The sequence below is a fragment of the Acipenser ruthenus genome, chromosome 1, assembly GCF_902713425.1.
Source record: "Acipenser ruthenus chromosome 1, fAciRut3.2 maternal haplotype, whole genome shotgun sequence".
Lineage (NCBI taxonomy): Eukaryota > Metazoa > Chordata > Actinopteri > Acipenseriformes > Acipenseridae > Acipenser > Acipenser ruthenus.
Window position 1 is genome coordinate 31007469 of NC_081189.1, and position 72089 is coordinate 31079557.

The window sequence follows — 72089 nt, forward strand, 5'->3', positions numbered from 1 at the left end:
GGAATTTCTTTTGTTCGTGGCATGATGTGCCTCTAGAACTTGTGTGCTGACAACTTCACTCTGATGGGAAGGGCCAAAGTTAGTCAGATTTATATTGGGCAGGGCTGGCCCAAATCAGGCCTAGTTGTTAACCAAAGTACTCAAACAGCTGACCCTAATTATCCCTTTAATTCGGTTAAGTAAACCAGGGGGGGCAATAACTTTTTCACACCTGAAGATTGCATGTTTGATTACCTTGCACACCAAACAAATGAAAGAAGCACCAAACTTTGGTGTCATTTTTTCTCTCAGACTCCCTCTATATACTACTACAACCCACAAAAAAATCTGACCAAATACAATATGAAAAATGTGCAAAAATGCAGAAAATCAGACAGGGGGCAAATACTTTTTCACAGCACTGTATATATATATATAATCATGTGATATAATCCAGGGCTGGCAATGGAACGTGAAACAAACAATGTGATTGGTAGAGCAAGTCACTTAACCTCCTTGTGCTCCATCCCGCAGATGAGATGTTAAATCAATGTCCTATTGTAAGTGACTCTGCATATAATGCACAGTTCACTGCCTACCTCTGTAAAGTACTTTGTGATGGTGGTCCACTGTGAAAGGTGCTATATAAAAATAATATTATTATTTAAATAAAATACTTATATAAACATGATTTATGCTTTTTTCCCTTCAAATCCACTGTTTAACCTGGATTATAAATGCAATAAGGCCGATGTATATGGACAGCCTGTCAGGCCTTATTGCGTATATACAGTATATATATGTCCAGACATATTTTCTTATTTGTTTGTTTGTTTTTTAATCATAGGGTTAATATTCTGTATATTTCTCCTTTTTTGTTATTTAATGAACTAAGGGGTTGATTTGATCAACCAATACCCCATATGGGTCCACACCAGGATAAACCATGGTTGTACCAAAATAGTTGCACACAACTCCTCACAGATTAGCCGCTGAAGTGGAACAACGAGGATGGAGAGTCCGGGTTTACCCAGTGGAGGTGGGTTGTTGAGGATTTGTGGCACACTCTACAACCCGGTTTCTCAGAGACGTTGGATTCAGTGGCCAAGAGTTGCATCGCACAATGAAGAACTTATCTGAAGCAGCAGAGAGGAGCAGCAACTGGCTGTGGTTGAGATGAAAAGATTCTGCTTGGGGATCTCAAGCACAATAGAAAGAAAGACACGCTGATGTACGGGTAAGTAAGCTGGGACGCCAGAATCACCGTCGAGCCCTCTTGAGGTGTTATGGACTAGACGACAAAACACAGAGGACGGAAGGTGCCCACTTGAAGACCCCAGAGATGTACCCTACTTAGCTCAGTCCAGACGGTTGTCATGCTGATGCACTGGGGAGACCGCACTGTGGTTGATCCCCAGAGCCAGCATTGCAGCCCCTGTGTAAGCTGATCCCTGGAGCCAGCAGTACACTTCAGCCATCAACACCAGGCAGAAGGATATCTATATCATCATATGGAAGGAAACGCAAATGGATGGAGACACAGATGGATCAAATTAGTTTACTGTAAAGCTATGTCTTAGTTGGTGCTTCTATTGGCGAGAGCCAAGTTCAAATCAGCATGAAGTTTTAACATCTACTCTCATTTAATGGAAATCAATTAGGCCTAGTGGACCTTATTAATTTGCATACCTTGATTTTCAAATTTGATTCCCATTGTCCATATTTTTGTCTTGTCAGTGTATTGAACAAAAATTATTGTATTTCTTGCTCTTATTGTATTACTTGTATTGTAACACTTTAATGTATTTGTATTTGCTTGCGATTGTAAGTCGCCCTGGATAAGGGCGTCTGCTAAGAAATAAATAATAATAAAATAATAATAATTGAAAGTGTTAAAGTTTGGAAATCCTTCTTTATGCAATTCGTTTTTCCTGGAGGCCTTTTTTAATCCCAGAATTTTGATCTTTAATTATTTAATTGGATATTTAATTGGCAAGGATTGGCATGATGACATTTTGAAATGTATTTTTGTTTACGACTGTAAGTCGCCCTGGACGAGGGCGTCTGCTAAGAAATAAATAATAATAATAATTTCCAAATTCAATAGCATTTGAGCATTTGTCTTGTGGGATGGGGGACAAAAACCCAACACATAACTGATGTTTTTGAAAAAATAGATTTGGAATAAGAGCAGATTTTCTGAACCTTACATTCTGTTCAGTTGGATCAAATGTATTTTATTATTCAATGTTGTGTATAAAGTAATTATATGTTTCACAAATACAAACAGAAAGACGGTTACAACAGTTGCCCATAAAGTCACATGTTCACATTCTGACATGCGCAAGCTTGAATAAGAATGCTGCAAACTAGCACTTACTCAATTGGTTTATGAAGTAAGTTAATATAACACAAAAGGGGTAAAACCCAAATCCCAGGATTCTGTCATAGCTGATCCATACTGTAAGAAGCACAAGTGATTGTTTATACAGAAGGCTGAGATTATGACATACAGGACTAGGAATGTTGTCTTAATCACAACATGTATCTAATGATTTGCACTGTATAGATTTTGGTTCATAAGAACTTCTTTACTATACAAATTTAAGATGCACATTTAAAAAACGTAAGACTACATTTTCACTGTAGGAAATAATGTGATTAACCTAAAGAAAAATAATAGAATACATTGAGCTAGTTTCACAATCCCGATTCTATACAAAAATATTCTTCAATATTTTCTACAGTTCCTTATTGACTTCTTCATAAGACAGAGCTTGTTTCAAGCTTACTTCTCCAAAGGTAGTTTAGCTGCTTGGACACAAACTTCTTTGTCCCTTGAAGCTTGCATGTCATTTCGTAGCATCCCATGAGTCCTGTTGCCCCATTCCCCTAAGGACTGGAGGACTACAGTTCTGAAGAAGTCTCCTTCCGTGCCTCATGGATGCAGATCTCATAGATGCGGAAAGCGGCAAAAGCAGCCGCCATGATGCAAGAGGCTCCCAGAATATACCACCAATTGAACAGTCCAAACGAAACTCCTTTGACGATGGAGTACAGTCCGAAGATTACCAAGACGATCAGAGAGAAGATCTGAACGCACACTGGGGGCCCAGTAGCTTTCTCAGTCATGATGAAAAGCACAAAGAGATCTCATTCGCTGCTGGAAAACAAAATCATGTACTATGAACTAAAGACAACTCGTAGTCCAGGTAAAACGTCCTTATGTATTTGCACAATAATAAAGCATAATATTGTGGAGCAGAAAGGAATAAGCTGCCTTGGAGCAGCACTTGGAGTTTCAATAGGAGCGTTATATATACTGCTGTCTGACTGTGCAGAAAATCCACTGAGATAGGATAAGACTTCACTTTACTCAAATTCATTAGCCCTCATGAGGATTGTGTGAGCCTAAACCCTGTATCTTTAATCTGTTCCAAAATACGATAGAATCCTCTCAGCTGGCTTGGCATTTCATTGCTGTCATACTGTCACATGTCTCTATAAATACTGTATGTACACTGTGTGTAAAGATGTACTTATTAGCACAGCGGCTGCAGACACAGAACTGAGTGGCCATTTAAGGAATGACCTTGTGTAAGATTTAAGAACATAAGAAAGTTTACAAACAAGAGGAGGCCATTCAGCCCATCTTGCTCATTTGGTTGTCAGTAGCTTATTGATCTCAGAATCTCATCAAGCAGCTTCTTGAAGGATCCCAGGGTGTTAGCTTCAACAATATTACTGGGGAGTTGACAACATTTTTTACGTTACATTTGAACTAACATAACTGTCTTGTATTTTTGATTGGCATGTGTGTATCCATGGGAAAGGTGTATGATTAGATATAGTAGAATGCAGGGCTATCAATTGAATAACAGGTTGATTAGAGAAAGTACTGAGTTTTAGGGAGTCCATGTAAATAATTATTGTACCTGTAAGGTCACAATGTCTAATTCTGGTGTGAACCAGAAATTTTTGCTAGCTTAAGCGATAAAGATTCAAAGCAAACAGAATGTTGATGTAACAGGGGAGACGTGTGTGTGTGTGTTTGCTGCTTGATTGACAGATCGAGACTGAGGTTGGTGTTGACACGCCCCAGATGCACGCAGGTTTTATTTATGAACAGATAGCTTACGTGACGTTACCAACAATGGTAGCGCACAGAGGACCTACAACAAAGTGTACCAAAGGCAAATATAAAACACTGTACCAAAAACTACAAATAAAAGTTGCCGTGAACACAGCTAGCACTACTCTGCTAATAAATGGAGGTCCCGCTTATACACCTCACTATACTTTAGTGGAATCTAAAACCCCTGAGCTAAACAAACCCCAACCCTGGTTACACAAGCAGTGGTTGTGGTTTCGTTTCCTTCTTTAACAATTAAATCTCAATCCTGGTTACGCACACTGTCATCGTCGGTTTCAGCTTTTTGATTTCTCGGTCCGGGTAGCGTGGACGGTCTTCACCCTGCTGCTTGTTGTGCCCTTGCAGCAGCCCTGAGTTGTATAACTGGGACCTTTTTACACCCCACTGGAACACACCTACCTGCTGATTAGGATACCACAGCCAACAATCACACACAGCAGGTAGGATCTCACAAGAGAGTGAGGTTAGTCATTAACATAGGGCAGCAGTGTGGAGTAGTGGTTTGGACTCTTGACTGGAGGGTCGAGGGTTCAATCCCAGGTGGAGGACATTGCTGCTGTACCCTTGAGCAAGGTACTTTACCTAGATTGCTCCAGTAAAAACCCAATTGTATAAATGGGTAATTGTAGGTAAAAAATAATGTAATTGTATATAATAATGTGATATCTTGTAACAATTGTAAGTCGCCCTGGATAAGGACGTCTGTTGAGAAATAAATAATAATAAATAATGACTATTTACAAACATTTACAATATATATATACTCACACTTTTCATGCACAGGGCTTGTGCCCTGCCACAGTTGAAGATAAGCAGATGTCAAGACCAAGGAAGTGTTATGAAACTTAATGAGTTGTGCAGAAAAATGTGGACTATTGCGTGAAACAAATAAGCGAGTAAGAAAGATGTAAACATCAAGTGCAGTATAAAACAGAATGAAATAAAGACTGCTTCCCTGTCTATCCAGAATAGGTAAATATGGTCATGTTCTGTATAAATTGTTGTGAGTGGATTTATTGGGTTCAATCCACAAAATATCAGGCATGGTTAACAACTGTATAAGTCTCTTTGTTCTTATCAACAACAATCAAAATTAAATAAAATAAAGTGCCAAGACAAAGATCATTTTTTTCAGAAAGGTATTAAATTACTTTAATGGTATAAAAGTAGCAAGACACTAATCATAAACATATCTGAAATGCACAAGTTGTTTCTTGCTAGCATTATACAATTGTTTTATTCCTCTGAAAAAAATTGCATTTGTGTCAGAACCATTTTACAATATGAATTCTTATTTATCAGTGTTGAATTGCTATAAATTACTAGTTAGAAATTCAAATGTGTTACAAAGGCAAAGCCATTTTCAACAGTATTCAGGTTGGTGCTAATCTACGGTTTGAGATTACACTTGGTAAATTAGTTGATTAGCTAAAACACTGAATCACAATGTTGCTTTTATCTAAAGGGGATTTATGCCCCTAATACTACTGCATTGATCCAGATGAGTCCTAAATGTGAGTGCAGTATCTGATGTACTTATTAGCACAGCACATCAGTAACTGATGATTTAGATAGAGGATAATTCATATATATTAATTCACAGAGCTCTTCATGTGTATGAATATGAGATTCATTATTTTAATTTTCTTTACCATTATAGTGTTAGTATCTTACACAAATACAATATTCTCTGCATTCCTGCTGTTTTGGTCTCACAGATGCAATACAGGGATTAAAACTCAAACTCAAGACAAGACCAAAATAAAACAAATTATTTTAAATAAAGCAAGTTGACTTTTATTGTTTAATTGTGTCTTTTCTACAATTAATTCTGATTGTATTACTTTTTTTTTGTCTGAAAGAAAACATTTTGAACCAAAATATTCATATCCATTAATCTTAAGAACACTTTAGTCTATATTTGCTGTAGATCAGTTAAAAAGTCATGAGAGTTTAGTTGATTATATTCAAAAAGCATGTAATTATCTGAAGTGTTCTCTGAAGTAGTTTCATGATGTACTAACGACTGCTAAAACACAAACTGCGGGATTGTATCTGCAGCTCTGAATGGGGCTGAATATCAAAAAATCAAATACAGAATTTTAATCAAGTAAAAGCGACATTAAACAACAAAATACTAACGAGATTATCCTATAAAAGCAGTAGACATTTAAAAAAACCATCAGTTTCAAAACACTACAAAAGTTCAGTTGCATATGGTAAAACCCAGCTATTGATAAACACAATCCAAAATCTGTTAACTCTCTAAGTAATAAAGGCAAGTTTGTACAATGGCTTACTGTAAATCTTACATCTCTGAAATCTATACCCATTAATCTTTGAAATGAATTTCCATTCATTGTTCACATTCTTGTTGCATATTGTAACAGCTGACAGCAAAGTACAGTCAGTTTATTGTTAGATGTCTCCTGAGGAGATGTATCTCAACAATATGACGGAATTGTGAGTAAATCTTAGTACAGCCAGCTTAGCTGTACAGGTAAATTGTGTTAGATGTTTAGTCAACGGTTCAATACCTTGTCATGAGAATTGTATTCAAGACTAATTAATTCACTTTGAAGATACAAAATGCTGACCATCAGTTACATTAGTGTACATTCATAATATATTTCAAAATAGCATTCACCTTTTATTGTTAAACTGCTGAGGGCACATTGTAAGAATATACTGCTCTGGGAGACTGTGACTGTGGATATTTCATTAAGAACTTCTCTTTCCAAGAGGCAACAGTACAATGGCAGCTGCAATGGTATACGGTAAGCCATTGGAGGAATAGTTCTACCAGTGGTAAGTTTTATATTTTGACATACCAAATGGTATCACAATTTAATGAACCATTGCAAACTGGTAATACATTCTAGTCCCATGGTACAGCAATACAAACATGCTTCAAAATCAGGATCACTGTGTACTATTTGTTCAAAAATCACTGTTGGTATGGTAACGCTGTGGTCTCCTAATAGTTCAACTAGGATTTCAGGGAAATAAACAGGATAGAGGGAAAATCAATGCCCATATGTATACAAAAGTCAACTTCTGTCAAAATCTCAAACATTCCAACTATTAAGTCTTGAATTATCTAAATAAAGGTGGGGAGACAGAGTTTTCAAATGGGCCCTAAAAATGTGGTTCATGTGGCTTATTGCAGCAGTGTATAGGCTGAGTAACATTTCCTTCTTTCCTCCACCCCTCTATTAACTTCAGTAGGCCTCAGATGATGTTCATACTTAATAAACATATAGAAGATGCACTGAAATATTGAAGAACAAGTTGTTAAATATGCCACAAATATTCTGATTATGACCAGAATGTAGAAAGGCTTTCTAAATATGAATTTTGTGAGTGAGACATTTATTGAAAGAAAAACAGTGTGGGTGGCACTAAACTTAGTTTACAATAAAATAGATACTGTGTGAAAATGTAAAAGGAAAAATATATTTTTCTGTTGTTGCATCTGGGTGACCTGCATTTCATCAAAACTTTATATTTTTTTAGTTAATTTTGTGACTTTTCTTTTTGTTTTGTTTTGTTTTAATACATTTTGAAATAACCAAGGTACAATAACTATTTCCTATAGCTTCCCACGGTCTTAATCTGAAGGTCAATATTCGGTTACCCCATTTTCATCAATAATTTACATTTAAGAATATATAGAACCTATGTTAATACAGATAAAGTATCTAGGTAAAAGATATATCTAGTGCTATCGGTTAGTTACTAGCCTTAGATGCAAGTCTCTTCTTGGGACACATTGAATATTATACTTATACAGCATAAAGCTTGATGTTTAAACATTTGTGTCTTATTACTGAGTTTTAAAGCTAATTGATATTTAATATCTGGTTGACACCTGTTGTGTATATAAACTCAAGTAACACTTCTATTACAGTTCATATTTATTCTAAGAGAAAAAATATACTTAATGAATTTCTCCCAGTAGGTGGTGCTACTTTAAAGGAAATGTACTGTATGTATTTGCGTCCTAACTCAAAGCAAAATGCAGTATTCCAGAGCCATTGTTCCTTAACGCTAGAACAACCGAGGGGTCATTCTGACACATTTTAAAACCTTTTTGATCATGAAATCCACAAACCCGGATATTAAATCCTCCTACTCTGTTACATTTATCTTTAGCTTATAGTCTTACATGAGGTTACACTCAAAGCACTTTATTTGTTTTGGGAAGAAACACACACACCTACCTGGAAGGACCAAGGGGTAATTTTGACCCCTCATAGCATTCTTGCCTTTGAATGAGTTTTGTTTGTAGTGTTTTGTTTTGTTCATTATAAAAGTGTGCAAAAAGCACTTGAACTGCAGTGTCCGTGTCTTGGTCTACTAATCCTAGGGTGCAGACCAGCCCTGACCAGGACACTACACAATAATCTACATGTTTTGTTTTAAATATACTGTATATATATATATATATATATATATATATATATATATATATATATATATATATTCTTATTTTTCTACAGTCTGTTTTGCACTAAAATAAGAGGCAGTAGTAGAAAACTATATTATCAACAATGGTACTGGTGTTTTAACTATAACATAGAAAACACAGTAAGGGTCAAAATTACCCCTAGGTCCTTCTAGGAAGGTACATTTTCATTCCTAGGTAACATACTGTATTTCATAATATCTTACATGTAACCAGATGAATGCAGTGGGCCCCTTCAGTATTACACCTTCAAATATGAATGGGAGAAAAACAGTATCTCTGCTAAACCTGCTGTTCCTGCTATTTGCAAGGCACATGTGTCCCAAAGTCGACAAGGCATTGATTGGATTAGAGGTAAGAGACTATGAAATATGTCTGATATACAGTTAAGACACAGACTTGGTCTCTTTGTGGTACCTGCATAGCTCATGCTCTACTAAATAAAACAGAACAGAAACCATTTCTCTATTTCTGAGGTGTAGCCATAATGCACTGTGAATAAATTCTGCTGCTGTTTTTAAATGCTTCCGCTGGTGTTGTCGTAGATGGAAAGTTAGATTGAACAGTGTAGTGGGATATCTCTCTCTCTCTCTGGTTCACCTCTGTAGAAAGGTGGAATGTTTCAAATTCATTGTCTTTTATTCACAAGCTGGTCTTCAGTGACACATCTGCAATGTCATCTCTTTCTGTGAAACAGAAAAAAAGAATTTAAATTATTAAATGACTTTCCTTATGTACACAGAGTATTCAGTAGCTATTAGGACAATGTATTTTCAAATGTGCCCCAAATGTGCCAAGAGTGCAAAGTCTGTTCTATAGATACTCCTAAAAACATTTATTTACAAATTGTTGCAGTTTAACCTTTTTATTAGCAGTATTTTTTTTATAAGGGACAGTTTAAAAAGTGTTCATTATTGACAAATAGTCTTTAACACAGTTTTGACTGGTATTTAGACCCATGATATTTCACATAGTGGTTCCTAATGTTTTTAGCTTCATATATATATATATATATATATATATATATATATATATATGTGATGTCGTTGGTTGAGCATCTCCTGCTTTCTAGTCATCTGCTCTTACTACTGGGAAATTATCACTATACCCTAATACTCATTGTATCTAAAACAGTGTAGGTGGTACAGTAAACATATGTTTGGCCCAGTAGAATTATTTATTTTTCACCAGTAGATGGTGATCATTCATCATCATCATCACAGAACAGAATTAAAAACTTTAATCGTGTGTAGTGAGTAGATTAACCAGTGCAGCTGTCTGAAGGCCTAAGAACAAGGGGATATATATTTAATTAGCATTTTAAGCTGTAAAAAAAAAAAAAACACATTGACAACCTCCTAAGGTCTGACCACACAATATATTTTCAAAAACATAATCGGCTCAACAAATACATCAATGTAATGCTTTTGTCAGTAGACTACCATAACAGGTACATCATATCTGTGCTGGGTTGATTCCAGCACAGATATGCTCTACCCTTCACCCTGTGTCCTCAATACATGACTAGTTTATCTTAGTCAAATTAAATAGTTTACTATATTAGAGTCTGCATAAAGGTGTAATTGGTTTAATTCAAGCATTCAGAGTATGGTTGGAGGAAAGTCCTGGACTGGAAAGGCCTGCCCTGTCATTGCTATAATCTATTATGAATCTAGATGTTCAAAATGCTACTATACAAACCATTTCCTGCCCAACAACCAACAGGAGCATCTGCACCGAAACTGTACATATTGACTGAGGTCCAACACAACCTGACAGATGTACTGGGAATACACTGCTCTTTTGCTCTGTATAACCATTCATTTAACATTTCTCCCTCTTGCTTACTCCATCTCTCTCTCTACATAGTATTATGTATTTGCATACACGGTACACTACCCTGCAATCTGGGTCCTAACACTGTTCCTATACTTTTTGGAGGGTGGTGCACATAAGCAAGCACGGTGACATAACATACAATGGTTTCAGGGCCCAACAATAGGCCTTAAACATATAAAAGTATATTCTTAACAGGCAACATTACAGTGCATTTATATTAGAAATAACTTACAACAGGTTTAGTTTCATTTCAATAAGTGGAAAACTACAGTACACACCATAACTATACCAGGAACTTGGAAATGGGTGTGTTTAGGCACAGTTTTGCTTTGATGTAGAACAGCAGACTGACGATTCTGCTGTCCTGTACCTGAGGAGACTTGTTTGCATGCCTGTAACGCAAAACTCTCTGGATCCAACAAGCCATGTGTATATTTGATTAATACATACCTAAGCTCAAACATGTCAGCTATATCAACTATCTATCTCAAAGTTTATCTCACTTGCCTTGATCCTTTGGAAGACGATGGATAAACCACAGCCTAATACTGATACTGAATTTATTTACTGAGCCACCATCTCAATTTCCTACAGAGTTGTTTGGTGATCTCCTATCCAAACAGTGCTCAACTCCTTCTTAGCCTCAGATCTGAAAATGTACGATTCCATTCTGGCTTATTTGGTTTTTGCTGTCAGACAAACTTTGTGTGTCCTACCAAGTAAAAGATTGAAGGCAGATCATAACCTTCCATTATTACATTTACCATAATAATTTACAGTTTGCGAAAACAGCAAAGGACAGTCAGAATTCACTGAAACATATACAAATGACTGGGTTTTATTTAATTAATCAACTTTATTTAAGTCTTTAACGACTGTAACCCATGAGTTAAAGCCATATGAATGGGGCTCACTGTTTCCACAGCTTTTCTAATATGTGGACGGGCTTACAGATCTTTTACCACAGGGAATAAATGGAGAAGCTGGTGAAAGGTTTTCATTATAACAAACAAGGCATTTGTTCACAGTGTGATGGATTGTTATTTGCCATATTGGACTGAGCTTTCATTGTTTGTGCCCTCATTCTGCAAGGAGATAAATAATTTTAGTGTTATAACACTATAGGAAAATATTGCGTGAACAGAAAGTACATTTGTGTTTCAAAAGTGTAATAAAGTTACCCTCCCTAATAAATAAGTCCTCCTAATCATATCATACCAAGATCATACCACTGCTTTCCAAGGAGGAGCCAAAAGAAAAATGACATGCTGGCAGCATAACTTGAAATTAACTTGTTCTCAGACACACTTTTCCATTTCCAGTAGTATTTGTAGCTACATGAGTAACATTTTCCCTTGTAGATCATAATAATACTGTCCAAAAAATTCAAACTCAATTATTAAAATAAGTTTCTCTTTTTCTCCATAAAAATACTACAGGTTTTCCTTTCGATGCTACTGTAACTATAAAGTTCTTACATCAACATTTAGATTTTTTTACAAATTAAATGCAAAAATAAATTAGCATCGGGACAAACATATTTTTTCATGTTCAAATGTTCTTTTAAAAATATCTCTGGTGTAAAAAATGACCCCCCTCCCCCAAACTACCAATTAAAAAAAAGAAAGAAACACTCCTGTACAGTAAAGGGTTTGTTATTTATTTCAGAAGTCATTTATGCATTGGTTTATCTATATCTTTTTGATCATTTTGTAATATGAACATATTTATTTTTTCCACCAAATCCTTTTCAAGCAGTGGTTGTTCAATTATTCAAATGTATTTAAATTAAATAAATAAATGAATAAACTAAAATTGCAGTCCTTTCAATACATTAAGCAACTGTATTACCTTCCCAACATTGTCAACCTCTAGACATGAATGCCCTCCAGTCAAGCTTCTACTATTTCATTTACAGTCTCTAAATAAGGTTGTGTTACCAAATAACACAAAGTAGACCAATACGTTTTGTGTGTGTGTGTGTGTGTGTTAGATTCATATGTAGTATATATATATATATATATATATATATATATATATATATATATATATATATATATATATATATATATATATATATATAGTCAAATATTCTGTGATACTCTTAAAAACAAGCTGTTATTTAAAGGGTACATAAGGACCTTTTTATTTTATTGTGTTACATGTTCCCATGTGTTGCTACAACTGTTTACGTAAGGTGTGTGTATTGTTTTAATTTTTTTTTTTTCACATTTTGACCACTTTTTTAAACTTTTAAATTGCATTCCCTGCCTGAAGATGGCGTCACATGTACCCGCATGGACCTCTCAGAACTACACTAGGACCTATCAAACTACAGAGTTTGAATTACAGTAAGAGGCTAGCTGGGTTTATTCGGGTTAAGCTTTTGCTGCAGAAAGGTGAATGTTTTATCAGAAGCCCATCATCACTGACCTGTATAACAGAAAGTGAAGGGTTAAGGAATGTAGGGCTGACTGGTAAACAAATCTAGCTATTCTGATAACCATCTGTACCACAGGGCACCTTCTGTCCCTGCTGTGTATTGTTGAACAGAATTAGATTGACTTAATCACCCATCTGGAGCGGCACAGGGTCATTGTTCAGCAAACAAACTGCATAGATAATGATAGAGATCTCCACCATTTCAACACCAGTTTATCATCATCTAGTAGTACATACTTAAAACAAATAGCATAAACAACAGTAAGCTAGAAAATGCAGTACATTTTTTTTTTTGTTGCTCAAATAGCTGCCCAACTTTTGTTCACATATCATTCTCACAAGATAACAAGGAGTGGATTCATCCAGGGGTGTCAAGCACTGCCCTAAAAAATCAGACCCAGAAAGAGGCTTCACAGTTATTTGCAGCGAGTCCCTGCAGAGGGCGCTCAGCAGGTTATTTGCAGGGCTCTCTGTACTCTCACTGTGCAGCAAAGTGACATTATGTTGGTGGCTTTTTAAACTGCTTTTTCATTAATGTCGGCTCAATGTAACTATAATATAACTAGCAGAAACATTAGCATATTCAGTTTATATGAGGTTCACTTCCTGCTTTACAGGTAAAGATTTGCATTGTATGCTTCTCATAGGAAACTTCAGTATGTGGGCCCAGGTCAATTCCTATTACCTGTAACAAAATTTATGACTGTGGGACCCTGCAGATTAAGGTAAAGTGCTCTATACAATTGTTGATGTTAAATGCTAAATGGAAAGGTTTTACACAATATTACCCATATTTCTAAAGTTATTTGGCTTCCAATACTTTTTAATCACACTATTGAAATGTATTTTTGTATACATTTGTAAGTTTAAGCTCAGCAAGGTTCATAGCAACATGCCTTGCTAGATGCCTATCGTGCAGTATCAAAGAAGGGCCTTTGCTCAAACAGCACCAAAGAAAGCACTATCCAAAACATTTGTCTACTTGACTTTGTTTTTTACCTTCTATATTGACTTTGTTTCTTAGCTTAACAGCAGCAATCAACTCAACTAGGGCTCGCAGTGCAATTGTCAGCACTGAAGCCCACACAGGTGTTAAAGGTGAGCTTTATTTTATCGAAGGCACAAAGAGCCCTTCTGGGGTACTGCACTCTTGAAATGGTCTTCTGTAGCGAGGAATATATCAATCCTAATAATCATTTTTAAAATAGTACTTTTCAAAGATGTGATGAAAAACCAAAACAATTGGAAACCAAATAACATGACAAGTGGGTGAGAAAAGTATTCATTTACTGGAAACCCTTTCTATTTTAACATTTTGTATACATTAAGATCAATTAAAAAAAAAATAGGATTGCCTTTTTCTAACTGTTTTTGTTATACTGATACCATTTATAGGAAACTCCAATATACAGGTACAGTAGCTAATACTTTCCACCGAAGTTTATCAGGTAAGATTAAACCTGTATGGGACACTACCTTCGAGTGAAAATCTTAACTTTCCTAAATCTACAGAAACACACACCCAGAATTGTTAAGACAATCTGCACTAAGGTAAACAAACACTAACAATGTTGTGTTCACACCATCTGCATCGAAGCAAGAACAAATCGGCAAGAATGAGAAAAATGTAATGGAAGCTTTCCACACCTGTAAGCTTTCCACACTCGTAAGGGGCTTGAGAATTGAGCCCTATATGCTCGGGCACTATACGGTGTGCTGCCACCTTCAGGATGATGAGGAGAGGCCAGTATGGTCACTGTCGGAGTGCCCCGCACCCCTGCCAGCTGCACGTCCGGAGGGGCCAGCACCACTGCCAGCATTGCCACTTCCAGTGTGGCCACAGCTAGAGTGCCCCGCACCGCTGCCAGCGTGGCCACAGCTAGAGTGCCCCGCGCCACTGCCAGTATTTCTGCTGCCAGCATTACCGTCGCTGCCAGCATTGCCATTGCCAGCATTTCCGCTGCCAGAGTGCCCCGCCCCACTGGCAGCATTTCCACTGCCAGTGTTGCCATTACCGAAGGAGGAGGCGAGGGGACCACCACAAAGTGCCAACATGAAAATGTAAACAGCTAACACTTTAAAACAATTTAAATTATAAGGAAGATAAAATACAGATATGAAAAAGCAATGCTTAATACAGTGTAGTTATAGATTAAAGGGACAGTCAGTCAAAATAGGGGATAATTCCTAACGGGGCAGTATTTATGGTAATGGTCAGCTGGAAGCATCTAATTGTACAAGCAGTATTTGCAAAGCATGTTTGGTGCTTTTGTAACCCACTGACTTGATCAGTTTTATGAAAGGGCTGTGGAGACTCTGTTAGGCCTTCACATCACCTCTGCAATTTAAATCCACAAACAGCACAGTGTTGTTTGTTTAATCAGGGTTCATTACACTTTCTAATTACCAGCAAAAAAAAAAAAAAAAACATTTCCTATGATGACTATCCCACTTTTTGGACATAATGTAAGTGAGCCATTTTTCATTCAGAAACAATAGAATTTACTGTACTATATTACAGTCTACACTCAAATGATTGCTTCAAAGTGTAAGAATACGGACACATGTTCCCCCATTTTCAGTTTAAAGCTTAATGCTGTACAAGCCATCATTGTGAGTAAATTTGGTTTAAAATAATTAGTAAAAGTGATTCTTCTTTAAAAGTGTCATTTACTGTAATAGTTCCTGTACCCTTTGGTCTACCAAGCAATTTGGTTGTGACTGGTTAGGAAGGCAAATCCCTTATACAATTGTGTATGTCTTTTGCGGACATTATATACAGTACAGTAAGGTAGCATCACCATGACAACAATGCCCACAGGTGTAAAAACAGCTCCCTATCATCTGCTGGCCCTGTGATTTGTGACAACCTACAGACACATATACAAAATGTGCTTTAATCCTGACTTTTATGGCCAAAAATCCTCAGCCCTGTGTAAAATGTGGTTTCAAACTATTGATCTTCAAGTTAATATTCTGTTAATACACGACACAAGTCCAAGAGTTCAGCTCCACACCATTTTCTTTACTTAATATAACATACTGCTATATGACAATGTTCAAAGTGTTTGCTCACACAAGGCTAAAGCGTTATCAGATTCTTTACACAGGAGCGTGTGAACCTGCAGGATAGCCACATAAAAATCTCTACATAGTGCATACCGATTGAAATATAGCAGGGAAGTACGTGTGTCAAAAGGTCAAAAGGTACAATGTTGCTGTGGAACACACATTCAGCCCAGGGCTATATAAGTAGCAGTGTGGAGTAGTGGTTAGGGCTCTGGACTGTTGACCGGAGGGTTGTGGGTTCAATCCCCAGTGGGGGACACTGCTGTTGTACCCTTGAGCAAGGTACTTTACCTAGATTGCTCCAGTAAAAACCCAACTGTATAAATGGGTAATTGTATGTAAAAATAATGTGATATCTGTACATTGTGAAATAATGTATAATGTGATACCTTGTAACAATTGTAAGTCGCCCTGGATAAGGGCGTCTGCTAAGAAATAAATAATAATAATATAACATGATAGGCAGAGACACTGACTAAATGATGGGCTGCAAGATTCTAGGATTACCAACAGGTGCCCTGTAGATGACACCTATGTTCTTTATTGTATTATCTGCCGAATACGGGCAACATTAGTCTCAAGGAAGGATTCAACTGAAAACAACTGAATGCAAGTATGTTAGGAATGTTTTTTTTAGATACATATAACTACAATAGAATAAAATCTGAACTGTAAATCTAAGGAGGCTGTCTTGAACATTCATTTTATAACCGATGTGTGCTTTTCTATACAACATATGCATTGAATTGGTTGACTATCAAATGGTTGCCAAGGCAACATGAAACAAGGGCAACAACAGTGGTGTTTAAGGTAAGGAAACAACATTCTAAATAAGTGATTAAAGTAAGGAGCTTTGATGCAAAGCAAATCTTTTTTTTCCAGTTAACTCCAGGGGGTTTGTACAAGTAATATAGTTGAACTAAGCTATTGATAAATACATGCATAAATAAATAAATAAATAAATAAATAAATATGGCCCAATGATTCTGTATTCCCTTACCAAATGATCTTCAATGGCAATGTAGGGCACTAAAGTGGCAATTCAGTTGTTCTGCATTAAGAGACAGCTGCACTGTTTAAGCCATTGGAAGAATGATGCTGCCGTACTAAAATGTTTATATATTGACAAAACAATGGTATCGTACTTTTATTATAATGGTATACAAACGGTAATTTGTTAACTTTTCTGTCTATGTTAGTCATTAGCATGACAGCAGATGGAACAGCTGTTGATGCATTTACTGGAGCTATATGGATACAACCTAATATTCATTTTGACATGGGGTCAACACAATGTCATTGCTAAAATAAGTTTGAATTTGAAGTATCTTCATGTCAACTTGCAATACAAACATAAATGTTAGACCAACATATTAATATTTTATAGCATATTTAATAATTAAATTTAAGACTTGATGAAAAGGTGATTGTGGATCTGTGTATAGAATGTTAACATTGTTCTGTAAAATGGAACAATACTGACATTGTCTTTTGGTATAACTTTGAAACATTTTTGCTAAATGTCCAATAGGGAACAGATGGAATCCAATAGTTTTTTTCAGTGTATAATTGAGGGATAGCTGCTGTTAAACTGCAGTTCAGTTGCAGGATAGTTTATCTGCAGCCTGTGTCCAGCCCACTGTTTAACTGAATGCATCCATCATTTTGAAGTGGAATTTTTGTTTTCCCAATACCCTCAAATGTATTTGGTGGTGCTTTGAAAACACAGTCACAGGAGCACCACATGATAATGAAGGGAATGCCGTCATTGTTTTCTCATCATCTTGTGTATTTTAGTGTCAGTGATTTAGGCTGTTGTTTTTCTTGCATTTTCTATTTGAGTGCTGCTACCCCAACCTTGTGTAAAAACTACTTACTATAGCATAAAGGAACAGTAAACGTATTGTTTTGAGTTCAAATAATTTTATTCCTCTCAAATGAGCTTTTGTCTTTGCACTTTCTTCAAAACAGGGTCTGCTTTGTTTAAACGTCGCATAACCAAACAGGGTGCAGATATACCACAGTTAGATTTTTAACCTAATTTTATTTGTATAAACCAAGCATCATTGCTAACTACGTCCTCCTCTTTTTTTGTGTTCCAGCTTTGTGTCTTCATAAGGCTCATTCATGGTCCAGAGAGCATGACCACATTATCTAACTGCTACTGTAGAGCAAAACACAATAAGCTTGAGCTACTTTCAGACTTTCACTTGTTTGAGAGTCCACGTGCACTTTTTTCACTGATGCACACTAAATCAAGTTTCCTCTCTGTGGAAATGCATATGGAAAGAATACAAGGAGATGTCTAATGTTGAAAGAGGAATATGGTGCACTGTTATTCAGCACTATACTGAGGTCAGTGTTCCCAAACCATTTAATACTCTACCTCCTTTATGTGTTTACATCTTTACTGACACCTTAGAGCAAATAATTTTCAGTCAGTTGCCTAAAGCACTCCCAAACGGTGCCATGCCCTACAGCTACAAACAGTGGTAAATCTAAACTGTGCAATCCTTAAGTACTGCTTTTCTCTGGATTTTTATTGTATTTAACCTTAAAGGGTTTAGATTTAAAATATACCCATCTCATAACACATGCCCATGCATAGGTTAATCAAGAACTTGTGCCAGTCCATATCAAGTTTCATAAAAATATTTGACATGTGTACATACGTACAGTACTATGGCCTGAATAAATTAATTAATATGGTTGTCCTCCTTCATTATGATACAAGCTGTGGCAGGGCTGAGGCCCTGCACATGGGATTGCATGTTTTTTGTATTTTGTTTTGGGTCTTTGCGCTGTACTTTGTTTTCTGTGTAAATCAAAAACAAGCCAGACACTGTGTGAGAGTTGCTTCGCCGGCTGTGTGTGTTGACAGGGATTGGCAGCCAGGGATTGGACGGCTGTGGATCCGACTGGCCGGTAGGCGGGTCTTGGCAGAGCATCTCGTGATTAAAGGGAACCGGGGTTAGCATTTGTTAATCCTCCTGCACAGGACAGGGACTAGTTTTAGGATTTTGAATCCCCTAAATACAATGTGTCAGCAGGACCTCTCTTTATAGCAAGAGAAGCACAACCCGTATTCATGGCACCTTTTGTTTTTAGTTGTGTTTTGCAGTGTTTTATTTTGCCTTTTTGTTTCGTTACACTAGTTGTGTATGTGCGCCCATGCATTACTGTTGTTTGTAGCGTAACATGGTTTGTCTTTTGCTTCCTCTAAATCAATCCCAGACGCCTCAGCGGCGTTTTCCACATCAATCCCTTTGACTCTCTCAATCCCTCGCAGTGGATTCCCACACCTCTATTACACAAACGTATACCATTTTTTGGTTGTCGTGAAATGTCCATAAATCATTTGAAAACCTACAATTTACTATCGTAAGGGGCTTGATAATTGAGCCCTATATGACAATTGTTGGGGATATTCATCCCCTCTCCTCCTCCCCAGAAAACTTACCAAGGAATAAGACTTTAAAAACTTCACTTGAGGAACATTTAAAACATGCCATCATCAGTGTAATATTTTTTAACTTACCAAGGGTTCTAACTCCTTGCGGTCTATAAGGTTGAGTTCGGTCCCAAAGTAATAAAAGTGCTTGTAACAGGTGTTGACGTGGGCCTCTGCACCCATGAGAATGATGCGGTCAAAATGGTGAATGTAGACGTGAACGAAGACCCGGAAAAGCCGGCACACGATCTTCTTGCAGATCTGAATGAAATTCTTTGGAAAAGGAATGCCTGGGAAGAAAAAAAAAACAATTCTCAGATTATGCTTTTGTGTAATCAGTGTGTGTGGGAGTTACTGCAAAACAGACTAGTGTCCATATCTACTGTCACAAGGTTCAACACCGGTAGCCACAAGTTTGTTTCAGGTTACAGTAAACGTATCTCAACAATGCTTCAGTTACCATTTCCTTGACTATTTTTACACAGGTAATTGGTGTGAGACCACCATAATTTGCTGTATACAGGAGGCTTGGTGGTCCAGTGGTTAGAGAAAGGGGCTTGTTACCAGGAGGTTCCCTGTTCAATCCCAGCTCAGCCCCTGACATTGTGTGTGACCCTGAGCAAGTCACTTAACCTCCTTACTTAACCTACTTGTGCTCCGTCCTTCGGATGAGACGTAAAACTCTGCAGCAACCAAACTAAATATAATAATATAATATATATTATTATATAGATACATGTACCTGTAAACACTAACCTCATTCATCCAACAACTGCCTCCATCACTACTGCTGCATTGATAATGATGAATAACCGTATGACCCCACCCTGACCTTTCCCACTGGGTTTCTCACACTCCCTTCCCCCTTATCAATAAGTGGCAAGAGTACATTCAGAAGAACATTACATTCTATCGATCTCTTTCGCATTTAAAAAAAGAAATGAGGACTAAAATAAACAGTACAGTATGTCTGCCCCTTGACAGAATAGATATACTGTAATAATAAAGATTACATTTTAACACCTACATGTTTTATGTTATTTTGTCTATTCTGGTCTAAATTACAAGGCAAAATGTTAATCTCTACTTTGTCTGTAAATGATCACAGTCTGACATATTACACTGAAACCACAAACCTGCCTGTGTCTGCTTGCCAACAAGCCTGCCTTGCTATCAAAGCTGCTGACCTCAGCTTCAACAGCATGACAAACACAAGTGCTGCCCCTTAGCTATTCATTTGTACAAGCCAGAGTACACCTTTGAACAAAATCCAAAACCAAAACAAATCCCATAAAATACCCCAGTCCAGCCCAGTCTTTCTACCACTAATGTTTAGCATAAACAGCTGTAGGCTTGTGTTACAGTTAACCAACATCTGACAGGTACAGAAGGCTCCTTTTTAACCATACCCTTGCCTACTACTATGAATTAGCCTATTTCCATCAGGGAAAGACTTATTTTATATTTGTTATTACCTCTTAAAATACTTATGTACATCTTTTTAACACATCCATAACTTTAAAACACACAATAGCAAATTATATTAAAATCAAGTAGGCAAATGTTTGGTTACTGTAAATCTTGAACTGTACCAAGCAGTCCACTGATGTATTCCTCACAGCATATAGTTTTCTAATTTTTTTATTTAAGATTTTGGCCAGGTTTGGCCATGGTCAATTCTTGGATGGGAAACTTTCAAGGAACTAAGATCTCCCCTTGCTGCACTATAACCCAGCATTATATTGCTGTAAGGGGGACATTGTACTGTTTTTTGATATGATAAACCAAACCATGTGTCTGTTAAGGACACAAAGCTACATTTGAGATCCTTGTCACAAATAAAATATCCAGCCACCATATTGCATTGTTAACACAATTATCAAAATAGCTATAATAGGATTTATCCACTTTGTAACATTTTAATTGTAAATAAAATAAGTATTTTTTTTGTGTACCCTTACACTAAAAAAATGCATAGGTGTTAATTCCACTACAAAATATCTTCTAAAAATCTGCCTTGTTTTTGTATTTGATCTTAAATGTAATGTTCTATTTTAATTACAGTATGTTTTTTTTACATAAATATGAAAAAATATGATTTGCATATATATATATATATATATATATATATATATATATATATATAGTTTTGCAGCATTATAATATAATAATGTTCAATAACACAAAAATATTGTCTAAAATGCAAGAAAAAATTGCATTTTAACCTTAACCCTAGATTCAACATTCCTATAGTAACCGTAGTTTTGGCTCCTCAGAAGAGGCAAGGCTCCATTGTATATAAACTCCTATCTGCTGTTAACCACAATACTAGCAGTAGCAGGTCACATGATCTGAGCACGGGTTTTAATTGGAAGGGTCCAGAGATTTCTTTTCATCAGAGGAGACAAACCTCCGCTACAAACTCTTATCTCCTATAACCACATACAGTACAGTACCAGCAATAGCAGATGACGTAGTCTGATTCCTGGTTTTAATTGGGGGAGCAACTCAACAGTACTGTGCAAGAGGCATCGAGTCCACAACTGCTCATACAAACAGTGTACAGTGGTACAGATTTGGGCTGAAGAGAGCAAGGTACCAAGTTTGCTTCCAGTCTTGTGCACTGGATTCCCTCTCCCTGTCACTCCCTACATCTGCATAAAGATCCATCTGTGCCCTGTGGTGTCAGAGTAGGATCGATGGGAATAACACAATACACAGACAGACTGGGCAGCGGCCTCTGTACCTCGCACTCTTCAGCCCAGATCTTCACCATTGTACAAAACAGCCAGGGTCATTTGGACAAGGATTTACAGATTTGATGTATTTACTGCCTTCTCGTTTACATCCACAGTTACACAGCATTTAGTGCTAGATAATGTGGTTTTGGTAAGTTATTTGAAAACTACTCCAGTTGTCTCCTACAGTATCACAGTTTTCACAGTTGAATTATGCTGTGTTTGAGGATGTTCACTGTGGAAGCCTAGGAAAACAACATTGGTGTCATGAATAAGCCTATTTGGACCTACAAATCCACAGATAGCAAGACAGGCTGAAACTAGAGCTCCTTGTATTACAGCATTTTATATTGTTCCACCAATCCTGTAAAGTTAATTTGATGAAAGACTATTCAAATGCCAGTCATTCAGAATTGTTATATAGTATAATACTAAAAAGAAACAACTGAATTCCAGATAGGTACTATTTTTTTTTCATTTTATATCATTACAATTAATTTTATTCACACATACAAGTTTGTCATGGTATTAACACTGATGAAAGCATTAGCAGAATATTTTAGTTTCTTATAGCTTTTACCTCTTCTTGTCAGCAAGACTCACCTGAGTTATAGTACACTGTTATTACCGGGAATGATGCTGCTACAGTTTCTCTAGGTACTGTAATACAACTTTATATTACAATTTGTAGAAAATAAACTGCCTCTCTCAATAATGGTAATTGTCTGATGTATTACTATAGAGAATACTGTCTTACTGTGTGAATATAATCTTGATCACACTTCGGACCTGGGATTATGATCAAGCCCATACATGTGACCGACAGCTCACCCCAGGCTTGTTTCCTGTAACACTGTGAACAGGTCAGCGCCATGGCCCAGGTGTTACCGGCAGGGAGAGAGACTCAGACACAGAATTGCTTAGGTTTTAGCACTATTGCGCACCTTTAATAAACAAAACACAAAGAAAAAAGAGGCACAGTGGCCAAAATAAACAGTTTAAACAAAACCTAACAAAACTGTCCAGGCTGGGCAGAGACTTCATTAAACTATACAGAGCCAAAAATAAAATAGCACAAACAAAAACAAACTTCTCATGGCTTCTCTCCATACTCCTCTACCTTAACGAGGAGAAGATGGGCTTTATGTAACATGTGGCAGAGGGGTTTATTGGTCATTAATCATTCATTCAACAAAACCCAGCCACACGCTCACAACTGAGTTGGCAGGGATGGGTTTGACCTCATCCCTGCCAAACATAAAAAAAAAAATTATAAAAAAAATGTACCCCACTTCAGCCCTGCCACAGGGCTTCTCCCTCTGTGGCTCCTCACTCTGAGGCTCCTCACTCTGAGGCTCCAGAGACGGCAGAGGCTCCTCCCTCTTCGGCACGCAGGACTGCAGTTCCACCCCTAATGGCACGCAGGATATCAGCTCCTGCCCCTCTGGCTCTTGGGCAGGCAGCTCCTCCTTCTCTGACCTTTGGGCAGGCAACTCCTCCTTCTCTGGCAGCTTTTAATTCTCTGGCCTTTGGGATGGTACTGGCTCCTTTTTTTCTCTGTCGGGCAGGTGGCAAATCCCCTTCACCCTCAAAGGGGCAGCACCTTGTATTAGTGCCCAGGTCACACAGATGAGGCACCAACCTTGGTCCTCGAGGCAAGTGAGGAAGGTGTCCAGATCCGTCTTTGGCGGTTGCGAGGCCTTCCAGCGGAGGCATTCCTCCGCTATCTCCATGAAGAGGGGGTCCATCCATGGACTCTCCTCGAAGCTGTGCCCATAGTCCCCACATTCTTCACACGACGAAGCCCGTTCTGCCTCCAGCTGCTCGTACACAGTTTCTTTAAGGTCCATTTTTTATTATTTTTTTTTAGCTGCCAGGGGTGCTATCCCACTTCTAAACACCATATGTGAACAGGTCAGCACCACGGCGCAGGTGTTACCGGCAGGGAGAGAGACTCAGAGAACTGCTTAGGTTTTAGCGCTATTGCACACTTTTAATAAACAAAACACAAAGAAAAAGGCACAGTGGCCAAAATAAACAGTTTAAAAGAAAACTGTCCAGGCGAGGCAAAGACTTAATTAAACTATACACAGACAAAAATAAAATAGCACAAACTCAGTTCTCATGGCTTCTCTCCATACTCCTCTCCCCTAACGAGGAGAAGCTGGGCTTTATATAGCATGCGGCTGAGCGGTTGATTAATCATTAATTATTCTATCCCCCCCCCTGCCACACGCTCACATTGAGTTGGATGAGATCAGTTTTAACCCCATCCCTGCCAAATTTGAATACATAAAAAAACACATTTCTTTAGCCCACCACCAAAACACATGTATTTACAGGGCAGGCCTCAACCCTGCCACAAACACCCAAGAAAGCCCATAGATTTTTCAACCATATTTATAAATTGTGAGGCAGCACAATAAGTAAACAGGTTATATCATTAAACGTATAGGGATTCTACAATATAATGTTGACCCTCTCCTGTGAAATAATGTTCTAACACAAATCTAATCCGGAAACATGTGGTTTAGCACTTGCTTATTGTCCTATGATTTAGTATACACCCTGTGTAACTGGCTGGGAACTATTGCTATGGATCAGGAAGGTCTTCAAATCTTGTGTAGGTCTGTTGACAGATAGTCATCTAGCATCATATCAGACACAAGGGTATGGGAACACAGTGAGAATTTTACATTAGCACCAAAATAAATATGAACAATCCTCCAAAAAGTATTGGGTATGATTAATAAATTTGGCATGACTACATAAGCTATTTGAAGAGTGCCTACCATGTTTTTTCAGTCATTTTCAGTAATTTGATTTAGAATCCGCTTAGAGGGAAAAAAATGTGGGTGTAACTTAGGCACTAAATATATACTTGCATCTAAAATATCCCTTCTGAAGGCAGATGGTTAAAGGATGTCCCTTAAGAAAACATGAACCCAACATGACAACACTGCATGCATGGATCTTGTCAGTAATTTGTCATGCACTGAAATGTAACCCTGTTTCCTTGTAAAATGGCTTGGTTGACCTCAAGGAACTATAAATAGTTTGTGGACACATTTTTAAATTCCAATATGTTTATAACTACCCAAAAAGGAGATCATGCAGACTATCTTTCCATAAACAACACAAAAAAACAAGCATGTCAGTAACATTGATCCCCTGACACGGCTGTAAATTTTAAAAAATAGAGCTATCAGTGAAATGTAAAGGTAGATCACCATAACTTATACACTGTAAGCACATGCACACATCATTTCAATAATGTGCCTGGGACAGGGTGCAAGCCATTATATTGTTGTTCTTCCAGTTTGGCAGGTATAGGGTTAATACTATCCCTGCCAAATACACGTGCAGACTGTGGCTGGGACTTAAATGATTAATTAACAAGCAATTAAGCCCAGCCACAGTTGTACATAAGAAGCAGTCTCTCCACGTGTGGGAGGATGAACCCAGGGAAAGAAGCCGAGCCAAGCCAAAGGACTACAGTTCACCTTTTTATTTCCTGGACTGAAAGTGGGCAACTACCACGAGAACAACCACAGATGATTACCTGCCAGCCCAGCATCTACAGCTGTGCCTGTTTACAGGCAGTCACTTGTTTATAACCTTGCTCTGCCTGGGCTATCATGTAGATAGGTGCACCATATTAACCTTTATTTTTGTGTGTAAATAAATACGCACAAGAGTGCTTAAACTGCCTCCTTTTGCCCCTGCCTGCTATTTTTACAGCCGTTAAAGGCTGCACCACAACGCTGCCTGTCCACAGTGCCAAAAACAACAACATATCATTAAATGATCACATGGGTGCCTATGAAGTTTAATGGATTTTGTCTGATGTAGTGAAGTCTTTGACATCAGCAGGAATTATAGTAGGCAATCTTACACACGTGGCTGCTTATGACCTTGGGAAATCATGAAATGTCTTTTCTTGTAGTTTTGGGGCATTAAAGACAGGAAAGGATATATGCTGTCAGAGATTAATGAGTGGACCTACTCTAAGGTCCATTAACTATTTATGTATTTTTTATAGCAGTGGAAAGGGTTGTTTTTACATGGAGGTGGCACTCTCAGTCTTCATAAAATCATAACCAAAAGCACAATCCCCTGTAAAAAAAATATTTCACCTGTAAAGAATCATCCACCAAATAGTTGACTGCTATGCTAGATATTTGTAAGACACTTGTTTGCAAAGGGAAACGTTTTAATATCATAAATGTATGTATGTACATACTTATATACAGTACTAATCTAAGATGTGTCTGAGCCCTCCATCAAAACGTTATTAACTGCCTAGTTTGTAAAGAAATCCAAAAGTTAACAATTGTGAAACACTTCAAACATTCCAAACACAGTATACTGTATGTAGCAACCTTGATTTTTGCACTATTCAAAACTATGGAGTGGAATTCAATCTAAAATTGCAAAATCAAGTGGTGTACTTGTAAACAATTCTCTGCGCTCTTCTTACTGAGAGATTTATTGTTCAAAATGTAGTAATTCCTAAATGTAAAGGATTTGTTCCCCTTTGTATCAGGTATTTGTTGAAAGTCTGGCAGGAAATTGTTGTTGAACTTTAAAAAGAATGCCTAAGCAACCACTAATGCAAAAGAAGAACTGTTAATCGGCCAGTGAAAAATAAGCTCAAACAACAGGTTTTCACACAGAGAGCTGTAGTCATACCAGGAATACTGCAGAACAACTTCTTTACATTTCTAGGCCTGCAGTACGACAGAGATTACAGCCTCATGGGAAACGTAGTAATTAAACCCCTCTTTAAAAGTGAGGGGTTATATAGATTTACAATGACTTCAAAAGGCCTCCTGAAATAATTTCACAGGTGCAGGAGGCACATGTTGTTTCAGTCCATAACAGGACTATCCGAACGAGGTTATAGGAATGTGGTTCACATGGAAAAGCTGCTGCTAAAAAATATACTATTACCCCTAAAATAGAAAAAAACACAGAGACTGTCTAAAATGTTTAGGATGGTGTAACTTAGATACCGATAGTTAGAAACCTACAATTTATAAGATACTCCTTATTAAAAATGTCTCCTCTTGCACCTGTGCATTTATTTCATGAGTTGTTTTGAAACTATCAGAAGGTGATATTCTCAAGAACACAAGCCTGCTTTCTAAAAGTCTTCATTTGCCGCCCTGACCTTAAACTTCTGTGTTGCCCAAAACACTGCAATTTAGCAACATTTCAAGCCTAAATTGAATTAACAGCTAATACCTTGGTTTTGAATGATAACAATGCAAAAATGTATATTACTACATATATTTGGAAGGCCTTTAGTGCTTTATAATCAAAAGCCTTTGGATTTCTTCACAGTCTAGGTTTTTGTTGTGTGATGTGAAGAGGGCTGTCATTTGCAACCCTCCCCTGACTTGTTGTGACTTAAGCCAGATTCGAGCCTAGGCTTACAAAGGTGTATGCAAAGCTTGCAAACACATTTTGTTTTAGTCATTACCATTCTGAAAGTTATTATAAATACAATTTCAGAGGGGCCTCCAGAGGCTCAACTAGAGAAAGCACTGCTGCTTGAAAGTGCAAGGTAAATTACGTGAGTATGGCTTGAATCGTGTTTGCGCCAACTTGATTAGAGAATCACAGAGAGCACTGCATTGACCTTTGTGATCGACCGGAATAAGGGAGGAAAAAACATCTGTGGATAATTCGCTTCAATGTGCTTCAGCGATCTCTACCTGTCTGGCACCTGACAAGACCAGTCAAATACTTCACATGCTGGACCCCTGTCTCCAGGGTTGACACCCATTGATCATCAAAACTGCTGTGCAGTGACATTCGAATTGAGTATTTCAAATTTGAAAGGAACATGGGGGTATAATTCATTAACAACATTTTCATAGGAGCTCTATCACGACAACATTTACCTGACTTTGTCCTTACAGGTGTGCCATCCTTATTAACCCATATAATACCATTCAGCCATCATACAATTCACTATAAACAAGGTAAAGAAAGTGAGGATCCCTTACAGTCTTCAAATGGAAGACGTGCTTTACGTTTTTCACTGAAGAAAGAGTTGTGGCAGGCCTCATTAGAGCACTGCAGCACTCCATGCATCAAGGCAAGGAAAGCTGTCATCCAGAGGGGCTGGAAGGAATGCAGTTGGGGGAGAGTTTATTGTAGCAGGCAGCACTCTGACTTCCTTCCTACCAGGAAAGTCAGAGCCTGGGATCAAAGCCCTGGCAAATCGTGAGCCATAACCCAGCTGGGCTCTCCAGCCCCCACCCCCCACGGCCGCCTGCTGTATCGACACCCCAGATGTTCCCAAATCCTTTACAGCCTCTCAGCTTTTGCAGGCCGCATTTCTAGAAATTATGTTCACACTGCGTCAGACCTCTAGCAATTCCTCAGGATTACACCAAACTACTAAATATTTAGAGAAATGTGTAAGAAAACAAAACTCATGTCAACTGTCAGGAAGTTGTAGAAAAGCAAAAACATCTGAAGTCCATATTTGCAAACAATTTTCTGTGAACAACATAAGCTCCAGTTTAGAATGTTATTTAAATGATATATTAGTAGCCTGTGTGCTAATTGGAATTTGGAAACTAGTTTTGGAGGAGGGAGAGCCCCCAGACATGTCACAATTAATCACCCTTCAATTAACCATCTCTATTCCTACACTTGCAGCTACTGTAACTAATTCTCAAAAATAAAACTGGGTTGATATCTCCTTGTCCAACAAGTACAAGCACATAGTGTATGTGCAACAAATAAAGTGTGGATTCTTAGGAAGGAACACTTACATTGAGTGGAACTGCTTCCTACATAACACCCCCCCCCCCCCCCTTATAAAAGAAAAAAAAGGGTAAGGGTTTAGAGCTGTAGTAATCACCTACACAAAACTGTTATACCACAGATTTGATTAAATTATCCTCAGTTATAATTAATGTCCCTGAACTGCACTTATGCTGCAGTGAGTGGTTGCTCTGGACAAAAAAAGGTGTCTAGACTTGGTTAGCCAGTTATCAACAGATTTGACTCAAATAAAACATTTAGGAGATTAACTTGAATGCTGCTTGAAAACAATGTGAACCTCCAGAAATAAAGAAAAAAAGCATGCCCAAGCAGAGGACCGGAAGAAGTACTGTACTCTGTAAGGCTGTGATTCAAACGACTGACAAAGCAGCACAGTAAATTAAACCACAGATTGCCACTGTTTATTTTTCCTTTTGAGCCAATTATACCTGCTCTGGCTTGTCTGTAGCCCTACACATTTATAAAACGATTCCACATATTCGCACAAAAGAAAGACACCATTTTACACAGAGTTACATGGCAAGGTAAATTGTTCAAACAGTTGAGAATTCAAAAGCACACAAGCTGTTGCTGAGAGCCCCAAGCTACCCATCTGACTAGTGAGGAGCCAAGAATGAAAGGCAGTCTCTATCCTTTTTTAATTTTGGTTAATGAGAAATGTGTTGTATAAGTAGGGCATAATGCTTGCGCTAAAGTAGCAAGAATCTGGCAATGGCTTAAGAGTATACTGAGAGATAATTAAAAGCCAAGGAAACAGTCTCCTACTGTCCATGGTTACCCATCCTATTGAGTACACACTGATAAGATGGAAATTGGGGCAAACCTCATGGCCTTCAGACAATGACGCACAGTTAATGAAAGTTGAATCATCTGCCTATTTCAGTTCAGTTAATAGTTACCTGGGGCATGAAAAAAACATAATGTGGTTTTTCAGACATCTGGTTTTATGGTCAATGGTAGGGAATACACTTTGATGAACCAGCTGGTTCAAGGGCTCTTACCAGATAGTTCATAGGCTCCCTATGGAGTATCTGACCCTACACAGGCCTCCTAATACCTCTTTTTTTACAATATTTGGCCAGCTATTTGTTCTACCAAAATACAAAGGATTCCTTTTATTCACTTGTCACATTCATATACAAAAGTACTATAGTACTCTATTCTCCAAAAACACTACTTTCCTATCGCAGTTTATTTTAAACTATTGTCTTCATAATTTGTTTATCCAGGAACAATGCTGGCCATTTAATAATACCCAAAATTATCTGACCGGTGGGGGGGGGGGGGGGGGGGGGGGGATCACAGGGTGGACTGAAAGAGAAAGGAAAGCAGCTGTTCAAATTTAAGAGAAAGCTGTTTGAAATATACATAATTATATATGTAACAGCATTTAGATCCTGTGCATTTATTGAACACAGAGTTGGAAGATTCAAAAAGCCACATGTATTACTTACTTATACAGTAGGATGTGTGACATCATAAAACGAGGACTTAGTCTTTCACATGGCACTAAGAAGCTGGAAGGTATCAGACACTATAGGGTAAGGGTAACTGATGTAAGGATAGGCGGAGTGCAAACAATTGCGGCTGCAAAATCTAAATTGCCTAGCGGCCAGGCAATTATTTTGCATTGCGGCCTATGTAAGCTTAAGAGCAATGCAAATTACTCAACACGCACAAATAATGAGCCACAGTCATGGTAATGAGGGTCACAATGAGCGTTGTCTGTGCATAGGGGTATTTAGCGGCCGCATTTACAGCCCAGACGTGAGGTAAGTCAGGAGTAGAGAGAGCAGTAGGCACTGTATGAGATTTGTGAAGCACGAAAATCAAACCAAACAAAAAAATATTTCTGAGGAAGGGCAGCAAAGTCCTCTTGGCGCACAGAAAAGAAAATACAAGTTTTCTGAGGAGGCGCTGAAAGTCCTTACGGCTGAGGTCACTCAGCATGAAATTGGGTTATTTGGAAAATCCCCAGCCAACATCAGTTCTGCTACCTATGTATTATATATACATTTCTTTTTTGGTCCTGTCTCACTTTTCGCACCCCAATACCATGGAATGACCCATGAAAGAAAAAACACATTTAAATGTACACTGGCTCCTCCTTATAACTATGCTGAAAGTGCAGAGAGCTATATTATATTTATTCATGTGTCTTTGGGTCCTGGTTCTTGAGAAATCAAGCCATTTTGAAAGACCAATAGAGACAATGATAAATCTCAATGTTCGAGCAACAGAACCATTCACAATGCTAGAAAAAATCATAAAATGATGCGTGGTTTAAAAATGCAATAAAATGGCATTTGTAGCAATACGTCCTTGAATTGAGCAGTTGACGGTGCTGTGGACATGTTTGTAAAATATGTTATGATGCTATTGTAAATATGTAATTAATTGTTTAACAACAAAAATGGTCTGTCTATTCTATGCCACCAGATTTGGTCTTAATAAAGGAAGAAATTCAGAGATATTGTTCTCCAAAGTGAAATTAATTGACAGAGAGTGGTCTTAATAGTAAGAGGATCTTTTTTGGGACAAGGAGTGAGTCTACTGTACAGTATTTGCAAACTAGGTGTTTCCACAGTAACAGCATTAGGAATATAGATTTGAATGTAACTTCACAGAAACAGCAAAAAGACCACTGCTGACATACAGTATGTGGAAATGTGTTTTCTACAGAGGTAAACCACCACTAAATGTTATGGAAATATATGGGATGCATGCTCGCCACCAGTATCCAAAATCCATCTAAATACATGTTATAGATATATATATATAAAAACTATCTATGAAGCTATTCCATTGTGGATTTTGTGACAATTATAGACTTGAGACAAACCAAGTCATATTCAGACCTTTTTAAAACTTCAAAGACTTGGCACAAGGGGTTATTATGGTATGTTTCTAAAAGCAATTGCTACTCTACAAATGATTTGGTATTTCTGTGTATACACAAGTGATTGCAAAGGTTTCCTTTTTAGCTACATAAAACTGTCTGCATCTGTATGTCTTGTCCCAAGAGTACTGGTAAAGGAAACCTCATTGGATCTGCACAGACTTCCAAGGATTTCTTTGAACTCTTCATCAGTGTAGCGCTCCATACTTCCCTATGGAATACAGGTGCACACATTCCACAGAGTTAAATCTGGGGGAAAAAATCCAATCATGCACAGTATATGGAATGCCACAGGGAATGTTCAATTAAAACAAGCGAAGGCAGGCATGTACATTGGCATTATTTAGGATGGTAATAATTGGTGACAAAAGACATTTAGGAAATTGGAGTTTACATCTAAAACTCCTTAATTTTTAGCTGACAAGTAAATAACATGTTTATTCATCAGTGAATATAGCATTATTTCAACAACAACAACAATAATAATAATACTAATAATACTAATAATATAACTTTACAAGTTTTAGTACTGTGCACAATTAAACAGTCTCTACCATGAAGTCTAGCCACAATTTTCATTAAAAAAATTCTATTTTTTAAATCATTATGAGCACAAGCTGTATACCTAACATAAGTACATACTGTTTTTATATGATTTATTGTTTGGATTTGTGGTTGTTTGTTTCTCTGAAAGCTTGTCAGGTTTAACGCCTTGTTGGAATGATCTAAAACTGCTTCATAACGGAGGGGGAAGGAAACAGTTACAGATTTTTAAAACATCCCACAAACCTACCAACTGACTGTTAATAGATAATCATTTACCATGTATATTCTGTCACCAAACAGCAATGGTGTTTTGTGCCATAAAACTGTGAGAAGGGCACATTCAACATAAACATTTCATATTCATTGTTGCTGTTTTTTTTTTTTTAAATACAGTGCTGTTCGTTTTGTTTTTTAATTATTTTTAGCTTGTTTTTGATCTAAAATAATATTTAAAAACAAGCTCTGAAAGAGGCCCAGTGTCACCCAGGTGTTGCTCTTCTCTCCTTCCCGCAGGAAGACCCAACCTGACAACAGGAAGTTCCATCCCAAAAACACAGTCCAAAAATGGCACAGTTGGTGCATTAGGAAACAGCACCAGCCTTTCCTGAAACAGGAACTGCAATTCCCTTACATTTTCTTTAAACCATCCCAGTTTGTGTGAGTGCTGTGTCTAATTGAGTACAGATAAGATTACAGGTCCCTTAATGAACTAAACATGTAGACTCCCAATGAAGCCAGATGAAGACTAGCCAGGCTGGGCATCACCTCCAGGCTTCAGTACCTTGGCAGGTGAAAACAGGTGATAGCCATGACAGTTATGCAGCTTATATATACAGTAAGTTCATGCTGTTAATGTACATTCTGAAATACGTGCACATGCGCTTCTATGTGCAGTAATCTGGTAAACCTCAGTAAAGACTGCCCAGTGATTACTTTCAATCTCGTTCTGACTAAGAAGAGATTACCCTTCTGCAGAAAGTGAGGCTCAGTCTGTAATGTGTTTCTGGGCAAATGCCTGTACATCATTTATAAGGCTAGCAGAAATACTGTAACATTTCAAAGTTGTTCCTGTAGTTTTTAAAAGTGTTCATTATGGGTTGCTGGATCAAAACTAATCAATAACTGGAAAAAGGCTTACATTTCAATGATATTTTAAGCTGTTTAAATAATATTTCATGTTAGGCTAAAGATTGATTTGTGAGATGTTCTAAATCATTTGAGTAGGTTGTTGCATTTTTAAAACAAATTAGGTAGTTTTTGTTATTTTTATTTTAGTAATGTATTTTTACTGTACAAGAGGTAACAACCTGTGCACGCACTCTATTATGGATTTCAATTACCATTCGTGTAGAATTGTGGGAACCAATCTAAATTGAAGAAAAGATTTAAAGAATACAGGTATTGTTTAAATCTTTAAAGGTGTTGTAAAACAATAAAGTTTAATTGAGGTCAGCAAGCTCCAGGACCTACATTACACGTTTTTTCCCTGGTTTGCTAATTTGATATTTGGCATTTATTTATCAGAAAATTAAATCTTAAAACTGCACTTTTCTGTTTTTTGGAATAGTTGTGGTCATGTAACTACACAGAATACAGCTAAATGATGTTACTTTACCTCACAAAATGTAACGCACCTGGCCAAGGGACATCATTGATTAGCTTTTGGGAAGGAAGATCAGACTCACAGAACAGGAGTTCATGGGTTACTGATTTACACAGATGTTAAGGAATGGCAATGATTCCTTTCCTCCTAGTAACATTATTAAGTGTACCTCTATTATTGTGCTTTCAGTTATTTGCTTGTTTTTTGTATGTTAATTCAGGATATGCAAATTCTTAGGCTGTTGCTGCAGGTCACATGAAGGGGGTTTGAATGACGTCAAATGATATGAAAAGCTGCATTAGATAAACAATATTTAGTGTCCTCCAGAGTTAAACAGGTTTAGTATGATACACAGTTATAAATGAATGGTGTCTCTGTTGTTTTTGTTACCAGGGAAATCAGGAAATGTAATTTGGCAGGCACAGACAGAGGCTCCAAGAAAACAAAACACTATTTTTAAAAGTTTGTCTTTTTTTTCAGGCACTTGACCTGAACATCATCTGTTACTATGCCATAGCATTATTTTGCCGAACTGCATACAATACTTCTCCATATGATAAAACGAGGGGAGAAGTGAACCTTGACATCAAATACAATATAAGACTTCTGACCCCAGGTAAATCATTTATGCCAAGTTAACAGTGCAGTGAAACCTATAAAAATGGTTGAAAAGGCTTCAAATATACATTGAGTCAGAGTGTTATTTCAGACACAAAGGCAACAAAGCCCAGCTCTATCAGGTTTCCTCTAGGGACCTTTGAGATCAAATACTCTTTAATTATACATGGCTGTAGGTAACAGTGATACCTGCAAGTTGTACTCACTCACAGGAGAGGGCCAGACCTCTCCAGAACTGATGTATTGTGAAGGGTAATGGATCTAACATCTGAGGTATTGTGTGAGTTTCTTTTCAATAAAGCTTCTTTCCATCAACCCTAGTTAGTTTTAAGTTTTACGTTCATTGTTAGTTATTGCCTGACATTTTGGATTTAGTACTGGAATAATACATTTAAATCAAACTGTATTCTAATATGTTCGTTTTTGAGAAATGTATATACATAAATACCTTGATTATCGGAACTAACCCAAGGTTGTCATGTTGTGTACAATGCTCTTCAGTCCCATTGTGAAAGAGAACATGTACTAACCACCTGTAGCCCTCTACAGTACCTATGAAAACATAACAATTTACTATGATACTAAAGAACCTAAAGAATCATGGATAAGGTGTTCTGATGCAAATTCAGTTCTTGAAAGGGGCGAGTATAAATGGTACCAGGTATGTTACTTTAGTTTGTATTCATGTCTTGACAATAATTTTTTTTTTAAAGAAGTTCCAGCATTGTAATCAATGCAAATAATGCAAACAGCATCAATGGACACAAAGGGTCAACAGTATTTGGCAAGAAAAAGTGTCTAGTTTTGGGAAACAGAAGGAGTATTTCAACACATTCTTTTCATGCAAAAATTGAAAGCAAAAAAGCGAACAATGTTAAATACGGCACATTATTTAAGGCCCCCAAAGGTAAAATACCAGGACTGTGTTCAGAGGTGAGAACAACTGGCCAGGTGCATCTGAGACATCAAAAGGGTGCTGATTGTAGATTACACTGGTAGCACCTGTCCTCTCTCTCCTGTGATGAAAGCGTTCTTTGTTTCTACAGATGATGAATCTGCTTCACCTGAATCCCTTCCAGGCTACCTGTGGCTCCCGTTTCAAACCCCCATACATTTAAACATATTCAAGCAAAAACTACATTGTGCACAGAGTGTATGAGAAGATAACAGGTATAACAGTTATCTACTCTCAGTCTGACTTCAACCGATTCATTGCCTAGGCAACGCGCTGTTATCGTTGTGGAGCCAATTGTGCAATTTGTTTATAAAAACTACACTGTTAACACGATTTTGGGATAACATAATTTTGAATTCCAATGAGACTGAATGATTGAGTGTAACAAAGACAACGTCCTGTCACCATCTACTCTGCAGGAGAAGCCGGTGAGTCTGCAGGAGGAAGCCAGACGCTCTGTGTGTGATGTGCTGCCAGCTGTGTGTGTTTACAGGGAATGGCAGATGAAGATTGGTGTACGGTGGCTCCATCACTGACCAGTGGGCACCTCCTGATCTACAGTATTTATTTAACAATGTGTAACATGTTAGCTTGAGTAATTGAGTGTATTACAATGCTGTAGCTTATAGTCTTTTAACACTAAGCCTTTACGTACAGGGCATGGCTATCATCTCTTCTACTTACCTATGCTAGTGGGGAAGATCTCCTCATTGTTGATCTGCACCTCAATCCAGTCCATGAGGAGATTCATGTACTGTGGGGCCGGCAGAGCAGTGGGCTTTTTGTACTTCAGGTCGTCCTGCCACCGGTACTCGTACCTGGGCCCCCCTGACATGACAGGGCAACTCTTCTCTGTGCAGAACTCGCAGATGGTCCCATAGATCAGGTTGATGCGGTTAAAGAAGTCCACCACGTGCACAGCCACCCAGTCGTTGAGGTCCTCCCCATGGGGCAGCTGAACAGCGGCCTTGATGTCCACCCCCGAGTTCAGTGAGGCCTGGGCCTTCTTGTGCAGCTCAAAACGCTGCGTGCCCGGCTCAAACTTGCGTTTGGGCCGGAAAGTCTTGTCCTTGTTGAAGACTTGCTTCAGGGTAATCGACATGACGAAGGGGTGGGGGGGAGGAGCCTGCTTATAGGCCTCTGTCTGAGCTTTCCCAATTTCCCCTTTTCCTCACAAAATGACTCTTTAAAATAATATACAGAAAGGGGTTTACCAGTGGGTGGGAAGGTCTTTACTGGCAACTTTTCAAGACATCCTCTTCTTTCCTGTAAAAATCAAGTTAATCCATTAACATTAACAGTACATGGCAGATCTGTAGAAGTTTACATGTATATTGTGGCTGAATTTGGAGAACAGTACAGGATTTATTTACATTCCCAAATTGGAAATGGGTGTAAAAACACATTTGATTAGGAGCTTCCTTTATTTCCTTTAACAAATGCAGTCTGTCATGCACTGAAAATACAAATCTGCGTGTATCTGTACATTGTTTGGTTGCGTATGCACACAGCATTTACGTGTCGCTATGTAGGTCAGCGAATGACATAGCTGAGCGAGCAAGCATGTAAAAGAAATGTGAGTCAGCTGTTTTCTGTAAAGACAGAAGAACAAATGCATCGGAGAACAGAAGTTTACCAACATACAGAGGCTTTGTTTACAACATGCGGTTTCAGAATCGTGGAAAACTCTAAAGCCTGGTTCATACTTCTGTCGCTGATGAATGTGATAAGTCAGGTGCAGACAGCAAAAGCTGTGCAGCTTCACTATTTGCTGAGCACGCATCGTGTCGCCGCCCTTTTGACTGTGCAAAGTGGTCGCAGCTGTTGTTCATACTTTAAATACAGACTGTATTCGTGAAATTTGATACGTTTACATTTAAGTAGATGTGCTGAGTTTGTACCTCTTATACAAGAGGTTTAAAAAAAATCAAAAGCGACGTCATTGGTACATCTGTCCTCTCAACCAACAGAGAACCCGAAAGGGAGAATTTCAAACATTAGAGAGATGCAGGTATGTGACAGTGAGAGATGTTTTAGGTATTTTAGAATGACAGGTGAAAGGTTTGACAATCTGTTAATGCTGTACTCCTTTCCAAAAGAAGCACGTCTTAAGATTGTAGATTACATAATAACGACTTGTTGCTATTATGAGACCCTCGTCACCGACCAGAAATGATGTCAGTCTGTAGTATGTACTGTAAGTTTTGTACTCTAAAGTAACATTTAAAATCGTAGCCTTACATAATATAATGTGCTTACAGTAGACATGAATGGATTTTTTTAGTGCATAAAAACAAAACAAAAAAGTATTTGCTGCTTCACAGTACAGTCTTGGTGCTGACCACTGTGTCATTCACAATAAAAAAAGATTCTATCCAAAACTCTACTGCTCGCCCTGTCTTTTCCCTTCCTCGTTTCTCCCACGCAACACCGCTGCTCCGCTCCCTCCATTGGCTCCCTAACGCTGCTCGCATCCAATAATGCTTGCTCCACAGATTGGTAGTCTATTTGACCTCCCTGGTGCATTAGAAGGAAAATTGAAAGTACAACATAAAATTAGGTTTGTTATGATTGTGTTGAAAATTTTGTCAGTCATGCATGCACATGAGCTAAAGTTTTCCAAAAACCAGCAGGACTACTGTATTATGTGCGTGTTACTGCACTGACTGATTTCCATTACTAAGCCCATTACTTCCTGAAAGCTCCCAAATGACTGCATCCCTCATAAAGACAAACAATAGGGCCAGGTGTTACCATTCAACCTGCTGGGTATCCCTCCACAACCCCCTGCTGTAAATCCCTTTGATTCTGTAAAGCCCTGTACTCATACAAAACCTCCAACTTTATGAGGAGCAGGTGTGGACAGCTGTGGCTTGTGTCAATAAATCCAGCTAAAAAAATAGTAGCCGGTCTGACGGTGCACAGCTCACTCACTATAAATAAATACAACAATTCACTGAACTGAACTACATTGCTTCATTGGAGGAAATCTCCCCTTAGCTTATTAGCTACATCTTAGAACCAACGTAAACAGCTGTCTCCATTCCCATAGTACTCATTTGCAGCTGTTATGTAAGAATATGAGGCTTCTGATCCTCTAGTCACACTACAGTACCCAAATAACATGTGTTGATCAACATGCATTATGAAGTGTGAACAGTAGTGCTGGGACGAACATGGGTTTTTCATGTTTCAATATTCTTATAAAATTGAATGAATACTTTAATTTTGAATTAGCTGGAAAACTCAAGTTGAATTGATACCAGTGTACAATAATCTTGGGACTAAAATAAACCTGATACAGTATATTACAAAAAGCAGTGAAACAATCTTCTGCACACTACAGTGGAATGTGCGTTACTGATTTCAGATTGATTGGATTGGATTCCTCTGCATGGCATCTTTTTGATTCAGTCAAAGTTAATGAGGAACAGTCTCAGAAAGTATGGCCTTTTCTAGACTTCACTGCAGAGTTGCATGCAAATGTTAAATTCCTTCACTGTCTTCAACAATGGTTGAACTTTGATCTCTGGCATACTCTCCTTGTTCTTTTGTCCAGTACCCTAGATAGACATTTTTGGAACAGCAGTCATATTTTTGTTTGTTCATTTTGTTGGTTTGTGTTTACCAGTTAAAATACAGTTACAGTACCACGAAACACATTTCCTGCTCAAAGGGCTTTTTTGTATCTGATTTCCCAAGGAGTTATCTTCGATTATTTCTGATGTCATAAAATACACTTTTTTGGAACCCAAAAGTGATATTTATCCAAAGAGCTGTCATCTGACCACCATGTGAGAGCACAGTAAATCCATGTCTGAAAACACAGTAATCCAGTTAGTACTCCTTGTTCCCTTTTCCTGCCAATTAGCACTGTACTGTAGTTACATCAACAGAGAAAAAGTTTTTGTGGAAAAAAAGCATCCCTGCTACCATGGGTCACAGGTTAAAGTTGTTAGAGCTTTCACAACAATTAAAATATGAAGTTGCTTAAAAGGTTGATGAGACATTAGCAACATAGCTTAAATATAAGCACCTCTACCAATGATTAAACATTACAATCTCAATGATTTGTTAAAGCATTATTTTATTTGTTTTGTCTTTGCCTCTGAGGATAATAATGGGTTACATTTCTTAGGCAAGTGAATCCCACATCCTATTTTTTTGTATAATTGTTTTATATTGCATTGGGTGGTATCATGTGATGATGATATCATCACACCAAGTGAAAAAAGATAAGCAGTCATCAGTCCGCAGAACCATATTTTTGGTTTGTAAAAAATGATTTGGCAATCATGAAAGCAGACACCCTTCAAAAGACAATAACCTTAAAAAGTGTTTATTTAGCTGGCCTATACATTGCATATATCTGTTTTGTATACTGTATCTATTGAGATGTTTAAAGTGGTAGTTTACCCTGTAGATTTGGGAAGTCCTTTTTATTGTAGTCTACCGGGGGTAAAAAAAAAGAGAAGGAATAATAACAGAATACAAAGATAAAATAGAGTTAAAAATTGATCAGGTCTATATTTTATTATGAAATGGTCTGGTGCGCTGTAACCTTATTCAAGAGGTTTAGCTGACACTGTATTATACTGCATTAGAAAATGGATCGGAGATTTCCTTTAACCTGATTGGTTAATAGGAGGTGTCTAATATCTGGTAATGGACCTTAAATGTTATCATTCAAACTACATTTAATCTGTGTTCCAAATTAATCTGCTGGAAAACACGTAAATACATTTATGCATTTTACCTTTTCTGTTGATGAAAGGAAATCTCAGTTCTAGTACACAACCTTTAAATATTGTCTGTCAATGTAGACTAAGTGTGCTTCCTTGCTCTCCCTACACATTCAATCTATTTATTTAATACCTTCTGCACTAAAAAGATGATTTTATTCTATCGTTTTATTGGACAGGTTGAGAAATTATGGTAACTCAATTATTTTTCTGTGCGAGGTCTGTATGTCAAAATGTAAAAAAAAAAAGCGGATAATAATCAAACATATGTATGTAGTTAAAACATGATGTGTACTATTATTGATATACATGTATTAGAGTTGTTTTTATTAATGTGTATCTATAACAAAACAAAAGTTGTGAAAAAATAAAACAGAAACTTATAAAAAATAAAACGAATTTCACAGGACTCCAAGTGTGCCTAACAACAGAACATTAGCCTAACTGGAGAATGGCCACACCTGTGATTGTTGGCAGGGACAGAATTAACCCCATCCCTGCCAACCTTACATTCCCCCACACACACTTTACACACGCAGAAGGCCATATCTGTAATGTAGTTGAAACAGAAAAATGTGGAGTCACTATATTTACAAGGGCAGGTTAATAAATACACTTCATAGCCTATGTGCTTTAGAATGCTAACAGACACACCTAGCCACTGAGAGAGCAGGCTGGCTAATGCCAATGTCACACAGCTTTTCTATCAAAACTTCATTTACCACAGGGCATGCTGTAAACCACAAGGAATGTCAGACTTCAAACCACTTCCGGCTTCTTACTAATTGTATTTCTCAGCCTGGGCATGTCTTAAATGCGCTGTTTCTTAGCATGCCACTGTCTGAAGCCTGAAGTTTGACTTACTTAGGAACACCAAGCACAGTCAGTGTGCTGATATTTAATATCTATGACTCAAGCTGTAGGTTAAACTCTTCTTCATCATTTTTAGTCAGTTCTTAAAGGGATACTTTTACCCTTTTTTTTACTAACTATTATTCCAGCATAGCACACATTTCCCCTTTCAACCACTTCCAAAAGCTGATTTCTGAACTGAGGTGAGCTTTTAGAAGTGGCTGAAAAAGAAAAATTCAAACCTGGTAATTAATGTCTAAGCAAAACACTAAGAGGATGATAGAGATCACACATAACAGGATATAATGCAGGTAACGCAACATGGAGATGAAGCAGATGCTTTGTATTTTGGTGTTTGGTCTGTGGCCTCTTGCTACAAATTCACTTTGATGTGCTCAACAATTATTTTTTGTTGTTGTTGTTTTTTTACAGTAATAATGACAAAATTCTTGCTTTATTAATAATGACACAATCGTAATGGTCTTGGCAGACTGGATATGTAGTAAAATAGTATACAGAACCTCAGAAAAAAATATTAAATTAAATATAATAGTATAGTGCTACTGTAAAACAAAAACAGAAAAGGCCATATCATCTTCAATCTGGTCAGTGTACGACAGACTAGTCATCACAGTGCCTCCCTTTTATGTCTAAAGTACATACATTTATCCTTTTTATCTAACTTGTGTGAAGAATCTAATAAACCCTCTACAATATTGCGTTTTGGTTGCAATAGACAGGTGTTAGATTAAAAGAAGCCAACGACAATCTAGAACAGTTTCACAAATATCAAAATGTAAACTGACTTTAAGAAAACATTGTTTTAAATAACTCATGGCCCTGATAGTCTTACCTAATAATGCTCATCATTATCTGACCCAAGATTACACAAGAGAAATCTCACTTAAAAGCTTTTACATTTCTGTAAGTTCTACTATTTTACATTAAAATTTCATGAAGCACTTCCTAACAGTACAATCAATGGTCAAGTAAATGATTAACTTTCTTTCTAATCTTTGTGCTGAACCAGGCCATAAAACTAATTCCATTAAGGTGAGTGGTTTTTCATTCCATCCTTGAAAACTCCCACTTTCAGGGGTGGCTTGGTTTAACCTCTTTAACAGGGCTTATATTACTGTTTTTTCTCAATTATGCTAAAACACATTACTGTAAGACAACGTTGCCAAGTAGGCAAACTAGTTGTCACCTACTAACAAAAGACTGGTCAGCATGTGACATGGAATGGCAGTTAAAGGTTATGGCAAATTAAAACCTTTCTGTGATGTCATCCATTAATTATGCCACTCAACTGAAGATTGTAGGTATGTCAAATAGATAATTCTAGACAAATGCAGTGACCATCTGCACCCAACTGCAGTTTTCTTACTGAAAATATTAAAATGCTAAAAGAATTACGGCATTCAAAACACATGGCTTGTTTAACCGAATCCCTACCAGCAAGCCACAGCCATCTGTATAATTGCCTGCTTTCAGATGTCTTCATCCGTCATAACCATCAGGACAGCTCTCCTAAAAAGAGGTTATAATTTTCCCAGTGGGACTACAGAACAGCCACTGCAGGGAGTCTGTTACTTTAGAAAGAAGATGTATTCGACACACAGCTATTAGTGCCTACTGCATCTAGCAGCAGCTGTGTTCAGATTGGTGTTGGGTGTAAACTACCCTCTGATCCTTTATACAATTACTTGAATTGAAATGTTTATGTGCATTTAAAGTCATAACTGACACATGGTGCTGAGCTGCACATACAATAGTTTCACTCTATTCTCAAAAAGAATAGGGCATGTGTTACATGCTGCTCATTTTTAATTATCTATCACTTACAAAGAAGTTATAAAAACCTGTAATTATTTAACTAACTTGTATCCAGTAGTCAATTTGCCCTGACTGATTCACAAATTCACCATTCACAAAGCAATTAAAAATAACCATTGACGAATAATGAAACTCAAACTGGTTCAGAACAGTAAACTGCTCATATACATTTCACTATGGCAGTCTGGTTCATCCCCCCATTACCATGTAACTGATTCATTTCACTGTGTTCAATGCTTAACCAAATAAAAAGCACAGCTCTATAGGTTTGAACTTTTGAACACGCTGCTTTGCTGTATCATAAAATGCTGCGCAGTTACTTCTGACAGACTCATTTTACTTGACTTACTGTAGCTGAATAATTAGCTATGAACAGCTAGTAATAGCTTCCGGTATTAGTGCTTGCAGCTGCATTCAGGGCCAGCATGTGAATGTGTGTACTAGACTGGGCAGTCAAAGCTAAATTGCTCTGTATTTAATATTGGAAAGACAATACAGCACTATTTTACTACAACAGCACACTATGCGCGATATTGATGACAAGTGAAATTCTCATACGGGACTACTGTATATTAAAACTCTCAGATAAACATGTATACTTTGTGCTGTGTTATTTTATTTTGTGTCTTTTGTTTCTCCAGTATCTACAGCAAGTTGAGATGTTTGAAGAGTGAGACCCTTGCACCTGTAAACTATAGTGTTGACTTAGTACTATACCCTCCTGCAGACTGGACTGGAAGAAGAATTACTGCACACCATTCTTTCTTCTCATAGTATAGATCCTTGAAGTGACAGCTAATTTGTCATACAGAGCATTAACAAAAACCCACAGAAAATGCAGTTATGTCAATGTCATCTCCCATTGCTAACATTACATAAGGCATGCTCTTCAAATAATGGAAGGTCTCTGGTGACTTTCCTTGGGCTTTACAAATTACAGACACAATCTGCCAGATGATACAGTTCACTGGGCCAAATCATTCTAGGCAAAGCACCTTAAGTGCTCAAATTATAAGTGTAAAGAAGTATGAAAATGACATTCCGCTGGCAATTGGAAGTGTCCTTACTCTCCTGTGGTTTTAAAAATAATTATGTTAAATTTCTCATAGTTTTCTAAAGCTTGTGAAACAGCCTTTCACAGCTCTTGTACAATATTTTTCACTCCATTGCATTGCACTCTACCCCTCAAACAATCTTGATTGGCAGTATAGGAGCTATAAAATACCAGTGAAAAGGCAAACTAGTGAGATTCACCACAGTATTTATTTCACATTTTACCCATTTAAACAAAATATTAGAAAAACATGAGACATTTCTCAAGGAAGGAAAAGCTATGCAAAGTCATTTATAAGGAATAAATATTTAAGACAAAGTAATTAATTTAGGCATCACTCTTTCAAATGCATCATATACCCCTTTCACACAGACGGGTTATGACAGCTCAGAACCGGCACTGATGTGGCATTATGGTCTGTGTGAATTGCCTATAATGTCACAGAGTCGTCATATTTTATGCCATCTCTGACCCACCCTTCTTAAGGTGGTTCAGAGACGGCACTGAACTGTCTTAATTCCTGTGTGAAATAATATGAAGTGCTATAGTGGCCGTGGATTGAAAGTCAACATCCCACATGACTGTATATCGGATGTGTTGGGAATTTTTTGCAACACGCTTTCATGTTTTTCAGATATAATGGCTGATCAAGAACGTGGTAGTAATACGAGTCTGGAATAAGTTAAGGAATTGTTAACTTTACGGGCTGACAAGGAGGTGAATTCACAAATAGAAGGGACGGTGTGTGATGCTGTAATTTATGGACGAATCACTGTTGCCATGAAAATGATCTGTTGACTGACAGGTTTGAAAGTTGTACTCACATGATCCCTTTGGCTGTGTGAAAGGGTTATAATGGTATTACACCAGCGTAGATTGCGCAATTCCGTGCTGTTGAATGGGTATTTTCAATAATTTTTTTAACGTCTCTGAGATGGCTCAGTAGCGGCAATTGTGTGTGAAAGTGGTAATGCAGTAGCAAAACCTGGTTGCCAGGGAAACAGCACTAAATTATGTGGACCCTGGTGCATAAAGCCAAATGGACCAGTGAGCCATTGGTTTATCCCTAAAGGCTTTAATGAGGAAGGTTGTCTTAGTGAAAGGATGTCTTTGTTCAGGTAGGAAACCTGAGCTGCTGTCTTTACATGGCATTATTAAACGCGAAGCCATCAGAGGGGGTCCACGGGAAAACAAAATAAAAATAGCCCCCTCTCACTGACAAGTCCCCAATTTCACAATGCAAATCATCTTCGGCAGTACGTAGCACCTGCCGTTACACTTCGCACACATTCTATTAAGTGCGGCCAGTTGCAGCATGTGACGTGTTTTAGCCTGGTGACTAAATCACGTCACACGCTACAACTCGCCACACATTAGAAGCAACCCCACGTGGTTCGCCCCGCTAGTGGGAAGTATCAGCAACGGATCACTGGATAAAAACAGGCTCTTCGAAAAGGAAACAAGTGGCAATGGAGTACAGAGGCGGCTTGTCAACGACCTCACCAAGAATTCCCGGCTAAAAAACATTTTGCATATTGTTTTTATTTAATTGAGAAATATAAACACATTTAAGCACAGTTACACATGAATATATTAAATAAAATGTAAGTCGCTAGTGACATTATTTCAAAGTTACAAATCACTTTCACCAGTAGTGAAAGCACAATGACAGAAAGCTGAAACAGTGTAGTGCTGCCGCAGTGCTGCATCAGGCAGAAACCTGAGCCGCATGGAAAAAAAATGTACAACATCAACACTAGATGATTTCTTTTTTATGCTGTAGTAAAAAAGTAAAAACATATCATTAATATACCGGTGTATTATTCCATAAAACATGTTTTCTTGTTATTGTTTTTTAAGCAATTCAAGCATGTGGAAGGAGTATAATAAAAAAATAAAAACAAGTTAATGTGTATCTGCTTCTCTGACATGGAAGACCACATAGGGATGCTTTCAGTGAACTAGTATTTTAATCCCAACATTTTAACCCCCCTCTAAGTCCAGTTCTGATTTGCTGAAGAGGATTGTAAAACATGAAATGGTTTCAGTGCACCCACACAGGTCTGGATCTCGTTTTCTAATCAGAGACACCATCAATTCTCAGAACAATTGCTGCACTGTTTCCAGAAAACGTTTTGCTAAGACTAGTTCTTCAGCATTCCAGATTGTAAAATAATCGTTACATGGAAATTGTTTGGTAACATACAATTAGATAATAATCAAATCCAGTGCATCTGTAATGCTCAGTGATTCCAGTTTACTATACCCAAGCACAGTCTCACTTAATAAGCAATTAAAACATTTTTGTCTGTTATTACCAAGGAACAGGCCACAGCAATGCTATTATCATTATTATACTATAACTTTTTTGTGATCAGTTTTTATTTATTAGTACAAAATGAGATTTAAAAAAAGAGAAATAATAGATAGGTATTTTTTTCTATTCCACTTTTTAAAGTTATGTATTTACTGTTGTTAGTCTGAAATAATCATTGTGGTCCACTGATAGTTTACTTTATCAGTAGGTAGTGGTTTTAGATCAGATGTCATTAATTAGTATCATCTCTCAGTCGTGTTTTATTTGCTGTTCTGTTATTGAGAAATAAAACTGCTGACCTCCATAGAAAACAATGGGAGAGCAGAATGTTTTATTCAGAAACAAGATTATATAGCTCAGAAAGCTTCGATTAACGGCAGCCTTGACTGACACTCACATTTTAGTGATTTACTCTTTGTTTCATAACACATTCTTGAATACAACCTGGTATAACATCATCTGAAGGATGTCGTGGGTTGGAATGGACCTGACAAGCAAGTGCTTGTTGTGCACGGTTTATGACTGTCGATGGAAAGCCAGGCCTGGGATGAACCCACGACCCTCCGGTCAAGAGTCCAGAGCCCTAACCACTACTCCACACTGCTCCACCTGATATGGTGCGCACCTACTCTCCGAGGCATATTGTATACAGGTATTTTGGGTATTTTGGATGATACCACTAGTTTTGAGGGTGCTCATTTTAATACGGCAGGGCAGAGATATATATCCACATGGGTGCACGTGTGTTTGGATATGTGGTGATGGAAGTTGTGTTTAATTTTTAAATTGAGTGACTGAGGTGTGATTGGAAAACTGTGGAATGTGGCCAGGTGGTAATTGATTGATTGTCAATTACACCTGGTCACACCCTATAAAAGAAAGGAATTAATATTTGGTGTGGGTTGTGTAGGATAGTTCGGAGCGGAGAAGTAGTGTGCTTTGAGTAAAATGTGAGTAAGTGTAGAACACCAGGATAGCTGTGCTTGGGGGTTGTACTTGTGCTGTGTGTGTTTAGGAGTGTTTGTTCAAACTGTTGCTTTGTTCCTGTGTTTTGTTTGTTATGTGTTTATTAAATGTGTGCAGAAAGCGCTGAACTACACTTTCTGTGTCTGGGTTGCTATTTCTGCCACTGGCCAGCCTTGACTGCCAGTCAATATATACCGAAGCAATATATACTGAAACATTCTCTTATAAAACTTTACTGTGGTAAAAGGTGTAAGCTCTGTAAAGCTAAGAGTGTTATGGTGAAGCATATAAAACATGGTAAACTATGGTAAATGTATACTAGAACCGTGGTCAGTACAGCGAATTGTTCAACTGTTCAAGTAAAACAACAAAGTATACCAATTGTTGTCTAGCCACTTTCACTGCTAAACAACTCTGACTTATCAGCCAATTCACTTGCATTCCATGTGTATTTAGCATAACTACTGTGTTTGTGAGTCAATGCCAAACATTGTCTGCAAATGTCATTCTTCAGACGAGTTTGGCATTTTTCACTGAATTAACTTCTGCTCCCCTGAGCCATGATCCCACAGCTGGAAATTCTCTTTAATTTCATCATCTGCCTGGAGCACAGGTCTACCTCTGGATGAACCCTGGCTCAAACATAAAAGTTTATTGTCCTTATGTAAACCCTAACAGGAGAGGTGGTCTGCTCCTAAAATGAATTTTGTTTTTCTGAATATTGTTTTTTCCCCACAGGTTATGAATTCACCCACTGAAAAAGGTTCCGGCAGCATCTGCTTAAAGGTCTTTACCTTTACGCTTACCTTTAAGTTGCTGTTTCGTTATTGAGATTCTCGTCTCACTTTGGAATATGTTATATTTTATTTATTTATTGTAAAACCAGTAAGAAGTTTATTTTACTTTTTAATTTTAAATCCTTGTCGGCTAAAAAGGAGATTATAATTATTTTGTATCTTTATATTTTATTGGCCCTACATTTAGAGAAATGTATAATAAAAATGTGTAAGACTAGGTTAAGGAAATATTTAAACAGAAGACATTCCAGGAGCATCCTGAGGAAAGTGCTTGTGTAAAACTACAACAGGAATGAGAAAAGAACCCCATCCTGACCTTCTGACATGCTTGTTTTGGCTTGCCAGTCAGAATGTATGTCTTATTCCTCTTCTCACCACCACAATTAGGGAATTAGGGAGCTGTGTGCATTTGCATAACATCTATAAGAAGCAGCTCCTGGTCTATCCTGTCCTGTCAGGTCAGTAGAAGTAAGTTCTCCTTACAGACTGCTGCACTACAGTGCCTTCTGGTGTGGACAAAAAGCAAAGAATCCACACGCTGACCTCCAGAACTAAAACGAAACAATGCCTGCTCACTTCTTAAAAACCACATTTAAAAAATGTTGATCTAAAAAACAGCTGGGGAGGGGGCTCCCAAGTGGCACATCCAGTAAAGGCGCTCTGCGTGGAGTGCAGGATGCACCCTATAGCCTGGAGATCGCAGGTTCAAATCCAGGCTATGTCACTGCCGACCGTGACCGGGGGTTCCTACAGGGCGGCACACAATTGGCCGAGCACCGCCCGGGTAGGGAGGGCTAGGTCAGCAGGGGAATTCACGGTTCACCGCGCAACAGCGACCCCTGTGGCTGATAGGGCTTCTGCAGTGGAGCCATCAGATCTGTGTTGTCCTCCGGCACTATAGGTCTGGTGGCCTCGCTGTGGATCCGCAGTGCGAAAAATGACAGATTGGCAGAAACACATTTTGGAGGATGCGTGTTCCAGACTCCGTTTCCCAAGTTGTCAGGGGGTTGCAGCGGTGAACTGGGATACAAATAACAATTGGGTATTCCAAATTGGGGAGAAAACCGGGGTAAAAAAACATTGGCGACAACTAAATTTATATATAAAAAAATAAAAAAAAAACTGGGGATGTATATCAATCAATATTTATTTTATATAGCGTCTTTAATAGTGGACCACCATCACAAACTGCTTAACTGTTTCTGCACTGCCCTGTATTCTCCATTGTTAAATGATATAAAATGTGCTTTACAGAGGCAAACAAATGTAAGCTAAGCAGCAATTTGCAATAAAATGTATTGGTTGTAAATAAACTGTTTAAAGTGATGTGAAAATTAACCAAACATACTCCTTTTTGAATTTAGATTACAGCAACAATTACTCACATGATACACTGGCCTGCGCTATATAGGGGCCTCCAATTGATCAAGATCATATTTAATGAGATAACTGGTTCAGAAGCTTATTAAGGAAGCCTATTCATAGAAATATATATATTTTTAAAGATATTTAAAAACTGAAACGGATACATGCTTGCAGTTTGTGGAAAGGCCTTTCTCTAGGATTTCATGGGGAGGTGAAAATGCCACCCTTGTTACTGAAGGGAGATAACTCTGTGAACGTGCAGCAGATCTGTAAGTCATGTGAACAGAGAGCAGAGGCAGATGTAAGACAACAGTGGATCGGAAAGATGTGTGTGAAAAGCCCTTGTACAGCTCGGGTTAAAAATCAACTCGCAAACACACTGTAGTGTCAATGTCACGGAACTGGGGTACTGTTCTTCTATTTTATTCCATTTCAAATGAAGCATGTCCAGCACAAGGATGAAACAAAGAGGACAGCCCTTGTGTAATATAAAAATCAGGAGAAATGCAGCTAAAAAGTGTAGCTCAGTTCCCATAATGTTCCTTTAATCAAGTGTATGCATCTATAGCTCTAACAAGCCCTGAATAACAGACTGCACCAGTCGTCTCTCACTGTTCTCCATACACAGGAGATTTGCATGTATTTCATGTAACGTTACACTGAGCATATACCATATCTAAGGTATATACTGTAACTTACTGCCTTTTGGATTCTGATAAAACGCTAACTGCCCTTATATAAGCTGTAAGTTATGGTGGGAGGTCTTGTGCTCCTAAATGATATGCACATTTTGTGATAACCAGCCATGTGTCAATGGACTGATAAGGAATTTCAATTTCAGTATGTCTTATGGAAAGAAAGAGGGGCTGTAACAGGGTGAGGAGCCCTGTAAAATGTATTTATTTATTTATTTTTAGAACTGGGTCTCCCCCTCTGCCCCTGTGTTACTTTGTATTTGTTTTATGATTTATTATAGAGGACGAGCGAGGTGCCGTCCTTCAGTATTTTGTATTTGTTTTGTTGTATTTGTTATGATTTATTTATATATGACGGCAAAGCACCGCAGGTTTTGTTATTGTTTTGTATTTATGTATTGACGGCATAGCCGATTGTTTTGTTTAGTAGCGTGGATGGGTCGCCCCATCCACAGCAGTTTAAAAACCTCATGCAGAAGGTGGCCTTCCCGAATTAATTGGTTAATTTGTTGCTAAATCGGGAGATGGTCACCTGCATAAAAGCCTGCAGCTCTCTTCGCTCAGTGTGGTGGGTGTTAGAGCGGAGAGAGCGAGAGAAAACGAAACTAAAAGAAAAAAACGTAAAGGATCAGTGAAGGCTATTTATTGCCCAGTATTTTTCCCTTCCTGCATCTGACCTGACGTCACCGCTCAGCCCACCCTGTCACAGGGGTATATTTTCAAAGCATGTACTACCTGTTTTAACTCCTGTTTTGTTTTTTTGTTTTTTTGTTTTTTTTTAGAAAATGTTAATGTTACACAACTAACAACTTGAGACCTTACTTGGTTGTTCACTTAGTTTTGTAACAGTAACAGGAGTTGTTTAGTTAATTAAAGACTGGAGTTATCGCTTTAAAAATAAAAATGCGCACACACACACGTGCGCACACAGAGAGAGGTCCCCCTGGAGCATTTTTCACAAATCTTTCTTCGTCAGAAATGTAATATCATAACAGTAACAAAAAGGTTACTGGGTTATTTTCATGCATTCTACTCACATACCAGGATGACTTGTAAGTGCAACCCAGGAGGGATTTGCAATGTTAGGGATAAATATATCAAAGAACAATTTTAAAAAAAAAGTATGATGATCCGGAACAGGAGGAATCTCATAAGAATTGGAGGAGACTTTTGGGGTAGCTGCTAAAAGTGCATAAGAAACATATAACCCATGAACAGCTGATAGATTTGCATGTTAAAGGATTAATAAAAAATGATTGGATCAAGACTGAATACTCAGCATTATGAACCACCCTTTTAATTATTAAATTCCATCTGAACTTGCCCCTAAAGATATCAGGAATAACACAGTGATTAACACCTAATACTTACAATGCACATTGAAGCTTCAAGCTTCGAAATGCCATGACAATGTAATCACAGATGAGTGACACCCGTATTTATATAAATAAATGGAAATTCCTTAAATGACCAGCAACTGGTATTGCTGGTTCAAGAGACTCAATGTTGGATGAACTCTGTATGCTGATTCAGAAGTACCACTTCTAGTCAATTTTAATTCCCTTACTGTGAAATGTAAAAGTTAGGCTATATCTACACTAGTTTGCCGTAAATAAATGTAATGGCTGTAAACGTGTGCAGGTGGTTATGTATCCATTAAGAAACCAGTAAACGTGTGTTCCAACTCGTGCTGCTCATCAGATAACCAGCAGTACTGGCATTTTCAACAGCCTAGGATACTTCTGCAGCAAATGATGTGTACAACGCACTGCATAGCAAAGATGAACAAAACACCCCTTTCTGTCTCTCACACACACATACTATGCGTTTGTACTGACTCGAGTTCAATTTAATCACAAGCTTACTCGACTGAATGACTGTCCGTGCAGATAACACATTTATGTACGCATTTCAAGTTTTGGATGAAAATACACGAATACCTCCCAACGAGATTATATATATATATATATATATATATATATATATATATATATATATATATATATATATATATATATATATATATATATATAAGTATACGAACAATATATTACAAATATATTTTTAGATTACCAGAGTGTGGTATTATAATTTAAGTTAAAACAAATTTAACAGGCAGACGCACATATTTACGTTTACTAAACCTTAATAATACTGAACAAAGCTGCGGGATTATGAAGTTACTAATAATAGTGTAAAAGCTAAATATATCGTTTTTAACTGATTTCGAAATTCGGACACCTTTTACAGCTAAACAAACCACGAATAAACTGGCTGATAAAACAAGGACAGGATCGCATGTTTAAACCTCATGAAGCATTAACACTGAGTGCCGTGCATTTCCATACTGGTAGTTCAAGAGTGCCATCACAATTCATTATCCACGATTTAACATAGCCAACAACATAAAACAAAACAAATACCATATTAACATAAACAGTACATGTGTACTCACCAGCTCAATCAAGATCTGCACTCACTATCCTATAAAAATATATACATATATTTCCAAGGTTTAGCGCGCTCAGCGCTCCACAGTAGCCAACACGGGAATGAAATACCAAGACACGATTTGCATATCATCAGAAAAGACTCCCACACGTCCAACAGGATTTTGTACGCGCAGCAGCAAGATTGAGTAAAGTGACATCTGCTGAACCTGTTTGGAGTTGCACTGGCCTTACTGACTGTATCTGTAGTGTCCGGCGGCGAAGTTAAAAATGCAGAAATGTAAAAGTTACATTAAAACCCACTAAGGTAAGAAAGCCATTTTATAAAAGTATGTTTTCAGTCTTGATTTAAAAAATGTAACAGTCCCAGCTTCCCTGCTGACAAAAGAAGGGAGAGCATTCCATAATTTAGGGGCTCTGCATGAAAAAGCCCTTCCTCTCCTGTTAATTTTGTTGACTCTAGGATTAGGAATAACCAGTAGCCCTGCATCCTGTGATCTAAGATTGATATTTGGATGATACAGGGTCAGTAACTCCTACAAATAACCAGGTGCTAATCCATTTAGGGCTTTATAGGTTAACAGCAAAATCTTTAAATCTATTCTATACTGCACAGGGAGTCAGTGTAAGGAGGCTAAAACAGGGGTAATATGTTCACTTTTCCTGGTTTTAGTCAGAATTCTAGCGGCTGTATTCTGAAGGAGCTGAAAGCGAGACAACACACCCTTTGGTAAACCAGAAATAAGTGCATTGCAGTAATCGATTCTAAACAAAGGCATGCATGGGTCGGTCTCTCAGCATCATATACTGAACCAATTGGTCTAAGTTTGGCTATATTTCTCAAACGGTAAAAATATACTTTTGTAACTTCCCTAATATAAGTCTCAAATGATTGATCAGGATCAGATGACCCCCACATTTTCCATTTCTATCTTAAGATTTAATAAGAGATTACTACGGTCGAGCACATGTAATAGACTATTTGATGCACGAGACCGAGCTTGTACTTGCATAAAGTTTAATTAATGGCTGCGTTTACAACAGAAAACAATTGCCATACCTTTGTCTCGTTTCCCTATACAATACATTACTATCATGGAAAAACTACCAATTTCATTAAAAAAATAAGTAATAATTAACGCAATATAACAACTACGTCAAATATTGAAGCAGTTTATTTATTTATAGACTACAAACTATAACCAACAACAACAACTACTACGACGACGACTACAAAACATCGTTTAATTTACTTCAAAACAAATTAAATGTTTGTTTTGTAAAACAAACAAAAAAGAAAATGACCATGTACATCATTTACAATGATAATTGGAACTTGGACACAAAGTTCATGAATTGCTAATAAATGCTTCAACATGTTTCAACAGTTTTCTACAGTGTTACAAGATGACGACAATAGACATTCGCAGTCACACCCTTTGGCTTCTGTGCGCTCATTCTTTGCTATAAACATGTCCATGTTTCCCAGCATTCACGGTGTTAGTTCTGTTTATGTATGCTTAACAAAGCAACTTCCTCGCGCTGCTCGAATAATCAAGAAAGTTTAAACACTTTTTGCACAGTACAGGTATGTATTTAAATGTATCAGTCACTAATCTGATGACTATACAAATTCAGTAAAAACGGAAAATATAACATACTTCTTACATGATCTCTTACAGGATATTTTCCAAAGGGTTATTTCTACACAGGGTGTTTCATTTAAAAGTTTACCCAATGATAAATTAGAATAATGAAATTAGAATATTAGATTTCCTTTTCCTTTTCAAGATATATATCAACAGAGGGGAATCTAACACTAGTCATGTGACAGTTCTGACTTTAACGATTGGGAGCCGTGTGGTGTTAAAAATCAAGCAACGTGTTTTTTTTTTGGTTGAAACATATACTGAAACAAAATCATGCAAAATTATATATATATATATATATATATATATATATATATATATATATATATATATATATAGATAGATAGATAGATAGATAGATAGATAGATAGATAGATAGATAGATAGATAGATAGATAGATCCTGTTGAGGAATATGGGGAGCCACCATCAAAGCCTATCATAGTGCAGAAATGGTGCGCACGAAACGTGTCAACGTGAACAAAGTGGAAGAAATTAAATAACGATAATTGCATAGTACACGTAAGTCTCTGAGGCTGTTGTCTGCACAATGTCGAGCCACAAAACAGTTAAAGGATTATTAAAAAGTTAAGGTCGTTCAGTAGCTTCTAGGTTTCTAATTTAATTATTCAAATTAGCAGGAGGAGAGGATGAGGTGTATAAAGGCCATTTCCCAGGCCAAGCAGGGAGAATGGATGAGATGGGAGAGTGTGGAACAACGCAAGATTGGCTGGCAAGACCTATGGTCAATGGAACTTTCCTCATCAGGTCAACATATGATGTTCTCCCATCACCACAGAACCTAAACCTCTGGGTAGGAGAGGATCCCTCATGTCCTTTGTGTTCATCACCTGCAACATTAAGGCACATTTTGACAGGATGTAAGGTGGCTCTTAGCCAAGGACGGTTTACTTGGTGCCATGACCAGGTGCTGCGATGTTTGGCCTTAGCATTGGAAGACAAGCGTAACATGACCAATAAGTTGCCACCTGTTCCATCAAAACATTACACACAAAAGACAACATTCCTCCGCCCAGGAGAGCAACCACCAAGAAAAGGTGTTAAAACCAATCCTCGCCCAAGACAACTGGAAGTTGCTAGAGACTGGAAAATGCTGGCAGATGTTGGTCAATGGCTTATTTTTCCACCTGAGATTGCAACCACTAACCTTCGACCAGATATTGTCTTGTGGTCTGGATCAGCACGCCTTGCTCACCTGGTAGAGTTAACAGTGCCATGGGAGGATGCTGTAGATGAGGCGTATGAGAGGAAGAAACTGCGGTATGCTCAACTAGCCACTGAAGCGGAACAGCGAGGATGGAGAGTCCGGGTTTACCCAGTGGAAGTGGGTTGTCGAGGATTTGTGGCACACTCTACAACCCGGTTTCTCAGAGACGTCGGATTCAGTGGCCAAGAGTTGCGTCGCACAGTGAAGAACTTATCTGAAGCAGCAGAGAGGAGCAGCAACTGGCTGTGGTTGAGATGGAAAGATTCTGGCTGGGGATCTCAAGCACAATAGAAAGAAAGAAACGCTGATATACAGGTAAGTAAGCTGGGCTGAGTTGAGTGGGGGACGGAGGGGGGTGATGCTGGGACGCCAGAATCACCGGCGAGCCCTCTTGAGGTGTCGTGGGCTAGTCGACGAAACACTGAGGATGGAAGGTGCCCACTTGAAGACCCCAGAGATGTACCCTACTTAGCTCAATCCAGACGGTTGTCATGCTGATGCGCTGGGGAGGCCGCACTGTGGTTGATCCCCGGAGCCAGCATCGCAGCCGTTGTGTGTGCTGATGCGCCAGGGAGGCAAAATAAGCTGATCCCTGGAGTCAGCATTACACTTCAGCCATTAACACCAGACAGAAGGATATCTACATCATCATATGGAAGGAAACGTAAATGGAAGGAGACACATATGGATCACATTAGTTTACTGTAAAGCTACGTCTTAGTTGGTGCTTATCTTGGCGAGAGCCGAGTTCAAATCAGCATGAAGTTTTAACATTTACTCTCGTGTAATGGAAATCATGAATTTATTATTGGGTCAACTAAAACACCCTGTATTACCATAACAATGATATGACTATTGTCTGTCATTTCTATGAAAGTGTTTGTAATGTAAACATTATTGAAAGTTACTGTGACTGAATTACTGTGGTTTAACAGTGACATCTAGTGGAAGCCTTTTAAACAGCACCATGCGTTCTTTAAAGTAACCTCAAGCGAAAACTGAAGTACTGCACAATATAGAACAGGCCCATTGCATTTAGTGGACACTCAGGGGCTGTCTGTTAGTGTGGTTGTTTCTAGACATGTGGTCCTTTAGTTAATTTGACATTGGGGTGGTCTTTATAGACTGGTGATCCTTTTATATGTGTTTTAAAACAGGATTGACTGTACATGTTAGATCTCACGTTACAGTGTAACTTTTCCCGCTAGAATGCTTTTTTTTTGCTCTGAAAGAGCATGGGGCCAACAGGGAGAAGAGAGCGTTTCTGCTGTACTGAGACATTTCAAATTAAACAACAGTGTACAGTAACATTAAACCACATTGGTAGTGTATTACCAATGTATTGGTGTATTACCTTACATTCATTAAAAAAATATTTTGAAAATGTACAGTATGTGTTGCTTTTCTGTTTCAGTGTGTGCCAAGAAAGACAATACAGTTATTTGCAATATCTAAATGCCATTAATTAGAAAACAATTAATTAAATCTGTTGATTGATTATGATACATGGGTATTCAAGAATTTAAACTGCTCTGCTGTGATTAAAAAATAAAAAAAAAAGTGTGCTGAAAATCCAGCCCAGTTCCACCAACCACGCCTTTGGTCAAGCCTTAATTATCTAATAGAACCAATTTAAATTCTGACAATGTTCTAGAGCGCATCCTGCACTCTAGTGAGTGCTTTTACTGGATGCGCCACTCGGGAGCCCCTAGGTTCTAAAGTACATTTAATTAAATTTATACTGCAATATAAGAACAATAATCTGCAATAAATTGTCCTTATTGGTGTGCAGGGATCATTTGATATGGGGCAAGAGTGACACCTTGTGGTCTGGTTGGTGCAATTGGTAAATTATTATTATTATTATTATTTATTTCTTAGCAGATGCCCTTATCCAGGGTGACTTACAATTGTTACAAGATATCACATTATTTTTTACATACAATTACATTATTTTTTACACATTATTTTTACATACAATTACATTATTTTTTACACATTATTTTTACATACAATTACCCATTTATACAGTTGGGTTTTAATCTAGGTAAAGTACCTTGCTCAAGGGTACAGCAGCAGTGTCCCCCACCTGGGATTGAACCCACGACCCTCAGTGTTTCATTGACTAGCCCACAACAACTCGAGAAGGCTTGATAGTGATTCTGGCATGTCAGCACCAATCCTCTCCATTCCCCACCGAAGCAAGCCCAGTTTAATTACCTTACCCATCTATTCCTTTTCATTGATGTTAACTTCCTCCAGACGAGCCTTCCTCAGTTAGAGCTGTTGACAGGGAAACCTCGTACACAGTAAGCAGCCACAGCAACCTTGCAAAAAGACCAAACTGAAAGCACCAGACTTGAAGCTTGCCCGGTAGTGCACTGTCAATCCTCTTCAGCCCTTGTACTGCCTGATGTCTCACCTCTCCTACTCAGACTGTGTCTTTTAAATCCCCATTGTACCACTTTCCCAAGTCTCTTAACAGCATTTTCTGACACTGTTGGAATGGCCTCGCCATCAATATAGAACACCTTAATCACTACTTTGCCTTTGATGTTGGAGATGCCCCTCGACTTAGCTGGCTTGATCTGCATATGTGCCCATCTGATGTTATCTGCTAGTTTGCCAAGTAGCCGATTGATGCAGGCTGCTGTTGTAGTCATGGTGGTCATCTGATCCATGTATACATTACATGGTGGCAGCTGCGTGTCAGAAGCCAGCTGTTCTCCACCCACTACCTATTTCGAGGCTCTAATAATGACTTCCATTGCTATGGTGAAGGCCGGTGGAGAAACAGAAGTAGGCTTTCACTGACCCTGTTGTAGTACTGGGTACACTGAAGAACTCAAATGCAGACCAAAGCAGTTTATGTGGCACTGAACAGTGCATTAGCTAAATCCAGGAATGTTACACGGAGCTCCTTCTTCTCCTTTTTTGTGACTGAATCTGTTGCTAGTGCTCCAAGTATCCCGAAACCCTATATGGTGGTGTCAAACATGCGGTTCTTCAATAGATATGTTGAAGAATATCTTACCCTCCACATTTAACAGGGAAATTGGACGTAATTGGCTGATGCAGGTAAATTCTGTTTTTTGGGGGATAAAGACCGCTCCTGCTCTTGGGACTACCTGCTTACCCAGAGTCCTCCATTTGATATTGTTATGGATTAATAGGTGGAATATCAGAGGGGATCAACATAGGCTACCCTCTTCTTGGATCAGTGTGTATCTTACTTAATTGAACTAAATAAACCACATTCCAGATCTTTATCAGTTAATCATTTAATGATACATATAAAACCTGTAGGACTCCGAGCCTCGAGGACCAAATTTGTGCATCCCTGCCATACACTGCCATATTTTCTTGGATGCATTTCTGCATCATGTTTCTCTTCCTTTCTGTCACACTGAGACAATACAAAGCTAACCTAAAAGCTGTATTTGTGCATTTATTTTGCACTTACGCAATGAACACACTGTGGCAGTTGTCATGAGTATATATACATATACATTTGGAAGTGGTGCTTTGTGAAGAAGACCATTAGCTCACTTCCTATTTATTTTTCTTGCGAAGGTGGATCTTTAAGAATTATAAACCTCACAGTTCGTTCAATCAGATTAGGAGTTGGCAAATTAATCTCTGAGTAAAGATGGTTTGCAGAAATTATAATAATCTAGCTGGAATGACGGCTGCATTGGACATTAATACTTAATATAGGCTGATTCTTAATGGTCTTACATTAAATGGGCAATACATCAAAATGTACTCGGGATCGAGTATCCAGCACACACACCCTCCTGCAACCCTGCTGGTTTTCTGTTCCCACAATACGCCACTCATTTCAATCAGAGAACAAGCATTGTTGCAGGTGGGAGCATGACCTGGATGCACTGCAATGTTTAGAACAAAAAATCTATTTCTCCTAAAAGTTGAAAAAAAACACAAATTTAATGATATGTGAATAAAAAATATCTAAACTATCAGTAAAATATTGAAAAAAATATTGTTATATGGACAATGCGGGACGCAGCAAAGATAAAGTAATGTGTTTATTGAAAACACCATGCAATAGTAATGGACATTTGAAGCTACTTACTGTTTAAGGACTGTTTTTAAAGTGTTTATAATCATTCCCTTTGTTTAGTAGTGCTTTGAAGACTGTGAATAAACTTCTAACCCTACCTGAAAGAGCTGAAAAAGCTGTCATGAGCAGCAAACCTGATTTGATTAATGGAAATGTGCTTAAAAAACAATCTTTAACAAAACTCATAACCCTCCTGCTGAAGGTAACATAGGCCCAGATTAGATCACAGACTGTTAATCAGATTATTTTAACTAATACCGTACCAACAAGCAATGTTGACTGTGTGAGGGGAGCTAAACTTAGTTACACTTATCCATGTTACCAGAATAATATTAAGGTCAGGATAATTAATTTAAAAGCACTTACTCTTCAGTTTATTCACTGTACCAGCGTGCACATCCAAAATGCCTCCCTTGCATGTGCTCAAGGCAGCATATTTTTTGCTTTACACGTAGAAAAGTTTACTGAAACAATGAACTAGATAAAGCATATAGAACTTAAACAAATAAATGTATACTGCGGCGCATATGTTCATATGGTGTGTCATTAACACATCACATGGTCAAGATGGTACTCTTTAAAAGTGAGCTGTCTATCTTCAGCAGTAAACTTGCACTGTTCCTGGAACTGCGTGATGCCGTGCAGTGGTGGGCAACTCTGGCTCATTTATTTAATTATTTAACTGAACAAATTTAAACTAGACCTTAAAGAAGGTAATTCTCTCAAGATACTAGTTAAACCTGGAGTAGAATGGCCCTCTAGGACCAGTTACCTGCCACTGCCTTAGTGATGCAATACTACTACATTTCACCCCCCTCCCCCTCCCCCTTCAATATAAGTCTTTCTCATTCTTCAATGCAATTATCTATGTAGGTCAAAGCTATTTTTACAGGGTGTTCCTGTGACCTCTTAATTTTTATTTTTTATTTTTTTGTTTGTCGTTGAAAATTTGAGGATGTGAGGCCATTAGTTTTCAAATTATACTTTTAAAAATCTAAACTTTAACTTTCTCACCTTGGAAAGCTAATTGATACTAATACAAGGACCATTTTGATAAATAAATTAAAAAAAAAATACAATGGCAAGGATCGTGCTCCTATTCATTTCAACGGGCTATGTGTTGTTACAGCCGTTAGAGATCGCCACGGTTCTCAACCCATTTGTGTTTGCTGTTCTTAACTTCATATTACCTCACAGCAATTGCATAACCACAATATAGCATTCCAGGGTATGCGTTGTTCTGGGATATCTTTTAAGGTTGGTTGAACGGACCCGAGGCGTGGTGATATCACACAACGACACACATCATGTTGTGCTATATTGCTTAATTGCACTGGGTTGTTGCCTTGCTTCAATAAAAATATACTATGTAACTTATTTTAAACTGACATTGTATTTACTGAAGCCTAAAATATATTGTCAAATATATTTAGGACTATATATTTGCAACACGACATGTTTTTTTATTTAAATCACAATGGTTTCTGCGTTGTGAGTTCTAAATCAATCCTCTACATTTGCTTTTACTGTTACTTTACAAGAAGGTGAAGTATGTTTCGAGTATCTGCTCCTATTAGGGATTTCCTTATATTCGTCATATTGAGAACTGGGCCTTGTCACTTGAATGGATACTGGCGCACGACGAGAATTTGGGATACCTTTCCCCCCTGTATTGGTCTGGATGTTGCCAATAGGTGTTGCAGCAGGGGGTGTAGGGTTTCGTTTTTTTATTTTCACTTCCCCCACTTCCTCCTCAATGATCTCTGGGCCCCCTGCACAGTATCCAGTGATCTCTATACCCTGAAGCTCCTGTCTGGTCTTGTAGCCTCGAAACATGGACTGAATGCTAGTTGCCGCAACTGATTCTTTGCTAAGTTGCTTGCTCGTCTGATTGTCTTTAGAAGATGCCTGGATGTGGGATGCAGCCGTATTTTCCCCCTCATACTGCTTCCTGCTTTCAATAGTCTTGTGGGTAGTTGGAACATCTGGAACAGACATTTGCCTGTATTGGAGGCTGTCAACAAAAGGTAACGTGGTTGCAGAAACCTGATAATCATCATTCGGGTTGAATTTAACCTTCTTAATTTGTCTGAAATTAGATGTTTCCTTATTGACCTGACATTCTAAAGCGCCACTCCCTGACCTGTTATCTGGATTCCCTGCCAATGTCTGATTTTGCTTTGGTGGATGTTTAGACATCTTTAGACATGGATTTATAGACATCTTTGATGTATGCCTGGACCAGGTCTCTTCCTTATCTTCAGAAATGGGATCACCTAATCCTGTTTCAAAATTCAGAAATGAAACAGTGTTTGGTATATCATCAAGTTCATATTCGCCATTGAGCAACATCTTCCTCATTCTGAACCCCCTATAAGTTGACTGGATCTTCGCAGCTGCTTGTTTCATCGCCTTCATCTGCCCCCGTACTTTATGGCCCCTCCAGGATGCTTGAATTTGGGTGGCCGCATTTTTCTCTTCGTTGATCCGTTTGCGGGTTTTCTTTCTCTCAAACTGCACTTCATAGTGTTCAGCTGGACAAACATCTTTTTCTTCATCAGTCTCTTTTTTGGAAAATATCTTTCCTGAAGAGGGGTTGTTATATGAGAACTTATTTTCTTTTGGCTGTTTATCTTGGCGGAAACTGGTAACATTGGCACCGTGGTGGAGCCTTGCATCTCTTGAGCTATTGCTTGACACACATATGCCAGGCTGGCTTGATGGAGTCAAGTGTCTGCCGTGAACGTGGGCATATTCTATGACGTTACTGTTAGACTCCCTTTTGATTTCACATTGGTGTCTGCGACCAAGAGGCTCAGTGTTAGTACTATTACTGAGTTGGTTCCTTACACGGTAGCCTCTGAAGTTAGACTGTATGGTCACAGCGGCATCCTGGTACTCCTGATACTGTTTCCTAACTCTGTAACCTTTATAATTTGACTGGATGACTGTGGCAGCTTCATCCCTGTATGCTTGCAAACTCATAGTAGAATCTTGGGAAGTTTTGATACCTACCTTCTGTGATTCTGAAGTTTTTCCATTACTCCTCATTTTATAGCAATGATTGTGACTTTGAATTGTGGTAGCAACATGGTTGTAGGGATCATCAGTATAGGAATCTTCATAAGGAGGGGAGAGTGAGTCTAGTAAGCCACTATCCAGTAGCTCTTTGCGGGCCCTAAAGCCCCTGTAGTGTGCCTGTATTACAGTGGCTGCTTCCTCGTGATCTTCATCATAGGGATATTCCCTTTCATCATTGAGATGCTCACTTTCACCATTTTCACTTTCCAGGTCTTCAACATCTAGTCCCATACCTAACTTCCTAACTCTGTAACCCCTGTAATGGGACTGAATGACGATGGCAGCATCATTTTGTCTGCTTAATATCTGATTTTGACCCAGTCTCAAATTGGGTTCTTCCTCTTGCACTGTTCTCAGGTCAGGCCTGCTATTACCAGTGTTCCTGTACTGAACTCTTCTAACGCTTGCCATAATGAGCTATTGATTTTCAGAGCAAAAGGGTGGCTTTTGGTACGTTCTGTTAGAAAAATATATAAATAGATAAAAAAATATTATAAACAATTTAATTTTGAGAAATCTGGATGTAACAGCACAGTGGCTATATTGCATCATTAAAATGAAAAGTATATCAAATTACTTTGCATTAAGGTTAAAACTAATTTTGAAATGTCAGAAAATGAAACAATTAAAAAAAAAAACTAAGTGTAAGAGAAAGGCACATTTCTTGAGAGAAACAGAACAATTGTAAACGTATTAAATTACTGTATAAATTGGAGTTTTTTATGTGAACAAAAACAAAGTACCCAGGGGTCATAATGTAATGGGAATGTCATATAGGATGTAATGCTTTTTAAACATGAAGTAATATGGAAATGTGAAACAGATCTCTAACTGATATGATTAACTTATATTGGACACTGCCTTTTATAGAACTTTATTGAGAGAATAAGTAAGCAATAAGACACTAGAGTGTTGGTTGTGCTGGAATAACCGCACACCCAGGGGCATAGTAAGGCACGAGGCCATTGCGCTTATAAAATGGGTTACTAATTTTTAGAAATAAGAATATAGACATTTTTATTTATAAATTAATATAGGTTTATTTTTTCCTAAATATATTATAACGCTAGGAAAAATAGTTCCAATGAATTTAATAGATAAACTTTTTTTTTTAAAAATAATAAATTAAATAAATTCAAATAAATTAAATACATTATAAGAATATTTTCAGTATTTGTCTCATGAAGTTGACTGTACCAGGGAATGTTTTCTAAATTAAATGGCTGGTTACACAGTTGGACAGATTGTGCAGTAGGTGGCACTGTTTGGTGAGAAAGGGAGTTTGTTTCTGCCTTTTGTTTACGTGTTGGCGACGGTACACCAGAGAGAATGTAACTCCAGGACTTCCTGTCTTTCTCAGCTGGCAATAGCTACTTAAACTACTTTATAATTGGTTAGGCAATATCTGCGTCCTACCGGTGATTTAAATTTGTTTAAGTCTGTTTGGGATACAGCAGGGTGGTGTTGTGACTTGTCTTTTTGTTGTCGCGTCTAAGTTTTCAGGACAGAAATTTAGATGCTGTTTGCTGTTTTAAAGTGGGTATCTGAAATTAGGTTTATAGCTCGACCCGTTCGAAACGCCTATTTTGCAGTCAGGAAAACAGATTTGGCCGTGATGCGTTGTTTTGAGATCACTATGAGAAAGTACTACAAGCAAAAATAAATTACATTGCACATGTTATGTCTTCTTCAGTTACTATACTATACTTAAATGTGTGTTTTAGATTTTAATTTAATATTTTTATTCATTTTCTGCCAGTTTGAATATGCTTGAGACAGTGTTTTTTTTTTTTCCAGAAATGGCAGTTTTTAAAGGGAAATAAAACAAAAACCGTCTGAGTATGAGTATTATGAATGTTATTTATGTTTACCGGAGTATTTATACTTCTACAAAATACAGACAGATGGTGCTTCACTGTTTTGTATTTAGTACAACGAGTTGAAAACTGCCAAGTTCATGAGTATCACGACGCTCTGAGCAGAGTTCGCCATAGAGGAAGAATCGCCAGGTGCCTGCTTTACCCATTTTTGCTACACAAATAGTAATGGAACTTAATTAAGAAAATCTAAGAATGCAGCTGTGTACAGCGTACATAAAGATATTAATTCAATATGCACATTACCTCAAATTGGCAGCCATATTAGGTCAGAGGTGAATGTCAAAGTTAACACCTCATGTGGCATCCAGGATTTATATAACACTGCAAATATGAAATTACTATTTCAGTGGTTTCTGAGATATGAGGGTTTGAAATTTTCCCAGTGGCAGCTTTGTAAAACAACTGTCACAAATGGGTCTTTTGCAGTCTGTTTTTATCTCGCTTTTTTAAAAAAATGCCTATACTGTTATTCAGTTATGTAGTTTTACTGAACTAAACTTTATGTTCCAATTTTGTTTTTTTATATATATGGCTCTTTAAGACCCCACACATTTCAATGTCGTGATAAAATAAGCAGAGGGTGAAATATGAAACAGGTTTGACAATACTGTATTTTTATATACTGGTAAAGACACACAAGACCATCTAATCAATATAATAGGCATAATGTTGATATTAAAAAATAAAACAGTAAAATAGTTATATATAATATTGAATTAATGTATTGTTGTACAGTGGAAATATGAAATTGTTTAAATGTTAAAGAATTATGACTGCCTTAGCCTTCCAAATAGGTAACAATGTTACATAACAATAACTATAATCCAATCTGTCAGCCGTTCAAACCTACCTTGACACGCAAAATGAAAACAAGTTCATCCTCATCTGAGCTTTCAGTTGAAGTTTTTTTCTGCTGAGCTTCTGGGCCTACACTGCTTACAGTACATGCACACTTCAATGTCACAATCACTGGTATATGTCATTCGCCTGGTGTCAGTTACAAAGTGAAATCATGCGTATGTTCAGTTTGTATGATGGGTTTTTAAAAACGATTGGTTTCAATATACTTATTGGAGAAGTTAATTGATACAGTTTGTGGATCTATGTGACAAGCAATAGTACATGTATCTAGAAGCGATTAGATACCACACTTAAAATATTAGCCCCCCCCCCAACCAAGTAGAAAGATTTTGTCGTAAAATTATAACCAATCAGTCTTACAAACCTCTGTATTACTTGTTTACAGATAAGGGCATAATGTAGTTTTCTTTTTGTCCTAATTATATAAAGTAATCGTACAGTATTACACTGTGGAGAAAACTTGGCTAATTGTCTGTGTATTAGACTTTAATTTTATTTTGATTTACATGAAGCCCACGCATTCTTCACAACACTGTAGGATCCCATCAGACACCACAAACATGTGCAGCAGAGCAAGTCTAAATTTTCAGAAGAGGTTCTAATACTTGGTGCATATTTATATTATGGTGACAGGTTAAGTTGACTACACCGTTCCAAAAAGTCTTCTAAAAAGGTTATTATTCTAATAACATCTAATAAAATATATATATATATATATTTTTTTTTTGCAAATTGTGCGCAAATTTGCTACCATTTTTTTTAATATGAGAAATAACCTCTTGGATATTATTCCCTTTAATAAAATAATGTCACTGCATTGTCATGATGTCATTTCACCGACAGCAAAAAGACACAGCGAGATCACTGTTTGGTATCTGTCACCATGGAGTTAGGAATATGGTCATCACAAACATTCTACCTAAATGAGTGTGACTCATGAGTTTGTGAATATTCTCTGAATACACTCATTCCCAATCGTAACTCAGCTTTCTTGCTACCTCAGTTTTAACAAAGCGTGATGCCTGTCTTGTCTCTTACCTTCCATGATCACTGAATTCCCAATCACCTGGCGCTAACAGTTCAGATGTGGATTAAAACACACACTGGCAACTGAAAAACATTTAAACAACGTTGAAGGGAGGCCACCAACATGCATTTAATATTAAGCTTCATAATACATAATGTTATCCTGTCTTATTTAAATGTTTTAATAAACAAACAATAGTGCAAAGAAAACAAAGAGGCTTCATCATGTTGGCCTTTTCTCTCGATCTGTTTTCAATAATATGCATTTACATTTACAACAAAACCTGACTTCCTAACAAGCATGTCCCTTTCTTTAAGATCACATGATTTTTTGTCTTTAGTTTAATAATAAAGCTTTAATGAACATATCTGCTCCTATTGAAAATAATGAAAATGCTGTGGTTTTTTTTTTGATTAAAAAAAAGAAGAAAAAAAACCCCACTATCACATCAAAGTAATAAAGCTGTAAATAATATTTAGGAATTGACTTTATAACAAAAACTTTAAAATACAGTATCACAGAAAAAGTATAACAAGTATGTGTTTCAACAGGTTATCAATTCATCCAGATTTAACTAGCATATCATCAAGGACACACACACGCATATTGTAACTTACTTTTGCAATGCTCTGTATACATTTGCATATTTTATCATAGGATCATAAGTAATCCTACTCGAACACTAGGTTCATTCAGATAAGATGTCTTTCACTTTTTCAATTTCAGAACCACCTGTTTAGAGCTTTAAAATGGACCACAACATGTCTGTGTATGTTCAGCATCAATATAATTAATGATGTGTCATTTGTGTAACTATTCTATTCCAAGTACAGGCCTAAACAGTTTTGGGAGGTATTGTAGCAAGTTGCAGAGGGAACTTGTTGTGTCATGAACATCCAATTCTACATGTACGAGGTTACAGTAAAAGCCACCTGGCAACCACCACTATTGTATGGATACAAGTTTTCCCAAACACAAGGAAATGTGTTATTCACAACACAAAAAACTAGAAAATCACTGTGGATAACTGTATTTTGTTGGGAGCAGTGTCACATTAGAAAATTATCAAAACAATCATGACCACCAAAAAAACGATGTATTCTCTAACTGTTTAGATCAAGCAGTGCTGAAGGAAAAGCTAACACCATCCATCTGCATTCCCTCTTTTTTTGTGTAAATCTAAAACACGTAAGTTTTAATCTGGCAATAAGTGTAAACAACCAGGGTTAAACAAATGATGGCAGGCTTTTACTATATGTGAAGCAAGGTACACTTAGTTGGTTGTAAATCCATTTTAAATCCTGGATTAATGAAAGACATTGCAGATGATATATGCCTCTTTGCTGTGTAAATAATGAACATTTTTACAAGCTTTCCATGGATTCTATGCCTTTGAGGACTTCATACAACTCAGTTGGGAGGATCACGTAGCTCTCTCCAGACACTGCATCTTTGTCCTTTTGAAAGTCACGGATGGCCTTAATTTTCTCCAGCTGCCTCTCCTGGCGCCTGCATTTCTGCTGCACGGTCTTCAGCTTTTTGCGCAGCTTTTCTACCTGCTCCTCTAGCTGCTGGATCCTCTTCTTCTGCTGCACTGTGTCCTCCACAGTGTAGTTGTGATCGCAGGAGATAGACTGGCTGGAGAGCAGTGGGTGCATCACCACCTGAACCATATGCTGGGGCTGGAGCTGGGGCTGGGGCTGCTCCTGCTGCTGCTGCTCCGGGACAAAGGGTGGTTCTGGTGAGGGCGGTTCCTGAGGTTCTTGTGCTTTTTCCTAGAAAAGTAAAAAGTATGTCACTGGTAGTACTACGATAAGGATCCCTTACCATGGCTGTACATTTATTCTGGGACAAATACTGCATTATTTGAATTAACGCTGCAAAGTTTATTTTAAATTCAGCTGCAGCTCTTATTCAAGGGCTGCGGTAATTAGAGGTACTATAGTGAGGGACACAATAACGAGAGAAATAATCACACAGTTCCTGCAACTAAAATGTATTACCTTTCTGGCTAATTCCTAAATATATAGATTTATTTTAGTGCTGCTGTATTTACTCCTACACCAGTATTAGTACATTGTGCTGTGTACCTATGGTATTCTTTGTTTGTTTGGGTTCCATAAACTTTACAGTAAAATACTGGTATGCTCCAGTGTGTAATTGTATTCTTTTAAATTTTATTCAAGTTTATTCAAGGGCAGCGGTAATTCAAAGTAATACGGTATTTGAATATACAAACAAAAACTGCTTGAAATGTATTTGGTGGCAAAAATGACCATGTTCATATTGGTTCATAAAACAGAATTTATAAATGACTGTATCAAAGATATTATGCAAAGGAAAGCAATGGATTAATGATGTCAAATACATAAAACACATTATGCTGTACAGAACAGTGTTTATTGCCTTTATTTTACAAATTATACTTTTGTTTTGCAATTCATTCAAAATTAAATAATATTTGAATATTTATTTAAATTTTGAATATGAAAACCCATGTTTCTCCCAGTACTTGTACAAAATTATCAGTATCTTGAGCCCCCTTTATATCCTCATATTGACTTAATCTTAATAACATGTGATCACAAGTGGATGAGATGTTCTGTCAATAAACAATGTATAAATCCACTGTGTATCTGTCATCAGGGATAAGCATCCTCCACAGGAGATAATAAACACAATGTTCCCAGCCCCCAAGAAAGGCTGTGTGTTCCAGTACTGCAACTTCTGTACTTGTGTTTTAAAAGAGCCATACAGCTAATGAAAAGTAATATTTCTCAGCATTGATACTAAAAGTTAATTTGTTGATTGCTGCGATTTTTTTTTAACTGACTATTCTTCCTAACATAGATAAAAGTGCATTTTTTTAAAAAAATAATAAAAAAAATCATTTTTGGGTCGTTCCATGATAAAGCACCACCACCTTTATACTCGACCTCAGTCATATTTCAACATTAAAAACATATTTCCTAATTTATTTAGTTATTTATTTTTGCATGATGTATGCTTACTATTCTTTTCTTGCTCATATTATTCCCACTAGTAGGACGTTTTGAGTATTAAATGTAAACCTTAATAACCCTATGGTATTTGTAATTGTAGTAGACATTTTCCAAGTATATTATTGGGTCTTCAGAATGTTTTTAAAAGTTAAAATTGCATCTATCCGTTAACCCTTCATGCAGTAATTCATAAATCCACTAAGATTCATAGAATTCCTCACTCTATTTTTTTTTAAAAAAAGATTATTCTTGATTGTAAGGATTATATAGCTCACCCTTTCAAAAAAAAATAAAAAATAATATACACTCCCCCTTATCAATAGTTGTGACTTTACTGAACATTAGCTTACATTCTAAGGGTCAAATCACATGGATAGCCTGGTTCTGCCACCTCAAGTAGGTGAGCTTTCCCTTCATCAAAAAGGTTCTGAATAAATTGCAGTATATCTGCCATGGGCCAAGTCGTGAGGTCCAATGCACGCGACCGACACCACGTCTGGAAGACACCCCAATTGTTGCCGTACTGAGAGCACGTAGACAATGCCCTGGTATTCTGAAGGATGACACAGACCCTGTCAGATAACCCGAGGTGACTCAAATGTCTCTGCTCAAGGGCCAGACCCAAAGCTGCAAGCCTGTTGGGTCTAAATGTCACAGTCCCCGGTGTTTGACTCAGCAGGTTGCGTCGTGAATCCATAGTAAAAAATTCCGGGCAACACGATTAAGACCGAGAGACTGCCCTGGTGGTTGACGTAAGCCACCGCTGTGGTGTTGTCTGTGCGGATCAACACGTCTCCCTTGTATCTCCCGGGAAAAGTGCTGCAAGGCCAGGTGACCTGTCCGCAGCTCCAAAACATTTATGTGTAGACCCTCCTAGGGGGTTCCCACACGCCTGGGACCCCAGGCCATTCCAGCTCCCCAGCCTAGGTTGGAGGTGACTGGTGACCAGTCCCGTGTGCAACACTGCCTGTGCTGGTAACTCGGCACATATCAGGCAATTGAGCACTCTGACTCTGAGTCTCAGAGGAGCCAGCATAGCGTCCATGCACTTTTGAGAAAGTGGGCGGAGCTAGAAGGAGCCGAACGGCAGTACACGGAATTCGTACTCGGTCCCTTGAAATATGAACCCCAAGTATTTCCTGTGGCCGGGTCTTTTCAAGATGTGAAAGTAGGGTTCTTGAGGTCCACCATAGTGAACCAGTCACCTGACCTGACTGACTGCAACAGCTGTTGCATTGTCAGCATTTTGAACCTTCGTTCTCTCAAGTACAGATTGAGATGTCTGAGGTCGAGGATCAGCATCCTGTTTCGGCACCAGGAAATACCTGGAGTAAAACCCTTCTCTTACTTTGAGAGGGTCAACAATTGAAATGACTTGTTTCTGCAACAGGGCCGATACCTCCTGAGGGTCTTGAAGGTTCATGACCATTGTTATGATCATGTCCTGAAAGAGATGAGGGCCGAAACGAAACCAGAGAGTAGCCGGCCTTGGTGGTAAGCACTCAGGTGTCCGAGGGGCATTGATCGCCAATAATCCAGGTGGGCCTGATAGAATGGGCCCTGGGCCTGTGGCAGCAAAATCCTAGGGCTGCTGGTTCACAGGGGCTTGTGGCTGCTGCTTGGGAGCAGGGCGCTGGTATTTGCAGTGGCTTTGCATTGTGCATCCTGAAAACGGTTTGGCACATTAGCCTAACAAGGCGCATGCAAACGCTGACGCTGCATAGGCCTTTTTCAGCATCACTTCCGTGACTCTGCATTGTTTATTAGGACATCGGAAGTCCCTTTGCAGCAAGGCTAGATTTGCCATCTGCACCAGAGAGGCCTGGTCAGTATTATCAGAATGCCTGCTATAGCAGCATCTGTCCTTCTTCCTGGGTGGAGGAAAGGGAGAACACTCCGAGCCAGAGGACGGAGAGGAGGATCTAGAGGATTGCAGGCTCTTAGTCCTGCTCCTACCCATAGTGTCGCTTCCTAGCTCCCGGTATAAAAGGATGGGGGGACTCCGTTGACCGCACTGCAGGGGAAGAATGGGGCGAGTCTGGATGCTGCACCGGTGTCAGAGAGGCAGAGCGGTCCCTAGAAGAGCGGGCCAGCCTGCTTTCCAACGTCATCTTAGAGAACTGAGCACAAGACACACAACAGCAGCAATCTTTAATTGTTCCCTCTGCATGCTCCCTTCCCAGGCAGTGGGTGCACCTGTTGTGCTTATCTTTTGCCGGAATGTTCCTCTGCAAGCATGCACTGCTGAGCAGACAGGGGCTGCAGATCGCCTGCTAACTCAAGAAATCTAGTAGACTCCGTTGGCAGTGCCGCTAAAGCAGACACAGCAAAAGCAAAAGACACTCAGAATAAATTCCAGTCGAAAAGGTTCCTGCCAAATCAACAGCACAGTGTAGCTAAAAAGCCCCAACACTGGCAGTGTCTCTGTGGCACGAAAAGCTGGATGGAAAAAAACAGATACCGTCTGTGTACAGAGGCAAACCTAGTACAGGGAGACAGCCTAATCGCTCTGAAAAGGCACTAGCAAGAAATAATATCGACTCTCAAGGAGCCGAGCAGCAAGTGAGAGTGTGTTGAACTTAGCTACAGAAAAGGACTGAGTTCTGGGGGAAGGGGTGGGGAGAGCCGCCTGCTTCGCAC

General features: G+C 38.1%; 2 protein-coding genes across 4 annotated transcripts in view; both read right to left on the reverse strand.

Annotated features, from left to right (window-relative positions):
- Nucleotides 1-5903: 5903 nt before the first annotated feature.
- LOC117408568 (MOB kinase activator 3B) lies at nt 5904-52777 on the reverse strand. The gene is made up of 4 exons (XM_034923823.2): nt 52644-52777; nt 36249-36830; nt 19489-19691; nt 5904-9286 (listed from the first exon to the last, which is right to left on the reverse strand). Exons 2-4 carry the CDS (start codon nt 36664-36666, stop codon nt 9257-9259), a joined length of 651 nt encoding a protein of 216 aa, XP_034779714.1. The 5' UTR covers nt 36667-36830; nt 52644-52777; the 3' UTR covers nt 5904-9256.
- Nucleotides 52778-67673: 14896 nt separating this feature from the next.
- LOC117421025 (THAP domain-containing protein 1-like) overlaps nt 67674-72089 on the reverse strand; it is a 6367-nt gene continuing 1951 nt past the window's right edge. For all 3 annotated transcript variants that reach the window (XM_034034874.3, XM_034034875.3, XM_059023569.1), the window contains exon 3: nt 67674-68222. In XM_034034874.3, coding sequence (XP_033890765.2) covers nt 67812-68222 — 411 coding nt within the window. In that variant the 3' untranslated portion in view covers nt 67674-67811. The remainder of the gene's footprint in view (nt 68223-72089) is intronic.

What these genes read in the sequence shown, in the direction of transcription:
- LOC117408568 (XM_034923823.2), bottom strand. Translation starts at nt 36,666, where the DNA reads ATGTCGATTACCCTGAAGCAAGTCTTCAACAAGGACAAGACTTTCCGG. An exon ending in GATCTTCCCCACTAGCATAG is followed by an intron (nt 19,692 to 36,248) that starts GTAAGTAGAAGA and finishes TTTTCTTCCCAG; the next exon opens with GCATTCCTTTTCCAAAGAAT. An exon ending in GCAAGGAGTTAGAACCCTTG is followed by an intron (nt 9,287 to 19,488) that starts GTAAGTTAAAAA and finishes TCTGTTTCACAG; the next exon opens with AAAGAGATGACATTGCAGAT.